The following is a 72,089-nucleotide window of genomic DNA, read 5'->3' on the forward strand; positions in this document are numbered from 1 at the left end:
ATTAAATTAAACATAAGCAGCCAGTCCTTTTTCAAATACTGAAAGAGAGTTTATTGAAGACACACTGCTATATTCTGGAAGCTACTGAATGTCATTCTTGTAGATTGAAGTAGAAAGCTGGAGAACATGGGTCCCTGGCCTGCCGCACACAGAGGTCCTATGTTGGGTAGCAATTTACCACCTATTTCAACTTCACATTTCTGAGCTCTACCCTTGTCCCACTAAGTCAGTCTCGTGTGTCAGGACACCGTTTTGTAGAAGTGTCAACATGATCTTTCTATGGGGGCAAATCCAGTTTCTGTATGGAATGCGATGTTCCTATGTTCACTGTGCTTAACAATCTTGACTTCTTTGCACAAGGAGATAGTTCTTTTGTGAGGGACCTCATTCATGGACTACTGGCCCACTCATCCAAGGATATCCCTTCGGTACAGCTAACCTACCTGCATCCCACTCTTCATGCACAGCCATGTACGCCTGTGCACTCAGGAATTCCTCATGGAGCCTGTATCGGCCTTGGGAAAACCTATAGGCTTTAATTGAGGCAAGAAGAAGGGATGGACTTATTGTTTTTAAACTACACGCCACAAAATCCTCCTCTTTCTGTGTCTGCATCAAAGTAGCTGTCCACACGTGTGTATCTCTGACTGCCCACAGATGGATGTTCAGTGCCATGAGCCCCCGCCTTTATGACCCCTGAGGCTCAGTGCTAAGGCTACTGTGTGGAGTGATAATACATGGCTGATCCCTTCAATTGTGGCCCATTGGGTTTGAAAATGAAACAAATATTTAGTGGACAAACATATGGTGTGCTAAGGAAGTAAGAGACGGGACATTGCTGTTGACATCTTTCTTACACGTAGACTTTTCATCTTGCCGTGGCTATTTGTGTTATTGTCTGCTGCCCCTGCTCTCCTTTGCTTCTGTGCAGAGTATTGTTTTTTTTTCTCTTTAATTTTGACCATATTTTGACAATTTCAGTCTTACCCCAGATTTGTGAATGAGATAGAAATACATAATGCAATGTGCAGAGTAACCAAGAGAGCCATACTATTATCTGTTACGTCTCTATCTCCCCCAAATTGGAAACAAGCAAACAAAATCAAGCCAAACAAAACAAACAAACAAAAAATCTCCCTTCCGGTGACACTGAAGTATTTTCCCCACTGTGTCTTGTCACAGTTCTTGGCTTTCCATCCTTCAGGGACATCTTTTGGAAAATACTGATGCTTCCACATTCTTTAAACTTTTTTTTTCATTTATTTCTGAGAGAGAGAAAGAGAGAGGTAGCGTGAGCAGGGGAGGGTCAGAGAGAGAGGGAGGAATAGTATTTGAAACAGGCTCCAGGCTCTGAGCTGGCTGTCAGCATAGAGCCCGACGCGGGGCTCAAACCCACGAACCGCGAGATCATGACCTGGGCCGAAGTCGGACGCTTAATCGACTGAGCCACCCAGGCGCCCCTGCTTCCACATTTTTAAAGTGTCTTTCCTCTTTATAACACATTACCTTAGGTAAGGATTTAGTTTTTCGGCAGTAAACGAAAAAGCAACTGCAATGACAGAATAAGGCTCCTCAGTTAATGACTCTCCGACGTTCCTGTGTTGCTGTAATGGACAGTCTTTCAGGTTTCTGAAAGTCCTTTCAAATCTGGTTTCACCACCTCCTTCTCAAGACTGGCTCCCAAGTCCTGTTCTAGAGATGAGATTTATTTTTCTCATATTCATATTATTCATAATAAAGCAGCATTCTAACCCTGAAGACTGTTCAAAGGAGCAAACTGACATCGATGTACTACCTAACTAGAAACAAATTGATAAAGTTCTGAAACCCTCTTTGAAAGTGAATGCCAGCGCGGTGCATTTCCAGGGCGGCTTTCATGCCTCATTGGGGTCCCCTGGAAACTGCTGTCAAGCTCTATTTTATTCCATGTGTGGCCTGACAGTTCTAAGGGGAAAGTGTATCCTAATTCTTCCAAATAAATTAGATTTCAGCCATTTTAAAATGAAAACACAGCCTCCGCTGAAGTTATAAACAGACCCTATTGAATAAAGTACCAACAGAGGCTCCACTGTTATCTCTGGCTGAGGCTCAGCGCTGAGCGACAGCAACAGCTAATCACGTCTTTGTACTCCCGGTAATGCAAATCAGTCAACACCTCACACTACGGGAAAGTGGGTGCTCCCTTCATAGCGCATCACACTTATCCTCCAAGAAGAGAGAAAGGAGAGCGAGGGAGGGAGAGAAGGAAGGATAGAATGATGGAGAAAGAGAACAGTTGCAATCAACAATAAAGCATATTCTTAATTCAGATTCATCCACAAAGGAAATAATCAACAGACCCACCTGAGGGTGTATCCATCCAATCACATCGTGTCCTGATAAATGCACATCAATTCTAACTCTTAATGAATGTCTCTATTCTAATGCATATGATCATATGTTATATTACTGCAATTTGGAAATCTGTTGGAAAAATAGGAGAGATGGGGAGCCTGGGTGGCTCAGTTGGTTGAGGATCCAACTCTTGATTTCAGCGCAGGTCATGATCTCATGGCTCATGGGTGTGAGCCCCATGTTGGGCTCTATATGACAGTGCAGAGCCTGCTTAGGATTCTCTCTCCCTCTCTCTCTGCCTCTTTCCTGCTCGCTCTCTCAGTCTCTCTCAAAATATATAAATACATGTAAAACAAAGAAAAATCAGAGAGAAAGACATTTCCCCTAATACATTTGTAGAAAATAGTTAGATTTAGTGAAAAGCATAACTAATAATGCAAAATAATATGCAATAATAATAATTTTAAAAGGATATCATAATTAGAAAAGGAGAAATAAAACTTTTTTTATTTGTAGACAAGCTAATCCCAAATGTAAACAATCTTAAGAACTCATCAAAAAAAAAAAAAACTATTAGAACTAAGAATCAAGTATAGTAAGATTGCAAGATACAAGACCCATATTAAAACCTGTATTTTTATATACAAGCAATGAAAAATCCAAAAATAAATTTGGGAATACATTTCCATTTATAATATTATTAAAATAATATAATGCTTTGGGTAGTAATGACATTTTAACTATATTTATTCTTCCAATCAATGAACATGGAATGTTTTTCCATTTCTTTGCGTCTTCTTCAATTTCCTTCATAAGTTTTCTATAGTTTTCATCATACAGATCTCTTATATCTTTGGTTAGGTTTATTCCTAGGTATTTTATGGTTTTTTGTGCAATTGTGAATGGAATCAGTTTCTTGATTTCTCTTTTTGTTGCTTCATTGTTGGTGTATAAAAATGCAACCGATTTCTGTACATTGATTTTGTATCCTGCAACTTTGCTGAATTCTTGGATCAATTCTAGTAGGCTTTTGGTGGAGTCTGTTGGGTTTTCTATGTAGAGTATCACGTCATCTGCAAAAAGTGAAAGTTTGACTTCTTCTTTGCCAATTCTGATGCCTTTTATTTCCTCTTGTTTTCTGGTTGCTGATGCTAAGACTTCCAGCACTATGTTAAACAGCAGTGGTGAAAGCACATATAGGAGGATTAGGAGGAACTTAATGGAGGACAGTGGGGGAGAAGAAGAGGGAAAATAGTGGGGGAGAGGGAGGGAGGCAAACCATGAGAGACTCTTGAATGCTGAGAACAAACTGGGGGCTGATGGGGGTGGGGGAGAGGGGAAGGGGGGTGATGCGCATGGAGGAGGGCACTTGTGGGGATGAGCACTGGGTGTTATATGGAAACCAACTTGACAATAAACTATTTTAAAAAATTAAAAGCAACAAGAAGAAAAAAATAAAATAAAATAAAATAAAATAAAATAGTATAATGCTTAGGAAACTCTTTGAAGATGCAGAGAAATCTTGTACATTGAAAATCACAATACTTTGAGGAGGAAAATTAAAGCAGTTTTAAATAAAATGGAAAGGGATTCTATATCTCTGGATGGGAAGAGTCAATCTCATTAAGATGACAAGCCTCCTCATATTGTTCTTTAGAATCAATAGAACCAATATAATTTCTATATAATTCCTGGCAGGATTCTTTGTAGAAATTGACAAGCATATATTAAAATATATATGGAAATTCATCTAGAAGAGCCAAAATATCTGAAAAATTATCTTTTAAAAAATTAATGTTTATTTTTTGAGAGAGAGAGAGACAGAGTGCAAGCAGGGGAGAGGCAGAGAGAGAGGGGGAGACAGAATCCAAAGCAGGCTCCAGGCTCTGAGCTCTCAGCACAGAGCCTGACATGGGGCTTGAACTCACGAGCTGTGAGATCGTGACATGAGCCAAAGTCAGATGCTTAACTGAGCCACCCAGGTGTCCCTGACAAAATGATCTTAATTGCAAAACTTGTGTTAATTGATTTCAAAATTTATTATAATGCTACCGTCATCAAGACATCGTGGTACAGGTATAACAATAGGCACATAGATCAAGGACATAGACTTGAGAATCCAGAAATAAATCCTTATATTTACAGTCACTTACAGTCAATACAGTCAGTTTATAGTCAATTACAGACACAAAAGTGCCAAGGCAATTAGTTGAGGACAAATAGTCTTGTTAACAGTGGTGGCTGGGCAATTGGATATCTAGATGCAAAAAAATGAACTTGGGTCTTTACTTCAAGTGACACAAACAGATTAAATCAAAAAAGATTATAGACTTAAATACAAGGGCTAAAACAAAACTTGAGAAGAAAACAAAAAGGAAAAGTATAGATTTGTGGTTAGAAAAATGTTCCATAGGTATGATAAGGAAAGCATGCTCCATGACAGAAAAATAAATTAGGGCTGCATCAAAATTCAAAATATTTCTTTTTGAAGGGACCTTATTAAGAAAACAAAAAAGCAAGCAACAGACTTAGAGTAAGTATCTTCATAACTACTATTCATTAAATAACTAGTATCCAGAGGGTTTTTTAAATTTTTTTTAATGTTTTATTTATTTCTGAGAGAGAGAGAGAGGCAGCATAAGCAGGGGAAGGTCAGAGAGAGAGGGAGACAAAGAATCCGAAGCAGGCTCCAGACTCTGAGCTGGCTGTCAGCACAGAGACCGACGAGGGGTTCAAACCCATGAACCATGAGATCATGACCTGAGCCAAAGTCGGATGCTTAATGACTGAGCCACCCAGGCGCCCCATCTAGTATCCAGAGTTTACATAAAACTCTTAATAGATGGGTGGCTCATTCGGTTGTCCAACTCGTGGTTTGGGCTCAAGTCATGATCTCATGGTTTATGAGTTCGAGCCTTGAATCAGGCATGGAGCCTGCTTGGGATCCTCTCTCTCCATCTCTCTCTCTGCTCCTCCCCTGAGCACTCTAAATCAATCAATCAATCAATCATTAAACTTTAAAAAAAGATTTTTAAAATTTAATAATAAGATAATTCGATCAGATAATAGGCAACAGATATGAGCAAATATATCAACAAAGAAGGTATTTGAATGTGACTTTAGACCACAATCGAGTAACATTTTACCTTTATGAAAATGGATATAATAAATAAGACAGATATTATCAAACATTGAGCGGGGAGCAGAGAAATGCAAACCTGTATATATCATTGGTGGGACTGTAAAATGGTGCAGCCACCTTGCAAACAGTTTGGCAGCTTCTCAAAAAAGGTATATATAATACTACCCTACTTCCCAGCAGCACCAGCTGCTGAAATCTACCCAAGAGAAATAAATGGGTATTTCCACACAAAGCCTTGTACGTGAATGTACCAGCATAGCAGCATTATCCATAATAGCCAAAAGTTGTAAATTGTCTAATGTACATTAATTAGTGAACGGGTAGACAAAAAATATTCAGGGTAAACCAATATAATAGAATATCACTCAGCATTAAAAAGGAATAAACTACTCACGCATGTTATGGCAGGACTGAACCTCAAAAACATTATTTTAAACGAAAAACATCAGAGGCATATTGGATAATTCATTCATATGACATTTTCAGAAAAGGTAAATTTATAGGGACAGAGAATAAATTAGCAGTTACCTGAGGTTCTGGTGGAAATAGCGATTCACTGTAAATAGGGATGTGGAGTCTTATGGGGGGATTGTATGTTCACAACTGATTTATGGTGATGATAGCACAACCTGGTAAGATTACCAAAAATCATTCATGTGGACAGTTTAAGTGGGTGAATTTTCTAATGTATAAATACACCTTAATAAAGCTATTTAAAAAAAAAAAAAGGGCAAGGTAATAAAAGAGATTTCTGCTTCTGACCAAGATGAATAGAGACTGTGTTTATCTATCTCCCTAAAGTAACAAAAGGACAAAATTTAAGAAATAATAGTCTCTAAGACACTAATCATCAGACAATGAAGAAAAATAATTTCTGAGAGATGGAAAACTAAAAGAAAAAAAGCTTTGAGAGAATTCTCAGAGCAAGTCACAGAGAGGAAGAACCTAGTCTCGCAGGCTCCCTATGAGTGGAGACAAAGCCAAGAGTATAAGACCAAACTGGTATCTTTGCTGATTGGAGTATATACAGGAGAGAGTTGCCCAAAAAGACAACACTGGAGATCTGAAGAGGGTTACTCTTGAGTACTCTGTTGAATATTTATCTGCTCATATCTATGAGGGAACTACCAGTGTCCAGAGAAAGGATTAGAGGATTACAGAAGACCTTGTTCATACAGGGCCAGGGAGAGTGCCTATTGCCATCAACCAAATGGAAACCATCATGTTTTCTGGGGTACTGAGCAGAGGACATGGTTGTGCCTCCGTAGAGGGGAATAATTAGCCTTAAGCTGAGCACTGCCCCAGTTCCACCTAGCAAGTCTTAAAAGAAAGATGCCAAAAGACCAAACTCTTACCAAGTAAAGTGCCTGAGAATAAATCTCAACACATTTATAAAAATACAAAATGAAGCGAGCATCCAACAATGCCTGGCATCCAATCAAAGATTACCAGGCATGCAGTCTACCAGGAAAATGTGAGCCATTATGAAGATAAAAACCAGTAAGTTAAAAAATCACATAAAATTGACGTAGCAGAGGATTTACGATTTTCAGACGAGGACATTAAAACATTAAACATTGTAACTGCATCCCGTGCATTTAAACGTTAAGTAGCGACAGGGTGGATCCAACAAAAGATCAACACTGATGTTTGGGGATGAAAACTAAAATGTGTGAGATAAAATATATACTGGATTAGATTAATGACAGATTTGATATTGCAGAATAAGAGTTGAATACTTGAAGATGTGACAAAAACTCTCAGAATTGAAGAGAGGAATGAACTGAAGAATTTAAAATGAGTAATATTAGTGGACCATGAGTCTTAGTAGCCTCTAATATATGTGATTTATATGAGTGAAGGAAAATTATGTGAAATAATAATGGCTGAAAGCTTTAACACTATGTGAAAACAATAAACCTAAGGGTCCAACAGGTCAACAAATCCCTTGTGCAAGAAACATGAAGAAACGTATACGAAGGTTCATTGTTTTCAAATTGCTCAAAACCATTGATCACATGACACCTTAAGGCCAGCCAGAGAAAAGTCACGTTATACAGAAAGAAATAAAAGTAAGGATGACAGTAGTTTTCTCATTAGAAACAGTGTAAATGAGAAGACAACAGAGCCACATTTTTATTTTACTGATAGAAAAAGAACAAAGACAAAAGGAAAGAAAAAAAATACATAAACTTGGAAGTTTTGACCAGAAGAAAATAGGCCTGAAAAATGTTTTCAAATATTCAAACACTTAACGAATTCATCAACAACACACCGGCATGGCAAAAAATATGGTGGACAATGCTCTCCAGGCAGAAGAAAAGAAAACCAGTTGCAATTATGAATCAAAACAATGAATGAAGATCCACAGAAATAGTTACAGGAGTAAACAAAAATTCTAATAATGCAAACTAGTGTCTGTAACAGGGAAAGGTAATCACGCTACCAGTAGCAGGAAGGTCGGGGAGGGGGGGAGAGAGTGAACATACTAGTGTAAGAGCCTTACTCTACTTGTGATGTGCTGTTATATCGCTAGATGCTAAATGGTCTTGAGTTAATGTAACCATAAAATAAAAAGCCAATGAGTTATAGTTAATAAACTACAAAAGAGAGAATATGGAATCATATAAAAATAAATCCAAAATAATGGCAAGTGTGTCATCATCACTTTCATTCAATACTATACTGGAGGCTGCAGCCAATGCAATGAAACAGGAGTAAAAAAGTACAAACACTAGGTTTGGAATAAAGTAAAATCCTGTTTACGTATAAACAATGTGCTTATGTAAACAGTAATGAAAATTTAAAAAGAGCTACTAAGAATAATCAGTGAGTTTAGAAGAGATACAGAATATAAGATCAATGTACAAAAAATCAGATTCATTTCTTTGTGCCAGCAGCAGTCACAAATTCAAATGAGCAATACCACGTACAAATCAGCAATATATATGGAATATTTAGAGATATATCTGCAAGGCCTGTGTGCTAAAAATTACAGAAAAGAAAAGAGCTGAGCATGATTAAAGAGGACCAAACACATGGGGGAGATGTGATATTTCTAGGACATAAATTTCCCACAAATTAACCTTACAGTTAGTAAAATCTGCATTTTTTGGGTAAAAATTGCCAAACTGATTCTGAAATTTACATGGAAATGCCAAATACTTAGTCACAGCAAGAGTGAAAAAAAAAAAACATTAAAGCATCATACTACCTAATTTCAGAATTCATTATAAAGGCATATTAATCAAAATATGATATTGGCATAAAGTAGACAAAGAGATCAAGGGGACATAATAGAAAATCCATAAATGGAACCAAAATATACACAGCTCATTGATAATCAGCATAAGGGCAAAGATAATTCACTGGAAAAGTAAAGCTTTAACAAACATGGAACAGTTGGCTCTATACACACACACACACACACACACACACACACGCAAATTAAGTGCAATTCGCATCAAGCACCACATAGAAAACCCAAGTGAAAATGGATCACAGACCTGTGTGCAAAATCTGAGACTCTAAGCCTTCCAGAAGTAAACACAGGACAGAAACCTCTGTGACCTGGGCTTGGCAAAGATTCCTATTTTCAACACCAAAAACATAATCCATGAAAGAACACATCAATGAACTGGATTTCATAAAAACTAAAACTGTTGGCTCGTAGGAAAATACAATTAAGAGAATGAAAGACACAGCGCATACCTGGAGACACTCTTTGCAAATCATTTATCTGATAAAGAATTTGTATCCACAATCTGTAAATAACTCAAAATCAACCTTGAAAAAAAATGGACTCAGTTTAAGATGGGTAAATGATTTGAGCATTTCATCAAAGAATATATATGGATAGAAAGTAAGGACATGAAAACACGCTCAGCCTGATTAATATATTAATGCAAATTAAAACCACAGTGAGACCATTACATACACATTAGAGTGGCTAAAAGTAAAAACTCTAATGATACCAAGTTTCAGTTGGGTAGATGGAAGAATTGGAACTTCCATGCGCTTCTGGTAAGAGTGTAAAATGTACACTGACTTTGGGAAAACAGTTCGGCAGTTTGCTAAAATGTTAACCGTACACCTAACAGAGAGAGGTTAACTGCTTCCTTGGGGTTTATCTACAACAACAACAACAAAATGCATATATCCTCACAGTGACTTCTACATGAATGTTCAAAGCAGCTTTCATTTAATAACCCCAAAGTGGAACCAGCTCAATGTATAGCAATAGATGAATGGATAAACACTCTCTGGCCTTCCGGAATAATGCAATGCTACTTAGTGCCAGCACAATGATCACTCATACATGTTACAGCATGAATGGATCTCAAAACAAACAAACAAAACGTTGAGTCATATAAGCTAGAGAAATAATTGTAAATGCAATATGTGTGCATCTACATTAAACTCTAAGAGGCACAAATGAATCTAAAGGGACAGAGGAGAACCCCCGTTTACTGGTTTTTGGGGGAGGGTGTAGGGCAAGGAGGGGTGGAGGAAGAAATGAGATAGAGGCATGAGGAATTTTTTGTTGGTGATGGAAACGTTCATGTTCCTGATTGTGATGACATTTCACAGCGGTACACATGCGTCCACACTCGTCACCTTGCACATGCATGTCAAGTACGTTTCAATAACACCCTGATTTTATAAAGAAACAAGGGAAGATGACACCACTCCAGAGTGGATGGAGTGTCTCTGGGCACTTTACTGTGACATCGCACCCACTCACCAATACAAGGTGATGTAACAAGTATCACCATCCCCGGTTTCCTAAATAAGTACTTTAGGACTGGGAAGGTTAAGTGTGAAATGTTACAGGAGATATGGAAAGAGGCTGCTTCTGTGTTTAGAGTCCAATTATGGCAAAAGGAGATCTTTAATTAATTATGTCAAACCCTCTCTGGTGAATATCTGGAAGTTCTTATGGCCTAATTTTTAAACTTATAATTCTGAAGAATTCTATGTGGAGGTTAATGAAGAAAACTGTAAAGGATTGAAAGTTTCTATTGTGTCCATCAAGACATACCTCTGTTTGTTGTTGTTGTTGTTGATTGTTTTTTGAGGGAAAAGAGCATCAGACAGGTGTAAGAGAGGAAAAGGAAAACCATAGAGCAGGAAAGCTGAGCAGTGGTGCCCGATTTCTTTTGTTGGGAATGAACTTCCCCAAAAATTTGTCCCCATGCAACAGAGTATACTGTTGATTGCTCGCTTCCGGTCACTTACATGTTTTTATGTAATTCTACCCCAAAGTTCTTTCTGGACAAAGTCCCCAAATCAGTTCCAGTTCTTCACTTCCTTATACCTGTGCCTCCTTCCCAACCTGGTGGTCATGCCTCAAACTACATGGTTTTTTCCGGAAGCCACACTTAAATGTCCTCTTCAGCTTATGTTGGGTCTACATGGGCTTTTTAACCATTTTCCAACTGTTTAAGAGATAGAAAGACTTGGCTCTTCTAACCCATTAAGGTCCCGTATTTGTTTACGCTTTCTTCCATTTACTCTTGAAAGCTGGTCAAGGTCACACTCACACTTTGATTTCAGGCACTCCCCAGAGCTGCTGACTCATTTACCTCATGACTTGCTTCTGCGTGACATGGACCAGCATCTTTCAACCTCACATAGGTGCTCGGTCAGTGTCTGGAGCCCGACTGCTAAGCCAAATCCATGAGTTTCATGTTCCATTAGCATTCTGTGTCAAGGTGCCAATTTCATTATTAGCCAGAGTCAGTGATGCTGGATTCTGTAAGAAGCAAACCTCCCTTATTACTAGCTTCCCATAAGGGAAGCTTATTTTTCATGTCACAGGTTCATGAGGGTCAATGAGGGTGGAGTTGGGAGGGCAGAATGTGTTCCTCCACAGTCATGTGATCCGACATAGCCTCCAATACTTGAGATGTGTGTCCCAATATTTTCCTAGGCATAAACATGGAAACAATAGGAAAGAGATAAGAAATAGAGGAAGCAAAAAAAGACTTCTCTCCTAACCTCCTTGGACCAGACTCCACATGACATTTATATTCACACTAGTGTGGGCACAAGCCACGTGCCCCTCCAACCCTTATGATACATAGTAGCTGGGAGATGAACTGAGGCTGTGTGCACAGAAAGAGGAAGAGGTTTCAGTAGCATCTATACAGCAATAGCACAATCACACTGGCAATAGGACCCAAGTGGCTTCTCTGTTTCCATCCTCCTCTTCATTCTTCTACAATCTGTTTTTCACATAGCAGCTGGAGTGACCTTTGCAAAAGGAAACTTACATGATTCCATTCCCCGTATAAGCCCACACTAGCTGCCTATGTTGCCCCAAGGGAAAGCCAAGCCATTGTGGTGTCCTCCCTTGACATGACCGGGCACTGGTCCACTGTCCCCACTGCTCTCTGTCTCCCCTCGCTGACTCTCATGTGTGTAGACATGAGTGAGTCAACCCCTACCTATGGTTCTCTGTCCTTGTATCCTCTCCATGGACACCCTTTCTTCAAGTTAAAGCAAGCATTATCCTCACTGTCTCAGTATCATCAGAGAGATATTCCCTGACCTCTCTAGCCAGAATGGTAACCAGCCCAAATTTTCACTCCCTTGTTTTCTTCACACTGTGGTATATTTGCCAAAGTACTTCTCACCACCTGACAGATACTTCTGTTTTAATCTGTTTTCACGTGTTTATTCCACAAGGACATGTGCCCCATGAAAGCAGAATTTGGGTCTGTTGGGTTCTTTTTGAGAACAGTGCCTGAAACTCAGTCAACACTGTTGACAGAACAAGTAAATGAATGAATAAGTGAGTGAACTTCAGATTAAATTGAAGTGATTATGTTATTTACTCAAAGTCAAGTTGAGATTAATATCTACCTGAGATAAAACACTAATATCAAAGATTCTGGGGATTAGTGTGACTAACCTCAAGGGCCATTGTATTACTCAGAGTCTCCCCACTCCCTGGAAACTGAAGGCACACTCAGAATGAGACAACTGGGAAAATTTTAATTAAGGGTATTTACAAGGGAGTGGGTAGATTTCAGGAAATTGCAGAGATGACACAGAGCCTAGAGCTGGGGACAGCTGGGCTAAATTCCCATCTGCAAGTACTGAAGAACCACCAGAAGAGCAGTTACAAGAAACCAGATATAGGATGATGTGTAATGGGCCAACTATCCACCCCGTAGCCTGCACTTGGGGACAGATCTACCCATGGAACCATCACAAAGAAGGGTACCCCAACCTTGCTATCCGATGTCACTCCAAATCACTGTTGGTTTTTTCTCTGGCCTGGACTCATGAGTAGCTGTAGAGGAAAGGAAGTACTCGGTGAAGTCCAAGATTCTCAGCATGCCGAAGCACAGAGCAAGCTAGCATGGCATGGAGAGCGGGTGGGAGCGATGCCAGAAAGGTATACGGAAGTCATATGACTATGTCTTACATGGTACTACACGTATGCATATGATTATCTAGACCTACAGAGGTAAACAATACAGATATCATTGAAATTGATGTAGTCAAGAGTTGGATGTACATTATACGTGTGTACATATGTGTGGCTACACAGATTGCATACACATAGAAGGAGACACAGATGTAGATGCTGATGCTAATGTAAGTGCCACAGAGATGTAGAAACAGATAAAAATACATAGATTGGAGATAGAGAGATATAGATTAGCTATAAATATCAAAATCAACATATGACAGAGATGTATATGTAGATGTAGGTGTGGATTTACATGTACTTGTAGAGGTAAATATATATGTGAAAATGGCAACATGATTATAAATATACACATAAGTTAGATACAAATGTCGATGCAGATGTCTGTGTCATTGCTGAGGCTGACACTGATGTTATATAGATACATAGATAGGGACAAAGACATAAACACTGATGTGATGCTGATGTAGACATACAACGTTGTTATAGAGATGTCGATATAGAAATAGCCATGGACATAGAAATAGATGAGATACAGAGATTGATGTGGACACGTGTCCGTGTTGACATTTTCACAAGCATACACATAGTCACGGACATAGATCAGATATTAGAAAATAAAGACGGGTAGAGATGTAGATAGTAATATAGTTGTCGATGCTGATGCCATATCTCTAGAGAGACACACATTCATAAAGATACAGAATTAAGGTGGATATAGATGTTGCTGCTGATGCCAAGAACTATAGTTACTTATACATATATGTAACTGCAGATATAGACAATGACACAGATTACACATATAGGCAGATGCACGTGATGATATTAATGTTGGTAGAGATGCTCATTGGATGTAGAAATGACTGTTGATGTTGCTGCTGGTATTAATGTAGAGATACCGACTGTAGACTTCTATTAGATGTGGGTGCATATGTATGCAGATATTAATACCCATATCTATACAGAAAGACACAGAGTCATTGATTAGATACAGACATGAGTACAGAAGCTACCATGTATGTTGACATTGACATTGATGCAAATATCCATCAACTTAGATTACATACAAGAGTAGTTGTAGATGCATTCAATGCAATTCCAATCAAAATTGCACCAGCATACTTCTCAAAACTAGAACAAACTATCCAAAAATTTGTATGGAACCACAAAAGACCCCGAATAGCCAAAGTAATACTGAAGAATAAAACCAAAATGGGAGGGATCACCATCCCAGACTTTAGCCTCTACTACAAAGCTGTCATCATCAAGACAGTATGGTATTGGCACAAAAACAGACACATAGACCAATGGAACAGAATTGAGAACTCAGAAGTGGACCCAAGAGTATACAGCCAACTGATTTTTGACAAAGCAGGAAAGAATATCCAATGGAAATAAGGCAGCCTCTTTAACAGATGGTGTTGGGAGAATTGGACAGCAACATGCAGAAGAATGAAACTAGATCATTTTCTCACACCATGCACAAAAATCAACTCAAAATGGATAAAGGACCTGAACGTGAGACAGGAAACTATCAACACCCTAGAGGAGAAAGCAGGAAACAACCTCCTTGACCTCCACAGCAGCAACTTCTTACTTGACACATCCCCAAAAGCAAGGGAATCAAGAGCAAAAATAAATGATTGGGACCCCATCAAGATTAAAAGCTTCTGCACAGCCAAGGAAACAACCCAGAAAACTAATAGGCAACCAACGGAATGGGAAAAGATAGTTGCAAATGACATATCGATAAAGGGTTAATATCCAGAATCTATAAGAAACTCACCAAACTCCACGCCCAAAAAACAAACAACCCAGTGAAGAAATAGGCAGAAGATATGAACAGACACTTCTCCAAAGAGGACATCCAGATGGCCAACAGACACATGAAACGATGCTCAGCATCCCTCCTCATCAGGGAAATACAAATCAAAACCACACTGAGATACCACCTCACGCCAGTCAGAGTGGCTAAAATGAGCAAATCAGAGAACTCTAGATGCTGGCGAGGATGTGGAGAAACGGGCACCCTCCTACACTGTTGGTGGGAATGTAAACTGGTACAGCCCCTCTGGAAAACAGTGTGGAGGTTCCTCAGGAAACTAACAATAGAACTCCCTTATGACCCAGCAATAGCACTGCTAGGAATTTACCCAAGGGATACAGAAAGGCTGATGCATAGGGGCACATGTACCCCAATGTTCATAGCAGCACTCTCCACAATAGCTAAAACATGGAAGGAGCCTAAGTGTCCATCAACAGATGAATGGATCAAGAAGATGTGGTTTATCTATACCATGGAATACTACATGGCAATGAGAAACAATGAAATCTGGCCTGTGTAGCAACATGGATGGACCTTGAGGGTGTTATGCTGAGCAAAATAAGTCAGGCAGAGAAGGACAAATATCATATGTTTGCACGTATAGGAGGATTAGGAGGAACTTGACGGAGGAACAAGGGGGAGAAGAAGGGGGGAAATGGTGGGGGAAAGGGAGAGAGGCAAACCATGAGAGACTCTTGAATGCTGACAAAAACTGAAGACTGATGGATGTGGGGGGGAGGGGGGAAGGGGCATGGAGGAGGACACTTGTGGGGATGAGCACTGAGTGTTATGTGGAAACTAATTTGACAATAAACTATTTGTAAAAAAAAAAAAAAAGAAGTAGGTGTAGATGTCAGTGTCAGATGCTGATGCTGATGTCGACATAAATGACAGACAAATGGCAATATCTGTGTCAATATTGGTATTGACAGAGAGAGAGAGATGAGATGTAGATGCAGATGTAGATGCTGAAAGTTATGTCTACGCTGATACAGATGTAGACACCATGAGAAAGATGTTTTGAGGAAAGTGCTGATCTTCTCTAAGTCTGCACAGAGGCATACAGGACCCGTAGAAAGGGTCCAGCTGGAAAATCACAACATTATCCACCTACTTCTAGCCCCTCTATTTAACGGAAGTACCTCATCTTCCTAAATCACCCCTGTCCCCCAGGGTGGGTGTGGTGGATGCACAGATACCCATGAGTCACCCTGCCTTTTGCTTATTTTCTTCTTATAAATGAAGCTGTGATGGTGGAAGGGCATCCTGGTCCTTTCTCCAGACTGATTCCATGAAGCTACTTATTTCTCTACATTAAGTGATACGATGTATTTAATGTGTGAGCACCCAGCACCAAGCATGGGCTCAGGAAACACAATTTTGAACATGCTCTTAGCTCCCGCTGATTTCTGACCATTGCCTCAATTGCTCTAAGGCTACATCAGGAGCCTGAATGCTCTTAGTAAGGCTGAGAAGGACAGAAACTCTTCTCCAATATTTGACTTGACAGCTACAATGTCTTTGCTCCTGCAGGAGAACAGAACTTGCTGGGCATCTGATGGCCTCTGAGAGTCAAAATAAACAAGCTTGAAACCACTTGCCTATTCATATCCATTAATTTCCTTCCTTAAATTACACAGAGGAGTCACGCTTGGGCTGTGGACCCAAATTAAACATCCCTTCAGATGTTTTCAAGTAAAGGATGTGAGGAGGCCAGAGTTGACCAACATAAATGGTCATCCTGGCTAAAGTCCCACCTGGTAGAAGCAAGGAACACACAAGCCCGATTTCAGCCTTATGGCATTAGAAGGAGCAACACCAGACTTCTGGGGCCACACTGTCTCCAGCTGATCGATTATTAAAGGTACCTATTTAAAAAGGATCATGCAAGAACTCACAAATATATGCACGCACACTAATGGATGCTTGAAAATAAAGGGTTGGCATTATCTTATGTGTTTCCTTGAAGGGGGAAGGAACAGAGCCATGCGATGGCAATGCAAACACATGAGAAGAAGCATTTGAGAGGGAGGCTTGCCCAAATATTTACACATTTAATAAGCAGATAAGTTTGCCCTCACCCAAAAGTCACTATTTGCAAATTGCAAAAACTTTAAAACACAGAGATAGTGTTGTTGGTAATGATACTTCTCTCAAAATGTATCATCTTGAAAAAAGACAAAATTTTATGGAAGACGATAAAAAGTCACCAAAAGAAAGAAATGACGTCTCTGAAGGAAACTATGGAAATTCAATTCCATATTCAGAACAGACCCTTTCAAGTGTCTCCATGTTTGATGTTAGTAACAGCGCCGAGGTCTATGGCTTGCAAATTCTTGAACATTAAAATACTGCACACACCTAATTTCCTGTGACACGTACCCTTCTTTGTGAATACTTGGACATGTCGGCAGCAGCAACAGGCCAGCCCGTTACCAGCTGTTGGAGAAAGCTGCCTTTTTCACACACCTGCATTATTATTTCAATGACAAAGATAGGGCAAGAACCATACTACATCCTTGCTTATTTTTTGTATTCTTCACCTTGTTACCCTGGCATTCTTTATTTCCTATTTACTGTCACTATGTTTATTATATTCATTATGTTCACAACCAGATTACTAAATGCCCGTACCTAAAGAGTCTCCCAAACTCTTCCAAGCACTTGATTTAGGCTAATAGGTTGTGAGGGGAGCAAGGAGGTTATTATTTCCTCCATTTTTATTTTATTTTATTTTATTTTTTAATTTTTTTATTTATTTCTCGGAGAGAGAGAGAGAGACAGCGTGAGCAGGGGAGGGTCAGAGAGAGAAGGAGACACAGACTCTGAAACAGGCTCCAGGCTCTGAGCTGGCAGTCAGCACAGAGCCCGAAACAGGGCTCGAACCCACAAACCGCGAGATCATGACCTAAGAAAAAGTCAGACGCTTAACCGACTAAGCCACCCAGGCGTCCCTCCTCCATTTTTAAAGGTGATGAATCTGTAGCTGCAAAACATTGATTGTCTTGTCCAAGGTGGCAGAGCTGAGAACAGAAAATGTAATGATTCAGATTTCGAATCCCAAAGACCTTGCAATTTCTCAGAGATTCTGCTAGATATTTTTCTTCCTCCTCCCCCGGCTCCTCCTTATTATTTCATATTAACATTAGAACTGATAAAGCCATCATTATGTAGAATTTAAAGAACTTATTAAAATCCCATCCTGTAAATGATCTCAATTTTTAAAAAAAATAATGGTTTTATTTATTTTTGGAGGAGAGAGAGACAGAGCATGAGGGCTGAGGGGGAGTGAGAGAGGGAGACACAGAATCCCAAACAGGCTCCAGGCTCGGAGCTGTCAGCACAGAGCTTGACTTGGGGCTCGAACTCACAAATCGTGAGATCGTTACTCGAGCCAAAGTCAGAAGCTTAACCAACTGAGCCCCCCAGTGCCCTAAATAATCCCAATTTTAAACTCAATGAACATAGGAGAAAGGAAGGAAAAATAAGATAATAACAGAGAGGAACACAAATCATTAAAAGCTCTTAAATACAGAGAAGGAACTGAGGGTTGCTGGAGGGATGGGGGTGCGGGGATGGTCTAGAAGGGTGAGGCACATTACGGAGGGTATTATATGGAAGAGATGAATCACTGGGTTCTACTCCTGAAGCCAAGACTACACTAGATGTAAACTAACTTGAATTTTAAAAAAGTATTATGTTTAGATTCCATATCAGAATTTGACTGTTTGCCCTAAACAAATTAACGACCCACCTAAAATACATACACACATACATACAAAAGATTTTGATGAACTTATAATAATGTCCCAACACATTACAAGATGAGAAATGTTTATTAAAAAAAAAACCCATATATGACTGTAAACAAATCCTAAACATGCTCTTGATTAGAGTTTTGACCAAGTATCATGTTCCAGTAGCTTTAGACTCAGGCTGTTGGAGCTGGCACAGGTGAAATGCTTGTCCTGTCTTGCTGCCATGTGAAAGACGGTTGTCCAGTTAGTTAATGGCTAAAACTGAGTGAAGCAGCTTTTATTTATTTTGTGTGTGTGTGTCTGTGAAGTCTCTCTTTTTTTCTTTCATAGTTTTTTGTCAAGTTGGCTTCCATATAACACCCAGTGCTCACCCCACAAGTGCCCTCCTCCGTGCCCATCACCCCACTTCCCCGCCCCACCACCCCCATCAGCCCTCAGTTTGTTCTCAGCATTCAAGAGTCTCTCACGGTTTGTCTCCCTTCCTCTCCCCTTCTATTCCCCCCTTCTTCTCCCCCACGGTCCTCTGTTAAGTTCCTCCTAATCCTCCCATACGTGCAAACATATGGTAACTGTCCTTCTCTGTCTGACTTATTTCGCTCAGCATAACAGCCTCAAGGTCCACCCATGTTGCTACACAGGCCAGATTTCATTGTTTCTCATTGCCATGTAGTATTCCATGGTATAGATAAACCACATCTTCTTGATCCATTTGTCAGTTGATGGACACTTAGGCTCTTTCCATGATTTGGCTGTTGTTGAGAGTGCTGTTATGAACATTGGGGTACATGTGCCCCTAGGCATCAGCACTCCTGTGTCCCTTGGGTGAATTTCTAGCAGTGCTACTGCCAGTGAAGCAGCTTTTAAACGGAGTCATTGTCTGTGCGAACACTTCAGTAACTCCTGACCTTCCGCCCCAGGCTCTGTTCCCAGGGACCTTGAATTACTTGGGCCAAGGAGACTGGGCCACTGAATTACGCGATTTCCTACACCTCCAAAATTAATGCTCTTTTGCTTTGGACAATGTTTTTGCTACTTTCAAGAAAACAAGCATTGAAATATCTGTTGGATGTAGAAGCCCGGCTCCGTATGGACATGGCCTTTTCCAGGGAGTTTGAGTTTTAGTTATAGACAATGAAAGAAAGAAGATCTCTGCCTTCTGAATGCAATATTATGACACAGTCTGTCAGCAAATGCATGCAAGTGTTAGATGTAAGTGGGTCCCTCATTGTACTTTGAGAATCTTGATGTTGTCCATATCATTTTCCCCAGTCACCTGTCCTAAAAGATTCAGAGAAAGCATCCGGCACTTGCCGCCCTCTGCTTCTCCCCTACCCCCACACCGCCTCTCCCAGAAAGTAATGCAAACATTGTCATATTGTTTTCTTCTACTTCGTGCTTAATTTTGATGTACTTGAGATAGTTTAACCTCAGGCTACAACTAGATTAGAACATTGTTCAACAGATGGTGATTTATGTTAAAAAGAAAAAAAAAGATTAGCAGTCAAAGAGTTCAACAGAGAACAAAGTATCTGGGAGAGACTTTTATAAGATCAGATCATTTCAGTTCAGTGGATACAATTCAGTTTCTGTCTCTCTCTCATACTCACAAATGTAGGCATGCATGGTAACTCAGCTTCCTGATCTGTAATCACATTTAAAATTATGTATGACGTGTATATCTGATTTTCCATACTATTCCAAACTTTTCCCAACATACTATTCATAGTGATGAAACACCCTTTGATTGATTAGCCGGAACAGGTGTTTAGCCTAATGGAAAGCGATAATTTTATCATGTTAAATCCATGACCATGAGATCAATTGCCTAAATATAGAGCAAATGGCACTTTTAGTGTATTGTAGATAAAGAAACAAGGCTTTAGATTAATCTAAAATTCTATCAGAAAACTTAATAGAAAAATGTCCTTTGCTAAGTGCATATGATCAGGGTATTTTAGAATTGTCTTGTTACTATGAAATGTTTTCTTAAAGGCAAATATTATTTCATAAATTAAAAATGTCTTCCTGCAGATTTCATCTATAAGCAGTATTAGTGATTTTACTAATAAGTAGTATTTGAGGGTCCGGGCTTGGGATGTTGCTATTTCAGCATTTGAGCTCGCAGAACAGAAAGTAAAGCAAAGTCAGTCTCTGGGGGGAGGGGATTAGTTAAGAAGATCCTGTGCTTCCTGTTAGGTCACAAACCTCAAGAATGTAACCAGTCCACTTTACTTGAGTGTAAATACTATAGGTGGCTAGTTCCATTTCTTCTTCTTTTTTAATGTTTATTTTTGAAAGAGAGAGAGAGCATGAACAAGGGAGGGACAGAGAAAGAGGGAGACACAGAATGTGAGGCAGGCTCCATGCTCCGTTGGAGCTGACAGCACAGAGCCCGATGTGGGGCTTGAGCTCAAGAACTGTGAGATCATGACCTGAGCCAAAATCGGACGTTTAACCAACTGAGCCACCCAGGTGTCCCAAGTTCCATTTCTTGCTTATAATTGGGGAAAACATACTCCTTCTGATGTGATAATAAACTATTGAATTTGAGTATTGTACTTTAATGATCACTGTATACAGATGGACACTTACTCAATGCAAAAACAGTATCCCCAATGCCTCCTGTAGGTTCTTACTATTTTCTTAAGAACGTTAGCCAAAATTTCCTGGTATTAACACATTCTCGGAACAGATTATATTAATATGATTTAATATTTGACCAGGAGTTCTATATTCATCATTCCTTGTCATTAAAAACAGAGTCTTCTTTACATGGAAATAACTCATATGGAACCAAACTGTTAAAAAATTAAAATAAAGAAAAGGAAAAAAGATAACCGATGATGTTATTTTTCGGCTCTTTCTATGATAGAAAGGCATAGAGCAATATTAAATGTTAATTAATAGTTTTATATTTGAATTGGATGGAAAATTCAAGTGTACAACCTTTTTTACTCAGTTGGAAATAGTGGGAACAGGTGTGCATATCAATAAAATCATTGTAAGCGTGATCACAGAACAGGAAACAGTTACTGTATGCGTGCACGTATATGAGTGTGCAGGTGTGTGCGTAAGGCAGTAAGTTTGAAAAGACCCTGGATCTTCATCGCCTAGCTCCCTATTTACAGATAAATGCGTGATTCCCAAGGAGACCTCCCCCAGCCGATGTCCACAGCCTCCTGAGTAACTGTCACCCATCACCCCCTCCTCAGGGCTCACTTTTCACCTTCCCATGAGCTTGGGTCCTCACTTTTCTCTCTTAACACACTGCTGCTTTTTGGGGGTTTGCTCATTTGCCATTTTCCCCACTTGCTTTTTAATTTCGGAGTGCAAAGCTTACACCCTGTCCCCTCTCTCTCCCGGTGTCCAGAAAAGAGCCCAGAACATCAGAGCCACTCAGTAAATAATAGCTACTTTTGTGAATCATTCGTTCTCTAAAACCTTCAGTATTAGGGCAATAATAATAATGTCAAAAGCATTTGAAAATCACAAACTCCACTTAAAGCCCAGGTGTAAGAGGAATCCTGCCTTTTTCCTTTTTGTTGTTCTTATAAACAGCAAAAAATGGCAATGAATATTTTAGGTTACCTTCCTGGTTTGTTAATGCTACCTTATTTTTTTGTCTTTTGACTATTGACTATGTTTCTAAACATTATAAAGTCTTGTCACTCATCAAAAGAGAAAAAGAACAAAAACTAACCTAAAGAATATAGTGGGAATGGCTTTTTGTACAATAAACACACACACACACACACACACGGCCTTTGACGGTAATATTAAAATATGCCAATTCAGGTGATGGTTTTTTATATGCACTGACAGGCATAGTCTATATTTCAACACACATTTTCTCATATGGGTGAAGATATTCGACACAAAAGTAATTGTTTGAATTGTACGGTTCAGAAATGCTAGCCATTGCTAATGTGAGCCGGCTAGGTTCTAAAAAGCATTTCCAACTTTTATCCTTGACATTATGCATATTGAAATCTATTTGCACACCTTCCAAGACTTGCAAGAAGAAATGAAGGGTGTTCTGCCTTGTGTGGAACCCTTTTCTCTTCTTCCTCTCCTCTCAGGAGGGAGATGGGCATGTAGGTTCGTCTCGTGCACTGCATCACAGGGGGAGAATCTTGCAAGCATTCTGTGAGGATTATACTGACCAGATTACCTGGAAGTCAAAACGCCTTTGAGGCAGGATTGTAAGCAAGCACGTAGTTACCTGCGTTAAGTTCCCAGGAATATTTCTGTTGTTTTTTCTCCACACCAAAAGGGCTCAACCCAGGTCTCTATGCCTGTTTTTCTGAATAAGGTGTGCTTGTTCTGCCAAAGATACACTGATAATTCCAGGTAATCAACAGAGTACATTACAGGGGAAAATGTGAAGCAACAAGCTGTACAAACAGAATAGCAATCAGAAGATTTAATGCATTTCTGATGTACATTTAAGGCACTGACACTGGGCCACAGATGTACATGTGTTGTGTTTTATATTGCTGAGGTATGGCCTGTGAGAACCTATTATAGCATATCATCATCCACACTGGAGGGGCCGGCGAAGGAAAAATTCCATCAAACATTACTCCTGCGGATGTATTAGAGAAACAAATTGTACTCGGAATTGAAAAGTCACAGGCTTATTCTGTCTTAATAAATTCCTGCCAAAAGGCTAAGTGTAAGACTAGAAATACTTCCCAAATGTTGTTACTGTATTATCATCTTTGACATCTCAAGGGCTGTTCCAAGAATCATCAGATACTGTTCAGGGTTCTTACAATACATTCCTTTTTTTCCTCTCTTGGCTTTTCTCTTTTCAAACAGTTCTTGATCTCATGTAGCCATTTTGAGTTGTCTGTACCTTATATATAAACCTCCCTTTGGCTAAAAGAAGAGGACTCATTCAACGATGTTTGTGTCTGAGCTGTTGCCATTGGTTAGTCTAGATAGTTTCATAATTTAAGGCGCTAATCCTTCCCTTAAATTTCCCATTAGACTTATCGAAAGATTTTCCTGTTCTGTTGGAACAGCTTGAAAATGGAAAAGTATAGGGTGAACTCTGATCTCCTTGAGAGTAGATTCTGGGTCCTAATGATCTCTACTGCTATAGTGCCTAACAGCTAGTGGGATGTTCCGCAAATATCTGTTAAATAAATGAAAGAATGATGATATGATAGACCACCATCGGGATGCTTTAAAATATCCTCATGAGATTAACAGTAATGTTTTATAAGCCACAATAAGTGATATCAGTTTTATCAAGTCAAGGTCAATATTTAAACTTTATTTTATATCAGTCTTCTGAGACCTGATTCCTCAAGAATGGACATTTTCGATCTTGTCATTCAGCATGGTATGTATTGAAATCTAGACTTCATTCTAAAATGAGAACATAATGGAGAACAGCCTACAGAGGAAAAATGGTTGTTCAATACACAGGTCTGTAATTTTCTAGAGAAAACATGTTTATTAGTTAATTAGTGCTGTGTGACCAGTTACCCCGATGTGCGTTGTCCCCCAGACACCAAGGATTTACTATCTGACAATTTTTATGTGTCTGGACAGAGGGTATAGCTTATTGGGATCCTTGGTTCGGGGTCCCAGGTGAGGACCCAGTCCAGCTGTTATTTGGACAGCAGCCGGGGCTTCCTTGGTACTGGGTAATGTACCGTCCAGTCCCCCAACAGTAACGTTGAATGTTCTTAGGGTACAGTGGCAGGTGGTACAAGACAGAGTTCCAAAGAAGACCCAAGATAGAAGCCATTGGCTTTTTGTGTTCAATCTCAGAGGTGACATCCATCAATTCTGTTATATAAATTCATAAGAAGTGAATCACTAAGACCTTTGCACATTTAGGGGGAAGGGATTGCACAAGAGCATGACACAAGGAGCTGCCACCACAAAGAAGGTCAACAACAGATTTCACTTCCAAGACACAAATTGCATTATGAAAAGGTCATGTCAAAGTCTAGAGTGAAACTCGGAAGATTCTCAAAGCAGGAGACCCCCTGCCCACATACCCCCATCACCAATTACCATCTGTGATGAGCAGATGGATCAATTAGATCGGTGCATTAGGCAGCATTTACACATCTCAAGTGCTGTGCTGGATGCCGTGTAGATCCTGACTTCCTTAATCCCCACTGCAACCTTTCAAGGCTGATACTGTCACCAGAGAAGCCATTGGGATTCAGAGAGCAAACACTCTCTGATCTGATCTTCTTGGACCTGGGAGGTGAAGACTTGCTTCCCAGACCTGCCTCTTGGAGTTGATACCCCATAACCTTTCACACGGCAGTGGTCTTTCTAAGCCTCAGATTCCTGAACTGGAAAAAGGGGTAGATTTCCAGGCCAGAAATTATTTGTTTCAGGATCACCACATCTTTGAATGAAGTCAAGGGGTCCTGACCTATTTTATTGTCTCTCAGCTGTTGGATGGTCAAAGATGAGACTGAGGACACAGGTTTTTTGTTTTTTGTTTTTTTTTTTACTCTTTTTAAAAAGTATTTAAACACTTATTCATTTTTGAGAGAGTGTGAGTGGGGGATGGGCAGAAAGAGAGGGAGACACAGAATCTGAAACAGACTTCAGGCTCTGGGCCATCAGCACAGAGCCCAATGTGGGGCTCAACTCATGGACCACAAGATCATGACCTGAGCTGAAAGTCGGATGCTTAACCAACTGAGCCAACCAGGCGGCCCAGGTTTTTTGACTCTTAATCAGCATTTTCTAGTTCCTGCTGTCTTTGTACAAACTCACTTTTTTGTTTATGTATCCTCACAACACAGCCAACTCTCTACCTGTGTGTTCTGAGCATTCTGCTTGGCACAAAAGAAGACAGTGGTGTCAAGGTAGATGTGACTCTTACACTAATATATTCTGAGAAGACTGTACGCAATAGGGCAGAAAGGGGAATGTGAGCTTAGCAAAAAAAGGCTTAAGTAGAATTAAATATATGGCAATCCTGTTCCTTAAAAAAATGCCTTTGCTCTACATAAATCAAGCTTTATTATGAAAAGGTCTTATTCTACATTAATCAAGCTTCATCTTTGCTGATAACATTTTAGAGAAAATTATCACTTGATGATATTGACTCTATAAATGACTGACAAAAACGTGGTTTTGATTTCAAAATTAAAGCTGTTTATCATTACAGATATTACCAAACGTTTGAACCCAGCCGTGAAGATCTCTCAAGGTTTAAGGCACAATAAATTCTGTATTAGGTATTTCGAGAGACAGCACAGACCCAACATTCGTGAATATTTGCTCGTGACTAAAACACCGCATAGAAAGGAGGCATGGGCAATATGGAAACTACATTTTCAGATACCGGAAGGGCAGAGAAACAGCTTTGCCTTAGAGCAACATATGCAAGGGCAGGTGTAATATTCTCTGAAGGGCAAGAATGGGACTGATGCAGCTACAGGGCACAACCCCCCACCTGCAGGGTGAGTCAGGACACGTTAGGGCGGAGGCACCACTAAGCACCTGGTCATGAACTCCCGCTGGTGCTTGGCGGCCGGTCCCGTTAGCCCACGGTCCCACCAGAAGCCGGCTGCTTCGAGTGGTTTCTAACAGCAGTGCCTGGACTGACCCCTGTCTTCTCGCCTTCGTGCAAAGGTAGCATTTGAGTTGAGATTTCCCTACAGAAAGACTTGAAGAGAACTCAGGAAAGAAGAGTTACTTTATGCTCTCTATTTTTTTTAAGGACTGGTTCTGAACAGTGATTTTAGACGGCAGGGAAGCCTACCACTCTGGCTTTGGTAAAACCCTTTTGTTCTTCACGTGTTTCAGCTTTGCTGAGATATAATTGACAAATAAAATTGCGAGATGTTTAAAGTACACAAAGTGATGATTTGATGTCCATATACATTGGGAAATGGTTCCCCCATTGAATTAATTTAGGCATCCATCCCCATATGTAACTCTAGATTTATGCGTGTGAAAACACTAAAGTCTACTCTCTTAGAAAATTTTGATTATACAAAACTACAGCATTACCGACTGTAGTCACCATGTACATTTTTGATGAGATCCTCAGAACTTTTTCAAGTTAAAATTGAAAGTTTGAGGGCATCTGGCTGACTCAGTCAGTGGATGTGTGAATCTTGATCTCAGAATTGTAAGTTTGAGCCCCATGTTGAGCATAGAAATTACTGAAAATTAAAATCTCTCTTAAAAACAGAAAGTTGGAAGACCTTTTCTTTCTTTAGAGCTGGTGGCTGCTAATCTGAAAGTATTGCCAATCATTTATAGTATTACTCATATGTCCTGTAGCCAACTTGCAAAGTGAAAATGGTAAGTACTTAGCCAAGAGTATTTTCTCAGTTAGGTGAATCATAACGCCTTGCCAATTTATGTTAACCAGGTAATGTCCATGGGAAAAAATGAGATCTTCTCCTGGATTTTCTTGTTATTTATATCTGCAGAATTCATTAGCTCAAAGCTCCTCAGAGGTAAACACAGATGTAAAGAATTACTAATGATCACATACACTCCTTAGTGTTCATAACAAACATGGCCTTCTTTCAACTCAGTGAAAGAAACTGTACTACTAACTATTATTTTCCGCTTTGAATGTGTCTCCTTGTATATAAAGATGCCACAAAAGCAATTAGGAATCAATTAAAACTTGTGTAAGTGAAAGGTGACCTCCCGGGATACACGGACTTAACAAGAGACCTGAGGCTTTTTGTTTCCTCTCTCTCAAATAAATTTCAGACTTTCCATTCATGGCAGAGTGATTTTTTTAACGGCTTTGATGGGAAAAGAATGTTCCCCCAATTCAGAGAATATAAAATACTGCACAACTGAAATAGGCTTATGTTAGTTGATCACAAGAGAATAATAATCATGAGAGGAGAACAGAAAGACTGAAGGGGAATCGTCTTGATATTTCCCCCTTTAAAAAGAAATGATGTTGAAAAAGTCATGTTGGGAAGGACACTTATTTTGTTCACTGGAGAGATGAAAGCTGTGTTCTTATCTACTCTGTAATCCTATGGAGGAACAAAATTCTGTAGGTGGTACTTATAACAGCTAACATTTATTGGACACCACCATGTGCTTTTATAGTGCTTTCCATGGGTTTGTTCAATGAAATCCAGTGGTATCATTCTAAAAGTTTTTCAGAAGGAGACCTTGGCTAGTGTTACACTATTGGAAAGTGGTTCCATCAGTAGGGTAGGCTAAGTTGGACTAACAGAAAAAAATGCATCACTAACTGAAATGCTGGTCCAGTGTGAACTTGGCGGTCTACACAAACAACTCACTTCCAAGTGGGAACTCACAGGCTCAGGCTTTCAACAAATGGAAACTTCATGTGTTGGAGTTATGTGCTTCCAGCCTGGAGGATGGGATGGCAGACATAGTGGGCTGAAGTACAAGTAAATCACATATACTCTCAATTGCAATGGCCTCGAAGTGACCCATCATTTCCCCTCAAGGTCCATAGGCAAGAATTACTGATATGACCTTACGCCGAAGCTTAGAGTCTCAAAGAAAGAAAAAAACCACATGGATATTTGATGGGGCTATCGGTTCTACCATAGTAATGGAATCTGGAAAATTATGCTAATTATGGGGACGCAGGTGATAAGTTCAGGGAGATGAACATTTATTTGTCTGTTGCCTCCTCTGCCCGCCTCTGTCATGGAGCATTGGTATTTGCACCCCTCGGCTAAAGGAAATACACATGGAGCTCCGAGAAGGGCTGCTGGGAGCCAAAGGTTCAAGTTTACTCCATGAAGAATATAACAGAAAGCCAGTGATGCCAGATCTGTGGCTTTGCACATTGGTAAAGCACGGAAACCTCCTGAGTGTGGAGCTTAGGCTAACAAGTGCAATGTTTTTCCACAGGTAAATGGATGAAATCACTGAAGGGTTCCCAACAGGAAGCAAACCCCTGGGAAAGCTCTTAGCAGTTACCATTTGCAATTCATGTGCTTGCCTTGAGGAACAGCGTCCGCTGGGTCCTGTTTGGTTTAAAATGTAACTCTCAGGGCGGAGAAGGTTGAGCATTCAGATCTCAGCTGGGTTTCTCCTGAATTTATTAACTTACAAATGGAAACACACTTAAAATAGTTTACTATCTCTCAGTAACCTCCTCTGAACTTCTTTTCTAGAAGGGACACCACTATTTCAGGTTTGTAATCTTGAGGGACCTGAGCCTTCTCTGCCCTCGGGCACTTAGGGTACCATCTGCCCAACCATCTGCAAACAGATCTTTTACCACCTCACCCTGGACCCTTGCCGTCTCTATGTGTCCACATTTTAATTTCCACTCCTAACCACTCCGTAACGACACATGAGTGTTCTCACCCTGGCTAACTGGAGATAATGCAAGCAGCTTAGTTATTCTGTTACCATTTCTTCCAAGGTTTATGATGACCTGAGGTCAGTCAGGGGAAGACCTCGGAGCGAATCATCGTGCTGACCCTCCCAACATAACGGGAGTTTTACGTGGAGTAACAGAAGTCCAGGAGCTACGCAGCCAGCAGCATACATCGGGCCAGGAGATTGGGAAAGAAAAACTTTTAAATAACAGGGGGAAACGTTCATTGTCCTGATGAATTGCTAGTTTCTTCAGAGTGCTTATCTTTACCTGTGAAATTGTACATACCTAAGTCATCCAGATCAATTATCTTGTCCTTATAATTAACTCCAACCCCTGCACTAAAGTACAGAGACTATTTGCCCCAGGGTCCTGACTGTTTGGTTTTTATTAATCCTCTTGTCTTTCTTCGAAGATCAAAGGAAGAGGCAATACCTAGTCAATAATGTATAACACGTTTTTAACAGACTGGCTGCAATACATTTCTCCTAGGCCTGCTGCTATTGGCCTCTGCTGCCTTTCATTTCAAACATAGAACAGTCTGACCTAATCACTATAAACGGAAGACAAGTCCGGGGATCTTTCCAGACAGAACCAAAGCACACTAGCTCGTGATAAAGGCCCCCTGTGTAAAAAAAAAAATACAAAAAAATAGTATAATACAGAAGGTTTGAATCTTACTGAAAATGGTAACATCAACACGTATGCATCTCCCCTCGGGCTCTGCCACAGACACGAAGGGAGAAAATCTTTTATGACCGGTGACTGGTGACCGGGCCGCTGAGTCTACAAGTTGTCAACATAATAACAGGAGTAAGGGAATGAAAACTAAATTGATTGTTAAGTGCTCTGATAAGCCTTCCGAACACGATTCTCAAAACTCGGAGACCTTCTGCCCACAGAGGTACAGGTTTCGAGTCATCTGATCCCAGCGTACACCTGCAAGCCTCTTGTGCTGCCAGTCGGTGCATTTCACGTAGGTCAAGGCAGTTAATCACCAGGAGGCCTCGGGGCGGCCACATAGAAGCTTATTTATGGGCAAATCAAGAAACTGAAAATACTGAACCGTGCCTGATTAGCTGCGCTAATATGCTACTTGTGGCTAATTTCTGAGCTGGTTAGCCCACAGGTGTTTGCCCTCACCCATAAATCGTGTGTCGACCTCCTCTCTGGGCTCCTGGTCCTATCATGCATATAGATGGCCTGTTTAAATGACAGCCAGGGAATAATGGATGACGCACTAAATCATTCAGTGCTTAGTCAACTGTCTCTCCTCCCTAACAGGTCCCACCGCGTTCCCACTGCCCAGCTCATTTCAGATGTTTTTGTAACCCAAGGCCCAGGGGCCGCTGCATGCAACCTTTCAAAGGTACAAAGTGTACATTTCCCCATTTTTATTTGTTTTACTTACAGAGCACACCCTTTGCATAAGATAGCGCCATTAAAATTTCCCCAGCAGCCGGCAGTGCAACGAAGCGGAACAGAATTCCAATGACTTAGGTGGTGAAAGGAAACCCTCGCTGGGAATTTAGCAACTATGGCCCTCCATTTGCCTTTAATTTATTTTTTTTAATTAAAGATGTTAATTAAATGGATCACAAACCAAACGACCTAAACACTAAATATTATGGGCAGGAAGTGCTTGGTTTGCATATAATTTGATTCTCTAGAGTGGTCTCTTATTTTAAATCAACTTCCCGGTCAATATAAAAACCAGTAGCTGGGAAAAATACATAGCTCACATATATTTACAATGTATGTCTGTGTCTGGAACAGAGGAAAGTGTAGGACTTGGCAGGAGGTGCTTTCTGCTGGTGTGTGTGTGTGTGTGTGTGTGTGTGTGTGTGTGTTTGGTATTTTGGTTTTGTTTTGTTTTGTTTTCAAGCTCTGGCTGGGAAAACTGTTGGGAGGAAATACCAATGACTGTGGAGCAATTGAAATTTTATCCATGAACACGATAGATGACAAAATAGTAATGGAAAACAAGGGCGCGACATCACTATATTAGAACAGGTGTAGGGGCTCTTGGCTGGTTCAGTCAGTAAAGCATGTGACTCTTGATCTCAGCCTTGTGACTTCAAGCCCCACGTGAGATGTAGAGATTACTTTAAAAATAAAGTTTAAAAAATAGGGGTCCCTGCTGGCTCAGTTGGTTAGGCATTCACTCTTGATTTGCGCTCAGGTTATGATTTCATGATTTGTGAGATCGATCCCTGCATCAGGCTCTGCCACTGACAGCACAGAGCCTGCTTGGGATTCTGTGTCTCCCTCTCTCTCTGCCCCTCCCCCTCTCTCAATAAATAAATAAACATTAAAAAAAAACCAAGTATACTAATAATTTCTGTGTAATGGACATGTAATGCAAGAACCCCTAATTCTATTATTGGTCCTGGAGGGTGAATACGGCTGTTTGAAATTTTCAGTCACTTTTAGGAATTTTACGTGCCTTGTACTTAGAATAGATTATATCACAGGGAACACACCAAATTATTTGTTATTTTTAACACTTTCTAAGTGAACTCAAATAGCCAAACAGAATGCCAAGATTCGGTCGTTAACAGAGATGTGCTGTAGAGAATTCCACTTCAAACCAACATGGACTAACAGGAACCAGATGAACCCATTTGCCTGAAGCAGCTGAAAACAGACAAACTGGATAATATATGTTTTTCAAGACACTGGATGCCAGGCAGTGAAGATACTTAGGATATGGAAGGTAACCCTGGCCAGCCCTGTGATGGCTTACAGCTCTGAGAAGGTCAAGACCAGAATGCTGGGGGACACTCCCTGCTGGCTCCCAGTGGACCCTCTTGCGAAGCAGATGCAAGTGAGCATCCAAGGAGATGATGGTGGCCAGAGTATTTCAGAAGAGGGCATCAGAGGGCAGAACCCCGAAGAGCTGATCCTCTGGGTGTTTTATAAGATTCTGCAGAGAATTTAGCTCTAGGCTTATCCAAACTCCCAAGTGAAGAAACTCGCAAGGCTGGGAACGAACCACCAGAAAGGATGACAGGTGACAGTGCTGGGCACTCATTGAGGTCTTAGTACCTGTTTAACCAAACAGACCAGAACTCATGATCCTGACCACTGAGTTGTACTCTCAGGAAGATCTCATCTGAGCAGGGAGGAGGAGCTGGCCACCGACTGAGCATTGCTTCCGTCCCTCCCAACAAACTTTAAAAGCAGGACATGAGAGGATCAAACTGCTTTCAAGTAACATAACTGTGCCCAAGAACAAAAAGATCAATATATTCATATATCCAACAACCAGAAAAGTAAAACTAACGATGCCCTGATCCAATTCACATTGCCAGACAAAGAAGCAGAAAAACATGACCTGTGATGAAGAGACAAGTCGCTCAACCAAAACTGACACATATTTCAGAATTAGAAGACAAGGACATTTAAAAAGTTCTTAAATTGTACTCTGTATGTTCAAAAGTTAAGTAGAGACTTAGAAAATATGAAGAACATACAAATTGAACTCTGGGGGCTGAAAATTTCACTTACGAAAGAAAAATTCATTGAATGGGATTAATTTCAGTTTAGACATTAGAGAAGAAAGCATTTGTAATCTTTTTTTTTTTTTTTTTTTTTTTTTTTTTTGGAAAAGGTAGACTTTTAATAACTGCTTTTATCACCAGGTTAAGTCATGCAGTTACAAAGTAGTTAGAAATTTCTGAAAGGATATTGTTGTTGTTTTTAAAAAAAGCTCATTCTTACATAAATAATGTCTAGAACTTCATTGGGACACTACTGTTCAAAAGGCCCTGGTGAAATAACTCCCAAACAAAACACTCAACCCAAGGTCGTTTTCAGCCCACTGGTAATGAAGATGTGTGCAGAATACAGGCCTCTAAGAGAGGACACAAAGTCAGGGCGAGTCAGGGCCATTGGCACGGCTCAGAGCCGCCAGCTAGACTCCAAAGTGGGAGCCCAAGTGGTTTTTTTCTGGGACGCTCTACTTGAATTATTGTTCAATTAGACAACACAGTAGATCTTCAACAGAGAACAATTAATTAACATGGTAAGGAGGTTACTGCACTCTTTGGACTCTATGTCATACTGTGGTTAGTGAATTCTGACAGTCTTAACAAAAATAGCCTCCATCATTTGCAGTTATGAAGATAACTTAATTCTCCATCAGGCTTTTTATTTTTGCTGGACAATACATGATTGATAAGCTATAAATGATACTGTTTTATATTATAAAAATACTTAGCTTTTTCATTTATTATGTTTATAGGCATTCACTGCTTGAGTCAAGGTTAGGCTTGTTAAGTGATTAAAGGCAATTTTATTACAGCAGCACGTACTTATTTTATTCTAAGAGAATAAAATGCATAAAGAGAAATAGCTTTCATTTTTGTCGCAATTTGTAAAATTGAGTTAGTTTGCTGATGTAAAAATACCAGTAACACACTTGAGGACCATGCCACCTTCTGAAAATGCCACACAGCTGCTGCTTAGACGTGTCCAAGTTACAGCACGTCTCAGACTTGTCCAGAGCTGAAGTGGGAAGTGACTGACTGCTCTTGGACGACACAGCTGTACTGGGAAGTGGCCGTGGAGCAAGGTGGTGCAACTGGATGCAAAGGACTTTTCATTTAAAGGCAAAATACCCAAATGGCTCTCTGGCTTAGGTAATTTCTACGTTCGTAATCATATTCATATTCTTCAGCTTGTACATGATCCCCTAACCTTAATTTCTTTTTCCTCAAAGGGGCTGATTTGGACTGACTTGTTGAGAATGATGTCCGTTATCTATTAAGGAGAGAGAGAGAGAGAGACAGAGAGAGAGAGACAGAGAGAGAGATATTCCTGTGGTTACAAAAAGCATTTGTAATCTTGAAGACATAGCAAGAGACACTACCTAACATGAAAGACAAATAGAAAAAGAATTTAATAAAAATGAATAAAGCACAAGTAGTCTGTAAGGCAACTTGAAATGGATCAGAATATGTGCACTTAGACCTCCTGAGAATGGGGGAAGAAAAACAAAACTAATTGAAGAAATAATGGCAGAATGTTTTCAAATTTCATTAATGTCACCAAGTAGCAGATTTAAGAAACTCAACAAATTCCAAGGATAAGAAACATGAAAAAGGAGAAATAACTCACACCATGTCACATTATAATCAAATTACTTAAATCAAGTGACTATAAAAAAATCTTACAAGAACAAAAAAAGATATGTTTTATACAGAGATTACAGAGGAACAAAGATAAGAATAGTCACACATTACTTATTGAAAACAATTCAGGGGCACCTGCTGACTTAGTTGATTGAGTGTCTGACTCTTAATTTCAGCTCAGGCCATGATCTCATGGTTTATGAATTCAAGCCCCATGTCGAGCTCTGTGCTGGCAGCTTAGAGCCTGAACCCACTTTGGATTCTGTGTTTCCTTTTCTCTCTGCTCCACCCCTGCTCATGCTCTGTCTCTCTCTCCTTCAAAAGTAAATAAATACTAAAAAAATATTTTTAAAGAAAATAATTAAAAAACAAGAAAACAGTTCAACACCTTTAAATTACTGAAAGAAAATTAACTCTCACCATAGACTACCCAAAGAAAATATCCTTCAAAATCACAGATGAAATATATTTTGATACACTTAAAAGATGGAATAATTTATCACCAGCAGATCTGCACTGAAAACAACATTAATAAACTCTTTGGGGCAGAAGGAAAATGCTACCAGGAAAAAATGTGTTTATACACAGTGGAACCAAAAACACTGGAAATAAAAAGTGCGTGAGTAGATTTATTATTATTAATTATTATTATTACTATTACCATTATTATCATTAAGCCTCCTTAAAATCCAATTGGTTTTTTTATATAAAAATAACAACACTGCACCACAGTGTCTATCATATAAGTTAACCTTAAATGTATGGCAAAATAGTACATTATTTCAAATGAAGTTGGCAAAAGATGATAAAAAGAACAAAGAATTGATGGGACAATTAGAAAGTAACTAGCAAGATGAGAGACCTACGCCCGACCAAATCAAAAATTACTTTAAGTGTAAATGATTCAAACACTCAAATTAAGAGGCAGAGATGATCAACTTGAGAAAAGTGAGAGAACTACCAAACTATACTCTGTCCACAGTAACACTCTTAAATGTAAAGACTCAAATAGGTTAAAAACAAAAGGATGGAAATGATAGATCAGGCTGACACTTTCAAAAGAAAACAAAGTATATGTCAGCGAAAATCATATTACTATGTATGAAGAAAGCCATTCCACAATCACAGAGGAGTCTATTTATCCAGAGGAACTAATAATCTTTAAGTTTTATCAACCTAGTAAGAGATTCTTAAAATATATGAAGCAAAGAATGATAAAACTATAAGGAGACATAGGCAAATCAATAATTATATTTAACGATTTTAATACCCCTCTCTTAATAACTGATAAGCCAAGTGGAGAGAAAATCAATATGGATACAGAATATTTAAACAATACTACCACCTAATTTCACCTGAGTGACATTTCTAGAACACTCTATCCAGCAAGTGGAGAATACAAATTGTTTTCCAATCCATAGAAAACGTTCAGTAAAACAGAACATATTTTGGATCATAAAACATGTCTCAATAAATGCAAAATAATTCAATTCATACACAATGGATTCAATTAGAAATCAATAATAGAAAGATCTCCAGAAAATCTCAAACATTTGGGACTTGAAATAACTTGCTTCTAAAAAAAAACCCCACCTATCAAAGAACATATCACAAATTAAGATATTAGAAAGAATATTGTCCTAAGTAAAAATAAAAATGAAACAGTAGCTTAAGCAGCACATGCTAGAAAGAGAAAGAGTATAACATTTACAGCAATTTATTTCCACACCAGAAAAGAAGAAAAATCTCAGACCAATGGCTTTAGCTTTCCCATTAAAAAGGCAGGAAAAGAAGGAAAAAAAACCAATCATGCAACAAAAAAGAAAAGAATAGACAACAGTAGATGAAGATGAAATGAACACCACAGAAATACAGGAGAAAATCATTGAAATCAAATACTGATCTCAAGAAGATGCGTAGGAATTGTCTAGACAAAATGTACTGATATCATGAATGAGAGAGGTGAGATTATTATTAGATTCTATGAGAACAATTCTCTTAGCTCAAAAAGTACCCCGAACAAATTTGAGATAGAAGAATAAACTTGAAGGACCAATGTTACTTGGTATTAATATTTATTATAAAGGTACAGTCATCAGGACAGTGGGCTATTGACCTAAGAAGCAGAATGATGAACAGAATATAGTACAGACGTAGGTTCCCACGTATATGGGACTGAGTTCTGGCAAAGATGCACAGGGAACGCAATGAAGAAAACGTCATTTCTTTTTTGTTTGTTTTGCCCCAACAAATGGTGCTGGAACAAGTTGTATCCATGTGCAAAAATACAAACCAAACATAGACACAAACCCCCCACGAAATCTGCATCAACAGTTCCCAACATATAAACGAAATAAATTTTAATGAATCATAGATCTAAATGTCGGATTAAAACTTTAAAATTCTAAAGTTACATGTTCCTCAATTTCGTAAGTATCGTGTGCAGCAATGTTTTTCCTTCTCGAGCGTCCTTGACCCTCTTCCAGATGCTCAGGTCTATCATCACATTTCACTCTCTGCGTGTAATAGATTCGAAAGGAGATCATACTGTCCCTGTGAAAATGACACGTCTTGAGGTCCAACTTGGGATATAGAACACCTAGACTCCCGTCCCTCTTTGACACTAAGTGTAATTACATCCAAGCTTCTTAAGCTCAGGAAGCTCTGACTCAGCTATAGCTGAAAACGTCTGTGACGCTTCCTGACGCTTATTACATCGCTCCTTTCACTGTTATAGACTCTGTTTATTACATCCCTCCATTCACTGTTATAGACTCTGTTTAAATCTGCTTGCATGATGTAGTCTTGGGGAGCCACGTAAGATTCTGGAAATATGCTAAATTCTCTAAATCTGCTAACCGTCATGTCAAGGACATTTCCTTTATTTGTCCCCCTTTACATCTTTCAAAACCCCAACAATTTCCCATGTTTCCTGTAAGTCAGGAATTTTTTAGCACAGGGTTGTATTCACAGTTCTTTTCATTCATGTTTGTGAAAACATTATTATTATTATTATTATTATTATTATTATTATATTATTTTCCCATAGTGAAAGCTGCCTTTCAGCTATGATCTCTCCTCATTCCAGAGAGACTTTAGATCTCAAATGGTAGCGTCTCCTCCGATATAATAACCCAGTGTCATTCCTTACAACTGGAGAATGCGTTTTGGCTGCTAAATGATACAGGCTAACCCTACTGTGCAGCGCACATAAAGCAAGGCACAATCCGACCAATAAGCCAGCCTGTGGACATGATTTTCAGGGAAGTGAGGACCTTCCCACTAAAGTGTGAGACGCAGGGAGAAGAGACAGCAAATCCTTGAGATGCTATCTGCCCAAGAAACCAAATTGAGATCCTGCTGGTAGAAATGGACTCATTGCATCATTCTGGTGCTAACATAAGAGACACACCAATTTATCTATCACAGGCAAGCTAGTCCGTATAACTCTCATTGCATAGCTTGCTTGTATTATGTGACTCATAACACTCGTACCTCTTGCCTTTGTCACTAGATTCTCCCCTCTCTGTTCTCTTTGTCATTCTGTACACCCCAATGCACTCCCTCGGTTGTTACGTTGATTCTAAACAATCATCTCAAAGATACAACTCTCGTTGTATTCCTATTGACTTAATGTTCACCAGAGGTAAAGTTACCTCAGAGATAAGGTTCCAAACTCTGAAATTAGCTGTACGTTGTGATTCAGGTCACCCTGGTGCATCTCATTTCATCGTTGTTCCCACGGAGTCCCATTCTGCCACTCTTTCTGGTTTGGGGTTTCATCATGATTTCCACCTGGGCTCAAGACCTTGTAGATGGGACCAGGCAGTGAGCATTCCGTCAGGAAATTCTCTCTCCTCCACCCCTTTGCATGTGATTCTTTTGGCAAACTCATCTTTTATATCTCTCTTAGACACTGGACTGCCAGACTCACTTTTTTGCAGAACTCTGGTAGAAGCAGAAAAATGGCCGCCAAGGATATCCACATCCCAGCCCCCGGGATCTGTGAATATCTGATGCTACCTTAAAAACAGGAATCCGTGTTGCCGGTCAGCTGAATTGGAAACAGGGAGGTCGTTGTGGGTTTTCCAGGTGGTCCTGAAGCAATCATGAAGGTTCTCAAAGGTGGAAGAAGGAGGGAGGAGAGGGGGTGGCATGTGTGCTGGCCAGCTGTTGCTGGTTTTAAAGATTCGGGAGAGGCCAAGGGCCAAGGAACATGATGGCAGCCTTTGGACACTGTGCAGGGCAAGGAAACAGACTCTCCGGGGCCTCAGGAAAGGAACCCGGCCATACTGACAGCCCGATTTGGGCCCAATGAAACCTGTGTCGGAATTCTGATGCACAGAGCCGCAAGATAATACATTCATAATGCATTAGGCTGCTAAATCCGTCATAGATTGTTGCTGTAGCAATAAAAGTAGTACATACAGCTCGGTACTCCTTGGGGGCGGCCCCGTGGCCGAGCCACTCCTCTGCGGGGAACCATGATTTCTATGAGGAAGAAACTGTCTGTCCTTGTTACCTCTGTCTATCTGGTGTGTGGAACACAGCACATGCTAAAAACTCTACCGAGAGACAAAAGGAATTGATGTAAATTTATATCTAAGTATTCCTTCTCTGAGTTTTTCGAGATCTATTGCCTATTCTTTGAGATTAGGGAAATTCACAGTTTTTGTTTCTTTATATTTTATGTCAGGAGACCTTTCAGGGGGCACGGAATCGGCTGTGGAAGACCCAGGAGGTGCTTTAGGAGTGTATCCATTGTGCGGACAGCCTTGTTCTTCGGTGCCCACCTAGCGAGGTCACATCCACGTCCTTTGTCCATGCCTGTTCCTTTGACTAGAATCTTCCATAAGATCAACTGCAGATTATCCACCTGCTTCCTTGTCACTCCCTTCTCAGCTTCTCTTAAACTTCCAGAAGGAGGTGGCCGGCTCCCCCTGTGTGGCTACACTCCTGCCTCTGGTCTGTGTTATGGCCACAAAGCTCTCTCCACAGTGGAATAGATTGGTGTAAATTATGGATGCTCTAACAGTAAATTCTTGGAAATGAGAGGTGCTCAATACGTTTACAGCAGACCAATCTCTCTCTCTCTCTCTCTCTCTTTCTGAGTGTGTGTTACTTAAAGGCAACTTCCTATTTTAGTTGGTATTCTATGTCCTAGATCTACTCTTATGAGCTGACATTTCAAGGAAGAATTAATTATATATGCCGCCATCCAGGACCCAGGGAGAAGAACAAAATAAAAGAAGACCAGTTCTTCAGGAAATTTAAAATCATCTTCAAGAAACAATGGATTTTTTTTCTTTCTGAAATTGCCATCCTGCCATTGACTTAGCATAAATTCAGAGTCTCCAGAGGTGTCTGCGGCACAGAAGGGACCACAGGCTCGCTCACTCTTCCACGGAATGTTTATCGACTGCTTATTCCACCTGGTGCTTTTCGAACTGTGAGGACTAAACAGGGAGACAAAAAAGCACACTCGTCCAGGGGCTTGTACCTGAGCGGAGGAGCCTGTGTGCTGCTCTAGCGGCTGAGAAGAAAGAGAAGGTTCAAAGACTAAGAACACCTGACCCATTCACGTGAGAAATGGAGTTTTAGAGAAGGTGCATTGACACAAATGAATGATATAATTCACACAAGGATAAAACTGTGCTCAGGATACAGAAAACCCCAGGATCGCTTTGAATAAGAACAAAAGAGACCTTTCAGAAAGAAAGATTTTAGGTTGATGCTTAACACATGAGGACACGTTTAGTAGGTGGACAAATACGGGAACCCCATTTCTCTCAGAGAGAAGAGGAGCTTATGCAGAGGACGAAGGCACAGAGACTCTTGGTGGGTTGCATCCGGGTCCAGCTTCATCCTCCATCTATGTTCAAGGTCAGTGCATTCCTTTTCATAGTGTGGTCATGCCTTCCTGGAGGTCTGCCCATCCCCGGAGCCACTGTCTTTTCTCTGTGAAATGCTTCTTTACTGATAAGGATGGCCCCGGAGCAGCTTACCCATACCATACTGTAGGACCCCATGCCCCTTCTACAGCCCTTTGGGCCAGAACTGGGTGCACATCCTGCCTCGTAGACGGAGAAGCAGAGTGAGAAGCGAATGGCACAGGGAAGCAAGGGAATCAGGAAGAATACACAGTGAGAGTCCGTATACCTGAGGAGCTCCTGGGTTTGGTCTAGCCTCCTCCACGGGACCCACGATATTCCTGGCCCTCCTTCCCTATGGGAAAGTCTCCATTCTTATTTAGTTAAAACAATTGTTTCTGCACTTGAAAGTCAAGTCTAAGGTAATGCATGCTTTAGCGACTCTCGAATCTATTTTTCCAGCGCCACCTTCTCTCTTAAGATCTCAGTAGATCTATGCCAACCTACCGCTTGGAGAGTCCAACCAGCACAACTCATGTTTTTCGCAGCTTTACTCTATGTCACATTAAACTCACCATCTTGCCATCCACGCTGTATCGTCGTGTTCTGTTTCTCCACCATGTGTTGAATCACCACCTGGGCCAGCAAACCAAATAAACAGCCTTCGGATTATCCACAACTGCCCCTCGGGGCTCCCACACCACATTCTTCCCACTCACTGTCCACTCCACCTAGTCTTCTTATCTGTGTTGCTGTGGGATGTTCTCTTTGGCTGTTGTCCTGTCAGTCGGATCTTCTCTTCTCTGTGACCCCCTCTTATGCTGGATAGTTCCCATTCATCTTTATTTTTTTAAACGTGTATTTATTTATTTACTTTTAAATGTTTTATTTATTTCTAGGAGATAGAGAGAGAGACAGTGTGAGCAGGGGAGGGTCAGAGAGAGAGGGAGTCACAGACTGAAACAGGCTCCAGGCTCCGAGCCGGCAGTCAGCACAGAGCCCGACGCGGGGCTCGAACCCACGAACCGCGAGATCACGACCTAAGCGAAAGTCGGACGCCTAACCGACTAAGCCACCCAGGCGCCCCTAAACGTGTATTTATTTTTGAGTGAGAAACAGCAAGGGAAAGAGGGGCAGAGGGAAAGAGAGACAGAGGATCCAAAGTGGGCTCTGCGCTGACAGCAGCAAGCCCAATGTGGGGCTTGAACCCATGAACTATGAGATCATGACCTGAGCTGCAGTCAGACGCTCAACTGACAGAGCCCCCCAGGCACCCCCCACTCATCTTTAATAATAAAGCTCAGAAAACACCTCCTCCACAAAAAACTCAGTTTATATGAGCCATATTTCTAAATATCTAGTGCATCTAATTTAAAACACTCTGCTCAATGTCCACAAGAGCAGATATGAGAGCAGAAGCCAGCGAGGACAGTGAGAACCAGGAAGGCAATGCTTCCAGAAGGTCAAGGAGAGAACCCCAGGCTAGGGCTGGAAGCACTGCTCTACTGGCTGACCCTGCATCCGTGAGAAGTTGAAATGTCACTGAAGATATTTCAACGACCAGATATCCCCACCACTAGAAGGACACGGTCAAAGATGGGGACAGTAAGGTGGTGAAGAGAGAAAGACAAGGATGTCAGTTCGAGTGGAGGGTAAGGGAGACAGCAGCTGTGGTCAGAGAGCAACGTCGGAGCATGTGGGAAGCTTCGAGCAATTTCCAGTGGCCACGGCGATGATGGTGCAGGTGCAGAGGACATGGAGCTGGACACGGTGGGAGAAGCCGAGTGATTCTACCACCAGGGTTCCAGGCGCGGCCATGGCGGCGAGGGGGGCGAGCTTGGAGGCTGAGAGAACCAGAGAAGTCTGATTCCAGGCTGCAAGGAGAGCTGCCCGCGCCCTCCCCAAGGTCATCACAGAACAGTCACTTTGTTTATACCCATTTTCAGAGCTGGGAGAAATTTATTCATTTATTCCACTTGAATAACAAACTCTTCATATCACCTCAATGGGATTAACATAATCAAACACCTAATTCTTTCACCCCCCCAGGCTAGCATTAGGATCCTGCTCAGGAGTTCTTTCTGGTTGCGGAGGAAGATCCGCTCTGTAAGCTCTCCACAACCATCCCAACCTGCACCCACTTTCTTCCTTCTTCTCACCCACAGCTGCCAATCACTCCAGTGTTACACAGCTATTTGCAAGCAAAACCAAGTATCTTGCGGAATGAAGTTCGTAACAGAATTCCTTTTGTTAAAACTGAGGAGCTCGTGTGAATGCGACTTTCCTAACAATAATTCTAGGGACTTTATAATCTCTTATTTACTAAACAATTTATTCTAATTGACCGCAAACACGAACACCACAGCTTAGCCTAGAGCGTGAAGCTATTACAATGAGACAATATCAGTTCACCGTGGTGGGGGGCGGGGGAGGGTTGGCTCCAGTGGGATTCTGGCGTCCTCTCTCAGATTGGGTTCTGTATACAGAGGTTCCTTCTAGTCCACTGGCATGGAGGGAGGAGGTCCCCCTGTTAGATCACATCAGGGCAACAGGACAGGGTCGTGATCACCTTGAACAATGGATTACAACTGGAGACAGACTTAGCAGAATAACGGTGTGGTCCACAATCAGCTGAAGACCATGCCCACCAGGGTCTTTGGGAGTGAGAGAGAGTGACCAGGTATACACGGGGGAGGATGGGCATTTCATCTGGGGTCATGCCCCCTGAACCTGCCTCCAAGGGGTGGTTGGCAAGGCGTACATCAATCCACCCACCCCTGGAAGGGGCTCCAAGAGGGTGTTTATATGTTCCCACTACACTGACTTTAGATTTCTTTAGGCAAATAGCTATGAAAAAGTCAACTGACAATTCAAAAAAGAAAAATGTGCAAGGTAGCTAGGGAGTGGCACACACAAGAGTTATTACTGAACCATCTCGGACTGAAGGCGCGAAGACCATAGGGGACTGGCGGAATGTATATTCTAGGCAGGCAAGGCGGTTCCACTCTGGGAATTAAAAGGGTACCTGCTAAATCTGTCAGGAGGCGCTTTCAAGATGTAGCACCAAAGAATTATATCACAAAGGTCACTCAGAGAAATACGAGTGTCACAAAGTTAAGTACATCTAGGGAAGATCAGATAATAGGAAATATCTTTTTTCAAAGCCGAAATGATAGATTGCGAAAGTGGTAAACTGAAGCGCACGGCAGATATAAAGGGAAATCAAGACGATGGGAACGAAATAAAATGGAAGGGTAATACGATAGAAGGGACGCTGTAGAAATCATAAAAGAAATGCTTGAAAACAACACTGAAACTTATTGAATAAAGCAAAATTTATTCAGAACATTTAGATGGCAGGATTCAGAAAAATAACCCATGGAGTGGCATTCTGGCTGATTGCAAGATGCTGAGAAGAATACATTTCAAAAAATTGTCATATGTTTTCATAGAACACCGTATGAATAATTTAACAGGAATGCCAAGATTTATGAAAAGAGTATTAGCAGTGAAATGTTAATGCCAGCCCCAAGAATATGTGTTTTAGGTGATGGTTTGGCTCTTATCTACATAATTATTTCTCTCTGCCACCCCCATGCCAAAAACAGAACAGCAAGAACTAAGGAGAACCTTAGAACATGCGATGCAGTCTAAGATGTATTACCTTGATTACTCAGAACCTGTCTTACCTGCTAATTGAACTATCCCTGCTTCGTTAGCTGATGGACCCGCCCCCTCTTTCTCCATCTGGCCTTCTCCACGGCCATCACTAATAGGATTTCCGTGTGTCAGCCAGGGGCTTTTTCTGACACATTCGTATCAGTGGGAACACCTTTGCCACAAGGCAAGGCATTACCAGGAGTAGACTTTCTTGGAGGAGGAAAATGTAGACAACTGTGGTCCGTGGTGACTATTTGCTGTCAGGCCCTGGAGCCACACATCAATAGGGTGGTCCTGTGATGCCTGCTGGCTAGACAGGGTCCTGGGAAAAGTCGCCAAGACACTGACCACTGGGTGGGGGAGCATAATGAGCCACCTCTGATTTTCTGCATCAGCGATGGGAGCGTAAGCATAGATGGTTATTTAGCACATAGTCTGGACAGCTTCTCCAAATCACCAGAGCACAAATGCAACCTCGGTATTGAACATCACGGAGAGAAGGTCGAAGCTTGATTTTTACATCAAGGAGTTTTTCTCTGCAACCCTTTGAAAATGGTGGTCCGTGCTCACATTCTGTTATATAGTGCACAGGTCTTACTTAGGCCTGAGCACGTGACATGAGACACTGGCCCCTGGATTCAGTCCTTTGTCACCTTGTGCCCCAAGCTAATCTGTGCTTTATTCACTGATACAAAGATGATCCAGGTTATGGAATGTGATGAACTTTATGGGACACTTAAAACTCTACCACTGGGATACGTGGGTGGCTCAGTCAGTTAAGCTGACTTCGGCACAGGTCATGATCTCATTCCTCGTGGGTCCAACCCCCATGTCGGGCTCTGTGCTGACAGCTCAGAGCCTAGAGCCTGCTTCAGATTGTGTGTCTTTCTCTCTCTGTCCCTCCCCCACTCGCACTGTGTGTCTCTCTCTCTGTCAAAAATAAATAAACATTAAAAAGTTTTTTTTTTTTTAAATCTACCACTGTACTTATTTACAAAGGAAGCCAAAGTAATGGAGCAATTGCTTATAGTATTGACTCGTTGACATTGTATTTTCAAAAATGAATATGTAGATAAGCTTTTTATGTCTATGACCACACAGTGGCTGTGTGTGTTGCCTCAGATAAAACTATTTCTTTTGGTCTTTTTTTAAAAAATTTTAAATATTTATTTATTTTTGAGACAGAGAGAGAGCACGAGCTGGGGGGGGAGGGGGCGGGCAGAGAGAGAGGGAGACACAGAATCTGAAACAGGGTCCTGGCTCTGAGATGTCAGGACAGAGCCCAATGCAGGGCTCGAACCCATGGACCGCAAGATCATGACCCGAGCCGAAGTGGGACACTTAACCGACTGAGCCACCCAAGTGCCCCTTTTTCTGTCTCTTAAAAAAAAACAAAAAACAAAAGAAAAAGAAAGAAAAAGATTGCTAAAGGAGTTCAGGTTCCACAGACACGTGCTTTAAAATTAATGGATAGCACCATCTTTCCCCCAAACTCCCCTCTCCTGTGTTCTACAGGGATTACTTGCAGATGGAATTTCTAGTGCTTTGGAAATAAATACTTTGTAAACAATACTGAATTTAATTAATAATGCTTGAACCATGTATTTCCTTGTCTACCATGAAACTACAATGGGTTAGATAGAATTCACTTGTGTATATACAAACACTAATGCATAATTAAATTAATAAGCCTCAGTAAAGTTCATAATTTAGTCTGGCTTAAAAATTGTGTGTGATTACGAGTGTCCCTTCATGCTTATAGCGTGTCTTTGGGAGTAACTTTGTGGTGATGTTTCAGGCATTGCATGCAGCTCGCTGGCAAAAGAATAGACTGTGTCTCCCTCCCGGAGGAAATAGAGCATGTCAGAAGATAAAGCGACACTGAAAAATAAACTATGTATCTTTCGGTGTCGGCTATAGTACAAAATAATTATACAGTGTTTATCACAGATGTAGCCGGCACTGGAAAAGCAGCAAAAATCCTTTCCTAATATATAAATTGCTTGTTTGTAACATCGGGGAGTGCCATCTTCCCCCCTTCTGCATGATAATAAACCATGTGGACGTCAGAACGTTCCATCACCTACGCTGTGAAAAATCCCTGCTGTTTCACCTGGAAAATCACACCTTCCGTCCCCACGGGGGAAATGAGAAAGGACTGAGCGAAATATGTCACTTCCACAGTGACAAGAAAACAAAGCCTCTTTCAGGGTGGCCTTCTTCCCCTACAGCACATGAGGTCCACCGTCTGTCGGCTCAGAGCCCCACGCACAGCACCCACAGCACCCCGATCCGACCCCCGGCGGCAGAAGTGACACACCCCCGCCCTGTGTTCTCCAGAAGACGGCCCCTCAGCCTCTCCAAGAGGGACTGCAGTCCGGGCAAGCGCTGCAGTGGCTGCTGTGACTTCTCATTCTTTCCCGAAGACCCTTAAGGTCAGTCCTGTCATCCAGCATCTGCCCCTCCATCCACCGTCTGCCCAGCGCCAGGCCCCCGCCCCTCCCCGGGCCCCCATCTCCTCATGGCCCCACCAACCACACTGCCCGTCCACACAGCTCTCACTAGGCTCGGGATCCCTTCCATGGTCGGCTCGTGTTCCTTGCCCCCCACACCGTGCTCGGACACGTGCCCAGCCCCGCTCTTAACATCTTACACGTGGTAACGCATTTTGTCCTCTCGATGGCCCCATTTTACAGATGAGGACACAGGCTGATGAAGGGAGAGAGCCTTCTTGTTCTTCATTGTAGCCTGGGGACCGTTTAGGGAGCATTTTCTTCAGTCCCTTTGAAAACACCCTGCTCCGTTGTGGTGAATGTCCCAGATTTACCACGCTGTGTCCTTACTGCCACACGGAGGGGCCTCCCGGACACCCCTCTTCACCAGGGGGTCCCGCCTCTGGTTTGCTGTCTTTACCTCCACCAGCCTCCTGAAGACGTGAGGTCGCCGTAGAAGACGGAGCCAACAGCCTAGGCTTTCAGCACAAGTACTCGTCACTTCCAGCGGTCATTGCCACAGCCCAACCAATCGCACCCTCCTCCGGTCATTTTTCCAGAATGATGCCCTAATTGACGACTAGACTCTGTCTAAAATTTCAAACACAAATATCCCCCTTTTCCTGAACACGTCTTCTTTTTCTAAGCCATAGTTTCATCTACCTAGGACTTCCAAGCTAAGGACTCCGTGACTTTAAAAAAAAATAAGAATTCTAATTTTTTAATTCAGTTTTCAAAGTGAATTACTTTCTTATGACTTACAAGTGAATGAAGATGCAGAGCAGACAGCGGGAGTGTCTCACTCCTACATCATCTTCTGTCTGCTCAGTTCTCAGTCATACCCCCCCATGGAAGCAACGTTACTCACCCGATTTGTTTCTTGAGTAAAGTCCACATACTTAGCCAAGGCGAACACGTGTTCTGAATATCCACATTGGAGCACAATGCCCACAATTGCCCATCTTCTTGTTTTAGCCTCATAAATGTTCAGTACTCTCTGTGTGAGCATATAAATGCTTTCTCTTTTTCTAAACTATTCTAACCATTTCTTCATGTCCTGTGTGGTAGACTTTGTACGGCAACACGCCTCTACTTCTTCATCATACAAAACCAGAGCTCTATACCCATTAAACAGCTCTCCATCTGCCCCCCACCCCCAACCCAGCTTCTGGTAACCAGCGGTCTATTTTGTGTTTCTAGGACTTTAACTATTTTAGATACATCCTTTAAGTCAAATCATTGAGTATTGTCCTTTGGGGTTGGGCTTAATTTACTCTGCATAATGTCCTCAAGGCTTATCATGCATGTTCTCTTTTAAGGCTGGATAGTGTTCACTTGTGTGTATATATTACTTTTCTTTTTTTAATTGTAAGTGTTTATTTATTTTTGAGAGAGAGAAAGAGAGAGAGAGAGAGAGAGAACAAACAGGAGAGGGTCAGAGAGAGAGGGAGACACAGAATCTGAAACAGGCTCCAGGCTCTGAGCTGTCAGCACAGAGCCCGACATGGGGCTCGAACCCACGAACCATGAGATCATGACCTGAGCTGAACTCAAATGCTTAACCAGCTGAGCCACCCAGGCACCTGCTACTTTTTTTTATCCATTCACACGTCTGTGCATACTTGGGTTCTTCCTACTCCTTGATTATTGTGAAGAATACTGCAGTGAACATGATACGCAGATGACTCGAGTCCCAGTTTCTAATTCTTTTGGAAGTACACCCAGCTGTGTGATCGCCGGTTCATATGGTAATTCTGCTTCTCTGTTTCTGTCTCTTTGTCAGTCTGTCTCTCTGTCTCTCTCTATCTATATATTTTTGAGGAGATTCCATTCTGTTTTCCATAGTAACTGTGCCATTTTACATTGTCACCAACAGTGCACAAGGGTTCCAGTCTCTCCATGTCTCTGCCGTTACTGACTATTTTCCAGGTTTATTTTGGGACAGTGAATAGCAGCCACCTCACAGTCTGTGAGTTTGAGCACCGCGTCGGGCTCTGTGCTGACAGCTCAGAGCCTGGAGCTGCTTCAGATTCTGTGTCTCCCCTTCTCTCTGCCCCTCCCCTGCTCATGCTCTCTCTCTCTGTATCTCTATAATAAACAGATGTTTAAAAATTTTTTAAATAAATAAATAAAAATAAAACTGCCTGGGTGGCTCAGTCGGATAAGCATCTGACTTCGGCTCAGGTCATGATCTCACAGTTCGTGGGTGGGTTGAGCTCCACTTTGGGCTCTGTGCTGACAGCTCAGAGCCTGGAGCTGCTTCGGATTCTGTGTCGCCCTCTCTCTCTGACCCTCCCCTGCTTACGCTGTCTCTCTCTCTCTCTCTCTCTCTCTCCCTCTCTCTCTCTCTCTCAGAAATAAATAAAACACTAAAAAAATTTAAGAAAAATAAAAATGCAGTGGAATTTTGACAGGGATTGTATTGAATCTCTAGATTGCTTTGGGGAATATGGACATTTAAACAAAAGTAAGTCCTTCAATCTGTAATGTGTTTAAATTTATTTTTGTTCTTTTTATTTTACCATGTAGTATTGCATACTACATGCATAGTAGTAATACTATCACGTAGCATTCTGTTTTATGTATGCATTGATAAAGGTAGTTAGTGATTAATTAATCTGTACCTTATTGATGAATATTTATATTGGTTCAGTTATGTTTTAAGAAGTCATGCTGTGAGGGGATGCCTGGGTGGCTCAATCAGTTAAGCGTCGGACCTCAGCTCAGGTCATGATCTCAGGGTTCATGAGTTCGAACCCCACATCGGGCTCTGAGCTGACAGCTTGAGCCTGGAGCCTGCTTCAGATTCTGTGTCTCCCTCTCTGCACCTCCCCTGCTCTCACTCTGCTTCTCTCTCCTTCTTGAAAATAAATAAACATTTATTTTAAAAAGGAAAATGCTGTGATAAATAAGTACATATGAACATGGTTTTTCTGTTATGCAAGGATAAATTCCCAAAGGTAGTACTCCTGGGTCAAACTAAAGACACTTTGGAATTTTGACAGAGAATGCCAAATTATCCTGTAGAAATGTTCTACTAATTTACAGTCCTAATAGCCATGGACAGGAAAGCTTTCTTCCTCACTACCTCAACAACAACAACAAAAATGTAGTATCAAACTTTCAGGTGTTTGCAGTATGGTTGACAGAGCTCAGAAGCATCTTAATGTGGATTTCCCTTAGTCTGAGTGAAGTTAGATATCTTTCCTCCTATCTTCATTTACTTTCCTGAAATCTCTAGTTATGTTTTGTCTATTTTTCTATCAGTTTGTTGGTGTTTTATTCCTCATCAACCAGAGGGCATGGATGTTAGGGAGAACACTATTTGGCTTGTAAATGTACTGCAAAAGTCTTTCTAGTTTAACATTTCTCTCAGACTTTGTTTTTCTTCTTTATTTTCCTTTTTTTTTTTTGGTTTACACATAAAATTTTGGCTTTTACAATCAAGTTAACAATCTTTTTTTTAATGGATTCTTGATATTTATTCGAGCCTCCCTCTCTCTAAGACTATTAAACAATTTGGCCATTTTGCTGGCCCTTTGCTCGTTTATCTTATAAATAAATCTCTGAACCACTGGAGTGCATTGTGGGGTGTGGTGTACAGAATAGATCCAACATTAATATTTTTGTAAGTCAACCTCGCTGTCCCAGCACCTCTTATGGAAAAGTCTGTCTTTCTCAATCTTTATCCCTCATATTTTAATTGCCACAAAAATAATATTCAGAAGTCCCAATGCGTTTCAGTTTATTTTCTTTGCTCTCACGTGTCATGTGCCAGCACCACACTATTTTCATAATGGGGATTTTATCGTGCATTTTAAGATCTGGTAGGACTAGTCGCCAACTGCTGTTTTCTTCTCTCACCGTATTTCTGAATCTTATCTTTCCACGTGAGCTCTGGGATCCTCTGGTCTTACTGCTCCCCAAATATCTGTTGGCATATTGGCATTGGCATTGTGTGAAATTTCTAAATTAAACTGTAAGCACTTGATATAGCTTTAATTTTGACTATTCTCCTTGAAGAATTTGGTAAGTCTTTTCCCTACCATCACCTCTTTTTCCATTCATTGATAACATTACAAAGGTTGCTCCAAGTAGATACTGTCTTTTTTCTTAACAGTGGGCTTCAGTATTTTATGTGTGGGGTTTGTTGTTTTAAATGAGGACTTTACCTTCATAGATAGGAATTTTGGATTTTACTTAAGTTTCTAAATCACACAATTTTTGAATTTTGAAACTGTTTCAGCTGGTTCTGCTAGGTTTTTTTCAGGTAAGATATCAACATAGAGTGAAAGAGTCAACTCATCTTTTCAAGTTATTCCATGTCTATTGTTTTGTTTTCGTTCAGTTACACTGGCTCTTGCATCCACTCCTTTGTAAGTGATACTGGTGACTGCAAATGTAAAGATAGTTAAATGATTACACACACAAATGCTCAACAATCTCACTAATAAATACTAGAGCAGAATCCTAACTGAACAGTGAGCTAATACCATCAAAAGGCACTTTATAAACATAATCATTTAATAATTAGGTGAACCTGATTCCAGACATAGGGATGGTTGAATTTTTGGAAATCTATTGATTCAATCCATAGTATTAAAAGATCTAAGGGGAAAAAGTACACTCATCTCCATAGATGCTGACAGGCATTTGGAACCATTCAACAACCATTCATAATTTTAGAAAAAAATTAATAAATCAGGAACAGATGTCTATTTCCTAATTGATAAAATGTTTCTACCTTTGTCTAAAAGGGAGGATTATAGTCACTAGTGAAACACAAGAGGAAGTCTACGTTCCGCTGGTCACTCTGTCTGTGCAATTTCAGGTCACATATAAGGAAGATATTTTCCCTATGTTGAGAAGGACGGTTTTTGTTCTTATTATAAAGGGCAGATCTCCTTTGTTAATTACGTTACTAGATATTTATATACTCACGCTTTAAACTTGGCCTGATGTGCACAGAAAAAATAAACTGAAATGTCCACACTACTGTTTCCTCTATTCCTTCTTGTGGCGATAGTTTCTGTCCCATTAAATGAACGACTGCACTGTGTCATGCGTGTGCGCAAGCACACATCTTCATACCTGCTGCACTTCATTTGTCAACAGGCAACCTTAGTACGAAAGTTTCTTTCTTTGTTTTTGTTTGTTTGTTTCTTCTGTTTTTTGTTTTTTGTGTTTTTTTTTTTTTTTTTTTTTTTTTGTCTTGTTCCAAGATCTCACCTGAACTGCTTGGTTTGATATTAAGATCAAGGCCCCAGCTTCCCCTACTCCTCGCCTCATTCTTGCAGGACTTTGCCTATCCTTTGGTTTTAAAATTTGGGTATTTCTTTTCTTTTTTTTTGTTTTTTGTTTTTTGTTCTAGAATCACATTGTGGGGCTTTTTTAATGTTTATTTTATTTATTTATTTATTTATTTTATTTATTTATTTTTTTTTTTGAGCGAGAGAAAGAGAGAGACAGAGCATGAGAGAGGGCGGGGCAGAAAGGGAGACACAGAATCTGAAGCAGCTCCAGGCTCTGAACTGTCAGCACAGAGCCCGACGCGGGGCTCAAACCCGTGAACTGTGAGATCATGACCTAAGCCAAAGGTGGACACCTAACAGACTGAGCCCCCCAGGCACCCCTAGGATCACATTGTTTTAAGTATGTTCCATTAAACAGCATAAATTTGGGTTTCGCTTTGTACATTAAACTGAATTTCAAATTGTTTTTCTGACATTTGTTGAGATAAGAAATATGTTTGATTTTATCTTTGCCTTATTATTTTGTGTATTTTCTATTTACTATGTGGACAGAATTTTTAAAGTCTTTAATTTGTGTTTAAATTTTTGGGGGGTTTTGTAAACAGATTTTTGTTTTTTTAATTTTTTTAATGTTTTATTTATTTCTGAGAGACAGAGTGAGAGAGCGTGAGCAGGGGAGGGTCAGAGAGAGAGGGAGACACAGAACCTGAAACAGACTCCAGACTCTGAGCTGTCAGCACAGAGCCCGATGCGGGGCTCAAACCCATGAACGGTGAGATCACGACCTGAGCCGAAGTCAGACGCTTAACTGACAGAGCCACCCAGGCCCCCTTGTAAATAGACGTTTTAAATATTTAGAAAAGCTGGTGGTTCCCTTTTTAAATTATAACCTGGTAGAGTGCCTCCTTTTTTTCGTTTTGTTAATGATAATTTATTTAATTGTTTATGAGAGAGAGAGAACACAAACTGGGGAGGAGCACAGAGAGGGAGACACAGAATCCAAAGCACATCCCAGGCTCTGAACTGTGAGTACAGAGCCAGACGTGCGGCTCGAACCCATGAACTGTGAGATCATGACCTGAGCTGAAGTCGGACGCTTAACCAACTGAACCTCCCAGGCACCCCTAGGGCCTCCATCCTTTAATTACTGAGACAGTACCCAGGGGTCCCCTCCTGCAAGCAGTGTTAAAGACAGAACCCTTCCATTGTCTTCCCTACCTGCTATTAGCATCAGTGTTGGTCAGTTATGTTATCTTTCTTGGCAGCGTTATTATTCTGTTAAGTATCTTTGTATTTCTCTTAATGTTTTGCCAAAAAAGGTGTCCAGTTCAACATTATCTTTTTTCTCCTGTTCTGTGCAGTCTCTGCTAGTTGCTCATGCAACCTGGTGGAAACTTACCACACATTTCATTTTGTTAGCTATTAGCCGTATTCCATACATCCCAAGCATACTCCTACCTAAGCTTCTGGGTTCAGTTCCCATGGTCCTTTGCTGGACTGGCCGAAGTTCTTCTAGTAGTTTCCTTCTGTAGAGCTTATGAGGGAAAAGTCCCTTAGTTTTTGTGTCTCTAAATTATTTAGACAATAATTTTGACAGGATTGATCTCAATCTTTTTTTAAAAATTAATTTATTTATTTTGAAAGAGAAAGAGAGAGGGAGAAAGTGGGGGAGGGGCAGGGAGAGATAGGGAGAGAAAACCCCAAGGAGGCCCAGCACTATCAGCACAGAGCCGGACCTGGGGCTGGAACTCATGAACTACAACATCATGACCTGAGCCAAAATCAAGAGTCAGAAGCTCAATTGAATGAGCCAGCCAGACACCTCATTCTTGCGGTGAATCTTTCCTGGACCAAACATATGGCCCTTAGAATCAGATTGCCTTTTGTTTCAGAAAAACAACAACAACAAACTTAAAATAGACATCCATGCAGGAAACTGCTTCTTTCGGTGATGGAAGAGGAGAAAGCCTTTGGCTTTTGCAGCATCTGAAAAGCCTCGTTTGGCTTTTAAACAAACTTTTCTTCTGATTCATTGTTGTATTTTATACTTTTGGAGACTCCAGTGGTAGATGTATTGTGTTCCCCTATAAATTTTAAATCAGCTGTTGATTCAACAAATTACCTACGCAGGGTTTGGTTAGGATGCTTTGCATGAATAAATCCATTAGAGTAAACTGAATTCAGACTTCCAATTTATGAACACTATTTTTTAAAAAAATTTTAGTCCTTCTTTGATTTCTTTCTACAAAGTTGATAATTTTTATTGTAGAAATCTTAAACAAATTTTAGGTAGATTTATCTCCAAGTATTTCAAGAGGTATTTAAAATTTTTGGATATATAATTGTTCATTTCTATCATATAAAAATACTATTGATTTTGTATATTGACTTTCTGTATAGCAACATCAATGAACTAACCCATTACACCCAGTAGTGGTTTTTAAATGCTTTGGGATTTTTGACATAGGCAATCCCATAGTCTATGAATAAAGATCATAGTTCTTTCCTTTTTTAGTTCTTTCCTTCAATCTCCTGTAATATCCCTCCTTCCTTTTCTTGTCCTATTGTACTGGACAGTTCTTCTACTCTTAATGCTGTGTAGGCAGAATAATGCTCAGCTCCCACCAAAAAGAAAGAAAAAGATGTCCACACCCTAAGCTCCAGAATTTGTGAATGTATTACATTAAGTAGAAAAAAGACTCTGGAAATGGGAGTAAGAGTGTTGACATTGGGACACCTGGGTAGCTCAGTCAGTTCAACGATCGATTTCAGCTCAGGTCATGATCTCGAGGTTCTCGGGTTTGAGCCCTGCTTCTGACAGCTCAGAGCCCGGAGAATGTTTCAGATTCTGTGTCTTCCTCTCTCTCTCTGCCCCTCCCATGCTCATATGCTCATTCTCTCTCTCTCTCTCTCTCTCTCTCTCTCTTTCTCTCTCTTTCTCTCTCTCTCAAAAATAAATAAAGCACTTAAAAATTTTAAAAACTTAAAAGAAAGAGTGTTGGTCTTGCCCTCAGCCCTAGAATCCCAAGAAACTGAATTCTGCCAACACCTTAAATAAGCAGGAAATAGATTCTCTCCTATGGTTTCTGGGAAGGAACAAAGCCCCACAGACACCTGGAATTTAGCTTAGTGGATCTGTGTCAGATTTCTGACTCACAGATATGTAAAATAATAAATATGGTATGTGTTAAGCTACTAATTTTTTGGTAATTTGTTGTGACAGCAGCAGAGAATGAATATAGATATTAAATAGGAATGGTGACTGAGAACATCCTTGCTTCTTCTCCGTCTTATGGGAAAGCCTTTCAACATTAAGCAGATATTCCCTGAGGTTCTTTATAGATGGCACTTCTCAGATTAAGAGGTTTTAGCAGGAACGGCAGTTGGAATTCATTAATGCTTTTTCTGCATCTGCGGCGATGACCACATGGCTTTCCTCCCTTACACACAGATAAAGTAAATGACATTGATCAATCTAAAAAGCTTGAACCGGCCTTGCATCACTGGGATAAACTCCACTTGATCATGGTTTATTTTTCAAGAGTTGATCGGCTTATAGTTTGTTAAATGATTTTGTGGCCGTGTTTATTAATTTGTATTTTTCTTTTCTTGAAATATCTTTGTCTAGTTTTGATATCAATCAGTGTAACATTGGACTAATAAATAAATTGGGAAATTTCTTTCATCTTCTATTTTCTGGAAAAGATTACATAAAACTGGTATTATAGTTGACCCTTGAACAGCAGAAAGGTTTGGTGAACCCACCCTCTGAACCCTTGAAAATCCATGTAGAATTTTCAACTTCCCCAAAACTTCCCTATTAATAGCCTACTGTTGACTGGAAGCCTTACCGATAATACAAAGGGCTGAATAACACATATTTTGCATGTTACATGTATTCTTACAATAAAGTAAGCTAGAGAAAAGAACATGTTATTAAGAAAACCATAAAGAAGAAACAATATATTTACAACACTGTCTTGGTAATTATTGAAAAAAAAAATCTGCATGTAGGTGGACGACACACCCACACTGTTCAAACCCATGCTGTCCAAGGGTCAACTCTATTTCTTTCTCAAACGTTTGGTACAATGGTCAGTAAAGACACCTGGGTCCAGAGTCCTTATTTTGTTTTGTGGTTTTGTGGGAATATTTTTAACTAAAAATTTAATTTCCTTAAATAAATATTACAGTATTCAGGTAATTTATTTCTTCCTGAATGTGCTTTGACACTTTGTATCATTCCACAAACCTATTTATTTAACTCATGACATGTTTTTGTGTATCTTTGGTAATATCACTTTATTACCCCTTTAACCTCTGCAGAATCCCTAGAATTGCTTTCATCTAATGTTAGTAGCTTGTGCAGTCTTTTATTTCTGGTCAGCCTGGCTGAAATGTTATCAATTTCATCCATCTTTTCAAATTAATCTGCTTTGATTCCATTGATCATGCTGGGGTGTTTTTCCCTTCTGTTTTTAACTCCATTGATTTCTGCTGTTATATTTCTTATTTTCTTTTTATGATTAATTTATGTTTAATTTTTCCTCCTCTCTAATTTGTTAATGTAAAAGTTTTAGGAATTGATTTGTAACATTTCTTGTTCTTAATTTAAGCTTTAGTGCTATACATTTCCCTCAAAGAACTTCTTTATCTACATCCTATAAATTTTTATATAATGTGTTTTAAATGTAACTCATTTTAAAATACATTCCAAATCTCCATGTGATTGCCTCCCGGGTTGATAAGTTATTTAAAAGTGTGATGCTTATTTTCCAATTTTGGAGGGATTGTCCAGATGCCTGATACTGATTCATAGTTTTAGTCAAAGAATACCAGTGCTCAACTTCAAATACTTTAAATTAATAGTTGCATTAATTTAAAGATAGCAACTCAGTTTCCTCAATGCTATTTGGTGAACATTCTGTCTTTTCCACTAATTTAAAATGTGAACATGACTATATACACTCATTTCATACATTTTGCCACATTAAAAATACTGCAATGCTTAATACTGCTCTGCAGAAAATGTATGCAGTTTGTATGTTAGCTTTTCCTGGGAATTACATTGCAAAGAAAAGCCATTATGGCACAAAACTACAAGAAATTCTGTGGATAATTTCCCCCCAATATTCTTTTAAATAAACCTGTAGACTTTTTCAGGAATTTAGTTACATCCACCTAAATAACTATTTTATCTTTGCTAAGTTCACTTTTCGAACACACTTTTAGTTATTCTGGGCTCTTTCGGGCGATACGAATTCAAAACCTTTTATGTAATTAAAGAAGGGTATTGTTTTCAATCTTGGCTTGACTTATGGAATTATGGATGTCAAGATCACGAAGATACCGTTGATTTAAGACGGCACATGTTACTATAATTTGTGCTATACTCAGAAAGAATGTTCAAGTAATAGTTTAAGTTCCAAGGACAAAGGTGAAGCATTTTTTTCAAAAGTTTCCAATAATTTATTTTTTAAAGCTCTTGACAAGGGTAGTCAGTGATTCACAGAAAGCATGAGAATACTTCTCCCTGCCCTAGAGGAATCGCAAGGCAAGAGGCAGGCATGCAAATCAGAAGGTGACACGGAGTGCACTGAGCCCTGCATTTCTCGGCCTGCACCCGCGCCTACCCCGTCTGTATCTATATCCACTTCTGTCTGTGTTTATGTACAAAGGGTGTAAAGCCACCTTCGGAAATAAATTCACACTGCAAAAGACTGAGAAAAAAGAATGAGAAGAAGCTTTCTGGAGAAAGTGCTTTCAAATTCACAGTAGCTCAGGGGCCCTTAGAGAATCTAGCTTAAGAGAGAAATTCAAGCTCCTGACAGAAAGAAGAAATGAGACTGTGAGCTAAAAATCACATTATTGTAAATTGAAATACTCCTTCTAGAACGCAGGTGTAAAAAGGAAGTAGCTTTTCACAGACAGAAGGGTCCTCCTAGCCTTTTTTTTTTTTTTTTTAATAGAGGATACATTTAAGGAAGTGAACAAATTGGAAGGGAACAAGAAGAGAGCACACATTCTTGGAAGACAATTCTTAGTAAAAAAGCTCCAAGTGATGACTGGGTCCTTTAGGTTTTTCTCTGGAAAATTGCCTTTATTTTTTGAAGAGTATTTCCCACTGCTTTTCCATCATTCACACACAGGTTTGAATATGTAAGCACATGTACATCGACACATATACACGATTCTCCTTTTTTTTTTTTTTTTTTAGATCAGAAATACATCTTTGCTCCTAGATGATATTTCATGTTGACAGTACCTTCCAGGATATCTGCTCACTGATGATCGGGACCCCATATTTATGGAAGAAATATTTTCTTTATGTACCTCAAGGCATGACTATCTTGCATCTTTGCAAACAGCCCAGGGCAGAGTACTCCGGCGCTATCTGTTAATACCAGAAGGTTCTGCATTACATATTTTATGTTAAGATGCAAAACAGTGTCACCTAGGGGCCTCAGATCTTTGAGAAAAAAATGATATTTTTGTAATGAGTGTGTGCCTCTCCTTCATCAAGTCACTTTTCCAAGCATGAAGAGATGTTAATTTTTGGACGCTTCCTCCATTGCCGTGTTACCAGGAATGTTTCATAAAGGATGTGTTGGCCGCGGTTACAGTAAAGTACCGGCATGAGATAGATGGTAAGAAAATGGAAAGCCCAAGCTGTGAGTTTCTGGAGTTTTTGGTTAGTATTTAAATGTATTCCAAGTAGCACAGGCCCATTTCATCTACTATTTTGACATAAACTGGAAATGTTGGTGACTGGCCTCCTGACTGGGTTTATCTTCCTTCTTCTGGAGAGGTGACAAAGGAAGAAAAAACACTGCTGGTTTTATACAAAGCAGACATCTACCAGCCCAAATAGTCACAATTTCACTATTTTATTCTAAATATAATATCATCTGTGCAAAAAAAAATATATGTATATGTATATATATTACTGGGTAGGGGGACTCTAAGAAAGCCACAAATGACAGTTAGTTCAGACTGTCAATCTACACATTTAATGAGAAACTCTGCCTGATTTAATGAATCCTGGAGCTTCACTCTGGCATCATTTTAAACAGAACTTGCTTCTACAACTCGGTGGTGTCAGTTTCCGGCCGCCGCACGGAGCTCGATGCACTTCTAATGGAAGGTGTTTCCCTGTGAACTATTAAGCATATATAAGCAATCAGTACTAATTTACTCGGATGCAGAGAGCGAGTCGAAGCATGTGTGCGTGCGCCTGTGTGTGCGGGGCGTAGGGGGAGAGCGTGCGTGCCTGGCTGGGACGTCGAGACACAGTAAAATGTCTAATCGGGACTGGAGGTGTCCTGCGTGAGCTTCAGCAGGGTGAATGAAAACAAGAGAGGAAAAATATTGGATTTTATGTCACAAGCACAATGGGAAAGCAAAGGCTAACTGGGCCGCGTGGAAGGGAAGCCACGTGGTGCCTGCAGCCAGGAGGGCCCCAGTGTTCTTGTTACCGAGAGGTGAGTGTGAACTTCGTGTGAACACCTGCCCTCATTCTGGGTGGAAGTGTTCGCTCCTTCTAGCCCAGGTTCATGGCTGGGGAGAAGGAAAGGACTTTCCCTCTTCCTTGGGTGAATGGCTTGGCTGGAGGAGGCCAGGCCTGCTTCCCCTTAACTGTGTGCCGGGCGGCTCGGCTGCCCACTGCGAAGTCACCCGGACTCAGGTGAGAACGAGAGGCCGCCTGTCTTTCGTCTCAGTCACTACTTAAACAAAATAAGGGGAAAACCATTCCGACATAACACAGGGTTACCGCGTCCTCAACATTCGGGTGAAGAAGAGAAGACATTACGGGCACCGGGGTGGCTCAGTTGCTTAAGCCTTGACTACAGTTGAGGTCATGATCTCGTGGTTCATGAGTTCGAGCCCCGCGTCGGCTCTGTGCTGACAGCTCCGAGCCTGGAGCTGCTTGAGATTCTGTGTCTCCGTCTCTCTCTCTCTGCTCCTCTCTTGCTCTCTCTCTCTGAAAAATAAATACATGTTAAAAAATAAAATAAAATACAAGTTAAAAAAAAAAGGAAACATTACATTGCATTCTTTCTCCCCATGCCTCCCTCCATTTCAGCCCCCACCCCACCCCCGCCATTCATTTCTGGTTTGGTTTTGTTTACTGCGAGCTGGAGAGAGGTTGGCGCTGTCTCTCAGATGGCACGCCCACCGTCTGGCACATTCCAGGTGCAGGAATTCAGGTTGATGTCATGCGGGGGGGAAAACAGTGAGTGGAAGGAACCGTGCACATAAGTCACCTCCAAGTGCCTGGTGACTAATTACTAGACGCAGTCGCAGGCGAACAATGGAGCAGTCAGGAGGTGACAATAAATTCCTGAAAGGTCGAAGTCCTCTCCACAAGCGAAACTTCCTGCAGGCAGCAAGGGTCCCTGTCCGCCCAGCCGGGCCCGCCAGGCCTTTGACAATGCTGCCACCTGCTGCCGCCTGGCTCCGCGGTGCGGGCCGTGCGCCCTGCTCCGCAGCCCGCGCAGGGGCAGAGCGGGCCTTTGTTCAGGCCGCTTCCCGCGCTCCCTGCCGCCGCCCTGCCCGGGGACCGACTCCAGCTCAAGGGGCCGAGACGCTGCGCTGATGGAGAGCAGCGCTCCTCGCCGCCGCTGCACCTGCCGCCGTGAGGCCCGCGCGTCCGGTGGGCCCCGGGCGGCCTTCCCACACGGGCGCTGAACGGGGGCGCCTCTGCCCAACGGGCGCGTCCCGGCTGTGCGCGCCTCGCCCCTGCGTCTGCCCGGGTTCGGCCTGCGCTCTGCCGCGGAGCAAGTCACCGAAGTGCAGGGCGCACCGCCCCGGGGCGCGGGCTCGCCCCTCTCCGCCAGGCGGACAGACCCCCCCGCAGATTCCCTGGCCCGGTGGCGATGAGCCGACGTGGCCACAAGGAATGAGGCGTCGTGCGATTGCGGGGCGTGTCGCAGTGAGCCCCGCGGGCGCCTCCACCGGCAGTGGGCTCCTGCGCCCTTCCCCACCCCCTTCCTGCACCTGCGCACCCGCCGGGCCACCCCAGCCCGCGCCCCTGTCTCCTTGTCCGCTTCCTCCTCAGCAGACAGATTTGCTACCAGCAAAGTCAGATCCCTCTGATGAATCATGGTCTTTGATGATTTTGTGAGTTTTCAAGAACCTTGTTTAGAAGAGATTATCAAATATTTTTCTTTTCACTGCTCTTAGCTAAAGAAAAGCTAAAGTGGGTATTCTTTGCGGTTTAATGCGAGAATATTGAGTAATATTCCAAATTGACTATTTTGGAAATGGCCTCATGCTCACGAAAGAGTGACATAGGGACATAATGTCAGGGTTGTGGACCGGAGTCAGGGATAAGGCTGGTGGCCAGGGGTAAGCAGGGTCTCTCGGTTCAAACAAGACGAAGAGAAGGTTCTGGAAATACCAGCATGGGTAAAGAGAAGGGAGGCTTCCCACTTGACCTCTGAAGGAATGGTAAGGAAATCCCAGGGGAGTAAACGGAAAAGCAGGGCAGAAATTTGTAATCACTTTTGTAATATTAACTAGGGAAAAAAAGAAATAGAAAAACACCATGACCCAAGTAAAGCAATTGCTAAGAAGTCTTATAATCCACTTCTGAGGAAAGTGGAGTGAGTATTTCACCGGCTCAAAGCCTACCCCAGGCCAGCTCAGCCCTTCTTCCAGGAAAGAAAAAACTCCTATGAAACTGGCTTCTGGAAAACACTTCAGAGTATGAAATTTTATTTTGGCTTCTGGTAAAAACGAGTGCTCTGAAGTGTGTTACTCAAAGAAATATGTGTGTCGTACTGAGAGGCCATTTGATACTAATTGGAGGGTCTCAGCATCATTATATTCCTTGTAAATCAAAAATGTAATTATTACCCGAAAATAAAAAGTTGGTGAAAGAGAAGTTTACTGATAGTTTCAGTTAACCGTGAGAACAAAATACACTTCCCTCAGTCTCCTTTATCACTCTCTGATATTGTGCATTAGGTAGTAGGTTTTGATTTTAATAGATGGGTGAAAATATTACGAATTTCAGAAAATTATGCCCGTCTTCAGTCTCTGAGTTATAACACAGCCTCTTAAATGCTCCATGTTCTCCTATCTTAAAAAAAATGTGTCGACCCCCCACATGCTTTTGCATGCTGCTAATCATACATTTTAACCCTAAAACACAAGGAATCTAATGTCATGATAATCACATTTGAGGCATTTAGTTGGAAATCGATTCCTCTGTGTTGCAGCAGGAAAGGAAAAACCACTTTCTCCTTTGCTGCGAGGAAATTCACTTGGCCACGTCACCATTAAAAGCAGTGGATACTTGTGGGGAAAGGAAAAGCGTGTACCCACCTCAGCTCCGAGGAAGGGGTCTGGGAAGACAAGGAAGGCATGGCTGTTGGGAGGAAAATCATGATAAATTATTGCAAAGCATCATAAACTTTCCGTTTAATATAAACACTTAGGCTCACGCTTCCATAGGTAAATAGGGCTCTTCTTTGTTCCCTGATGTCAGCAGATATCAAGCCCTGATTGATATTGACTTTATTCCCAGGGGTCAGACTGTCAAATAGTTATCCTCCGTAATACAGTATAGAGCCAAGTGCATGGAAAAGGAAAAAGATACTGATTGTCCCTTCCAGGCCACAGCCTTTCGCTCCCACCCTGGCCCGGCTGCTGAGTGTGCCTCCATCAGGTGGACTGTGTTAAGATGTTCACTCAGCAGCAAGTTCATGTGTCAGCCTTTACAGACACTGTGCGTTTACATTTGAGTTGGCTTTTGCAGTGTAAATGGGTGGTCCTCGCTCACTTTAACTTAAGGTAATTTTCTGCAGTAGACCTTTCAGCAGCGTGTTCTTTTCTGCTTCCTGGGACCACACAAGGCACCCATTTTCTCTAACCCAACGATGTTGTTCTCTGAGTGCATCTCTTTTCAGTTTCTCCTAAGCGTTCGCGCGTTTATTGTTCTCCAGATATTTGGCCTCTGAGTTCTTCCTCCCACGTTCCTGTTTAGAATTCCCCCAAAGTGCGGTGTAACGAAGACAAAACACAATTCACTATTATCTATGGTTCTTTCTCTTCTTCCTCGTAAATCAATCGCCACAGCTGCTTTATCATTTTGGCTTCTCTTCTTTGTATTTTTGAGTTTGTCAACATCATTTTGATAATGAGACACGCTGACTCAGTGTGGGGCCCTCCGGGAGATAGACACCCAGATCTCACAACCTCAGGGCACAGGACCACGACCACCGTGGGGAGATCCATGGCTTCTCACCCCCCCCCACACACACACACACGTGTGTGCACCCAGGCATCCATTCCAGCAAATCAATCGAAAGGCCAGGCCTGTTTTAACTCTCCGTAGAGATACAGGCCTCTGCACTCCAGCCTGATGCCACAAGGTTTACACACAAACCTGCTTGGCTGGGAAACCAAAGAGTGAGGAGACGAGGTCAGATGCTCTGGTGCTGAGGTGGGAGGCTCGCCAAGAGACAGGCTGGACTAATAAAGGTCTGGAACCGGTTTTATCTAGTTAATAGCAGCCTTTGACATCACAGGACAACTTGCTTTTTCCCTGTGTTTATGTCCTTAAGCACTGACACGCTGAAAGCGAACATGCGAGATTTTAATCTGTGCACTAATGCAGCGGAGCGAGGTGCAGAGTGAAAGGAAGACATTTTACACCTGTTCCCGCACTCCGATGGCGGGAGGAGGTTAGTCGATGAGGCTGAAACTGTAAATGGATGATTTTCCCAGCTTTCTCATCCACATTCGTTTCTGATTGCTCTTCTGTCCCTGAAGTCATAAATCGTCCTTCAGAGTTTATCCCTTCTTTCTAAAACGTGACCCAAGGGCGTCTGCGTGGCTCAGTCGGGTAAATGTCTGACTTCGGCTTAGGTCCTGATCTCAGAGTTTGTGGGTTTGAGCCCGGCGTCGGGCTTTGTGCTGACAGCTGAGCCTGGAGCTGCTTCGGATTCTGCGTCTCCCTCTCTTCCTGCCCCTCCCACACTTGTGCTTTGTCTGTCTGTCTCTCTTTATAAAAGTAAATAAACTTTAAAAAAAGATAAAGTAAAATGTGACCCAATCCAGGAGGATGCAGCCACACCCTCTGCAGCGCCCACCACCCCCGCCCCCTCCTGCGGGACCCAGGCCAGCGCCCACCAGGGACTTCCCGCCAGGTTTGGCTGTTCCTCTCCCATATATACAAGCACTTGGGAAAAGTGTAGTCTGAACATGAATTTAACTGATCAGAACACACAGGCCAGAATTCGTGCTAATATTAAGCCTGCAAAGCAAGTATCCCCTTCATTGAACACTTTCAAACTGACAGGGACTTGCAGTGCCCTGAAGTACAAGTGTACTTAATTGCATTCCGCCAGTATTGCATTCGTGCCCACTCTGTGCGAGTATGAAAACTGGTAAGTTACAGCCCCTTCCACCCCGATAGGGGAGGAGGAGATGAACATTCACAGGTCTTAGTGACAAAAGTGAGAACGTACAGGATAAAGTAATAAACGATTAAAATTAACATCCAAGAACGCCTTTAAAAACATGTTTAACATTCGCTCATGTACAGTTATATCCATCCATTTATTTACTGTCCCAGGGCTTACCGAACCTCTCTCCTGTGTGGCCGACGGTTTGCGGACTAGGGCCCGTGAGCAACATAGGCACATGCACACACGCGTGCAACTCCCGCCCCCTTCCTGGTAACCTGCCAAGGAATTTGACAATAAACAATTGCCTCATTGAATTCCTGCAGCAACCTGGCCTTGTCATCCGCCATTTGCATTTAGGAGCACAGAGGATAACCCTGGGGAGGTGACGGACTCAGCAGCCTCAGTGAGGACACAGCCCAGCCCAGGCGTCCGTGGTTAAGATTTGGCTCCAGGAACTCCACAACTTGATAGCTGTGTGACCTGGGGCAAGTTGCTCAACCTCTCTGTTTTCATTTCCTCAGGCTGTAGAGGTTTGCTGGAAGAATTAAACAAGTTAATCTTTTTAGCAGATACTTCATGCTGCTGCTGCTGCTGCTGCTGCTGCTGTCCTTTTGAATTGCCAATAAGCATAGCTATTCACCTCTTATGGCCCAGAATTTAATGACAAATATGCTTTTTATATTCACTGTCTCTCACTGAATTCATTAATATGCCTTCTTGGGGGAGGGGGAACCCACAAAATGTTAAGATAGAAATGATCCAAAAATGTATCATTTTACTATAATTTACACCTTTGGGAATGTGTTTCCATGCAGGGATTTAGGCAATAGAAATCATCAAAGGGCAGCCAGTCTAGATTTTAACAACAGTAAGAAGACACTGTCTGCTATACTCATGTTACTTTTAAAAAATGACCGGGGTGCCTGGGTGGCTCAGTGGGTTGAGCATCCGGCTTCGGCCCAGGTCATGATCTCATGGTTCGTGGGTTCGAGCCCCGTGTCGGGCTCTGTGCTGACAGCCAGTTCGGAACCTGGAGCTTGTTTCGGATTCTGTCTCCCTCTCTCTCTGACCTTCCCCTGCTCATGCTGCCTCTCTTTCTCTCAGAAATAAATAAAAATACATTGGAAAACAATTTTTTAATAAATTTTAAAAATGGCTAAAATGTTTCCAACTGTTTTTAAAATGGAAGAAAATGTGAGTTACCTAATGATGAACGGAAGTAAACAGGACAATAAAGCATTTGTTTTGAAAAATGCTCCGAGTCAGTGTGATGTATGAGTTTCCGGAGTCACCCTGTGTCCCCAGGGCCAGTCCCCTGTGTCCCCAGGGCTGCCAGGGAGGCATGGGTGCCTGTGCATGGCCAGGCTTGAGAAACCGGCACCTGGATTGACCTCACGCGTCTCCAACAGACCCTGGGTCTGCAAGGCATCCTTTGTAGCACCCATGAATTGGTCAACGATTCCCTCAAAATCTGAAATTTACAAACAGGAAAATGGTGAGCGCTTTCCTAACTTTCATAAACAATATACAGTTGGATGTCATTGTATGAAACAGACAAATGTTCAAGATCATACCATGAGAACCATGATTGTTCTGCATCTTTTTATCTAAAAATCTCTGGTTCAGGCGAATCACTTTATGAAAATACATAATGTTATCAATTAAATGTAACAACTACAAAGGTAACCTGATACTGTCAATGGGAAACAGCCTCTAACAGGTACTTGGAGAATGTGGGGGGTCTGACTGTGTTCCCTGGACACTTCACATGTGACATACGAAGTGGCCTCGGTATCACACACCAGAGCTAGCAAATTAATTAGGGTAGTTCACGCAGGAGATAGAGTTGCCCGTTAATGTAAATGCTTTATTTTGATGACGGTAATTTACTTAATGACATATGAAATGATCTATAATAGTAATATAAAGATTATTTGATTTTATCATTTAGGAATATTTTAGGGATGTGATTCCTAATGAAAAGGAATAATTTAATTGTTAAAACACAAGTCAAGAAAATAAAGTCTGTAAAGTCAGAGCAGTCTAATTAACATCAGTGTTTTCAATACAATGCATTATAAAAAGAAGTGAGTTATTAAATAACACATATTATATGTGTGATGACATAGTTTGATAATTTGACAGTTTATAGCACAATGTTCTTTACTCAAAACTTAATTGACTGTCTATATGTATGTTTAAAATATATGCAGGTATTTGATTTTGATAAATAATTTAAATATATAAAATATGTAGTAAAGTATCTATTATCTAAATGAATGCTGAGAACAGGAAACATTTTTCCTGTACCAGAAAATATCAAACTATTGCAGAGTTAATAATTCCTATGAATTTTATATAATTTAAAAATTTTATCTCTAAAAAACTGAAGATCGTTTCTTATTAAGAATGTCTTATTTACCAGATAAAGATACTATTGCATGAAGCAAAAATGGTTAAATTTATGTCAGTTCTTTTTGGGGCTGGATTTTAAAACAGCATAAGAAATTTAAAAAAAACAAAAAAAGAATTCCTCAATCATGCTGTTCCATCAGGTTTTGACTTGATTTTTCAACTTGGAAGAGCGATTCTTTGGAATAAAGTCACTGCCAAAACTAACACCAGAAGCTAGGAAATTGAGATGAGCTTGTAAAGATCATTATATTACACCAAAATATTATGGGGCTTTTTCAATACTTTTTCCTAACCAGCCCCGCAATTAAAATGATACTAAGACCTAGTCTGGTTATTGTAGAAGTTCGCATCTGAAGGTTATTTGAATAACCTCCTAATTAAAAGGCACAAATCAGACCCCTACACCAAGTGCTGGGGAAGCAGGACTCGGCTAATTTGAGCCTCTTTCCGATGCGTTTGGGAGCCCTGGCGCGCACAGATTGCATTTTAAGTGGCGTCATTATGCCGGCCCAGGGTGGCCATGGGGTTCCCAGCCGCCGCCCTCCCAGGACGTGAGCTTGGAAGGGCAGGCGGCTGCGGGGTCCCGGGCCGTCAGACGCCGTGGCTGCTGATTCCTGAATTCGAGCAGCGGCGCGCACGGCGAACGATCAAAACCAGCATTTTCCTCAGCCCTCGAGACGGGAATGAGGTTTGGAGCCAAACCGGTGAAAATAAGATGGGGATGAAGGAAGTGTGTTTTTCACTCAGAAGGAAGAGCCCCCACCCTTCCAGACAGTGATGCGCCTGGGAAGAGACAGGTCATAATGAGGAGCGAAGAGGCGCCTGGCATTTGCATGGCCCCCACTCGAGCCCTGTCTGGAGAGGGTGTAATTAGAGCTCTCTCTGTGCGGGAACAAAGGCCTGTCATGATGAAGAAAAGCCCCAAGCTAAGCAGAGCCCCGGCCACCTACATGTCTCAGTACTCTCTCCCTGCCTTGAAGAAGGGGAACGTAAGAAAACAGGTATGGGGGGGGGGGTCCTAATATTATGAAAGGAAGGCTCCCTTTGCCCTGATATAATTACAGGGATTAATTACACCGGGTTGAGGCCAGGGGACAAGTCAATGGTTCAAATGGCTTCACTGAGGGCCGGCGAGGCGAGCACGTGATGCGGCTGACTCTGTTTCCCTTCGTCCTGCTCATTTCTAAGGATGGATCCACAGCCTTGAGGCGCTGCACTGGGGTGGGCGAGTCCCCTGACCCTCTCAGAGGGTGAGAGGCCACACCGGTGGCCACGGTGGGAGCCACTGGACGTGCTCCTCCTTCAGTTCTTCAGCCTGCAGGGCAGGAAGCGTGTGTTTTCCAAATGAGGTTCTGTTTACATGCTCCATTAATCCTAAATCGTGGCAAAGCGTGCGTCTCCCAGGACGCGGCGTATCTGGCCTGGGCGCGTGTGCACTATCTCCCCAGCGCGTGTCCGTTCCGAAGTCCCTTGGGGGAGAAGTCCCCTCTCCGCAGAGTATACAGATATCGCTATAGGCTTGAATATTTAGATTCCTCACTTCAGTACATTTCATCAGGGAAAGCTTATTTTCAGGGGATTAGAAAAGGTTGTTAGGCATCGTCTAAAGCCAGCCACAGAAGTCAACAGTCTGGATGCTGGTTTTCCATTGCTTTTGATGGTATGAACGATCTGTTCATACCATCTCCGTGTTTATGATACACACCCACCACCCGCCTCCATGGCACTGGACAGGTGGCTGTGTCCTAAGTAGACATTTGTCTCCCAAGCACATAGCAATGTCATGAATGAGGAATAACAAAGAAAGGACTATGAGGGCTCAGACAAACATGTATGTAGCACATGGATGTCATACAAGACACGTACGACATATTAATGCACAGTCTTTATTGCGTTAACTTTGACATTTTCATGGTCCTGGAAGACCGGCAGAGATATGGAGATATTTACTAACTTCCGTTTCACCATTTTTATACGGTTTTAATAACAAATTATTTTGGAAGAGATAAAACATAAACACATAATGGTGGATGCTATTTGTATTAGTGGCAGACTTTAGTGACTCTATTATTCATACTACTAACATAACTTTTATATTTGGGACAACATACTCTACCTCTCTTTACTCCGCATGTATAAATTTCTTTGGCAATGCCCCTAGGTGGCAGGGTAATATTATGATACTTTAGTTCTGAAGATGCTCAATATTCTAACCTGAGAGAGAAAGAGAGAAAGAGAGAGAGACAGTTAGAAATAATTTTCTGAATCCTTAGTCTTGAATTTGGACATCTCCAAAAATAAAGTATAAAAAATCAGTTGGAGGCCGGCTCTAAGCAGGTTTTATTATCAATATGGAACCATGCGTTTGAGTATTCCAAAACTTATCTGGATTAAAATAGGTTTTTCTTTTCAATTAGGGAAGAGGAGGGAGAGGAGAGGTCTCAGAGCCTGATCGCCTAACTATCCAGTATTCAGAAACTCATGTATTGGGTTATAAATCCTTTCCAAAATATTCCATATCATTGCTTATGACTGATGAAACAAAACTCAATAAAACGAAACCAAAACAATAACCAGGGCATAGGGCATGGACAATAATTAACCTATGTTTTATTTCTCCAGAATAAGATTTTAGAACATCAAATATTTTCCACTCTAGGTGTGGTTTAAGGGTCCTCTGAAACTCTGCTTGTATAAATTGGTACAGTGATGTAGGGAAGTAGTTAGACATCTGGACCAAAAATCTCCAAATACCTAGGAACTTTGACCTCATGCTTCCACTTCATAAATTAATCTCAAGGGAGTTAAATTAAATATAATAGCAACAATAATCCTTAGGAGCTTTAATGCACATTTAAAATAATATAGAATTTGTTATTAAGAATAACCATGCATTCATGTGATAGAATAGTATATAACCATCAAAATTAGGTTTACAAATAATATTTAATATGCCTAGAAATGATTACTATAACATTAAGTGAAAATCAGGATTTGAATTGTAAAAATGTCAATTACAATAAGATATTCAAAACAAAAGGCTGGCATTAAAAAAAAAAAAATCCCAAAATACTTACAGGAGTTTCCTCTAGATAAAGAATTATGGGTAAGATTTTTCTTTTTTGAATAATTCTATATTTTAAAAATTTCTCCAATGAGCTATATTATATCTCTTGTTATATACAACAACAAAACCATTTTAGTTCGTGTATTTCTGTGACTATATCCAAACACAAAACACATTTAGATAAATAATTAAGAGGCATATATACAGCTGAGTGTGTGTGTGTGTATGTGTGTGTGTGTGTGAGTGTGTGTTTGCAGAGTGAGAAAAATGTTCTGTTTATTTCTCTGTCCATATTCAGACTGAAGTAGATCCCGGAACTTATCTGATCTTGTTATTTGGATTTTAAAAATCTAAATAGAGTGACAATCATGCAAGATAATCATTAAGTTTTAAATTTATAATATTTAAGGATTAACAATATATTATAAAATAAATCTGTAATAGAAGTGCCAACTCATAAAGCTTGGAATTCCTGTTCATGAAAACTAAACATTTATAAATGAGGTGTTTTACACTGTTCTTTTTCATTATCTTACCAAGCAATATACTTCTGTTTAAAAAATTACATGCATTTTATGGCTATTAATGAACAAAAAATACTCTAAGTGGTTGTTCATTTGCAAAATGTCATAAAATATATATTCCTTGCATTGACCTTATGTTTACATGATTTTATTTTATTAACTTTTTTTGGAAATAATTTTTGAAGTTTTTTTTTATTTTAATGTTCATTTATTTTTGAGAGAGAAAGAGAGGGAGGGATGGAGAGAATGAGCAGGGGACGGGCAGAGAGAGAAGGGAACAGAGGATCCAAAGCAGGCTCTGGTTTGTGCCACATTAAGGCACAAAGCTTAATGTGGGGCTTGAACTCACAAACCATCATAACCTAGGCTAAAGGTGGACACTCAATGGGCTGACCACCCAGGTGCCCCAAGATTTTATTTTTAAATAATCTCCACACCCAACATGGGGCTCAAACTTACAACCCTGAGATCAAAGTCACACGCTCTACTGACTGAGCCAGCCAGGTGCCCCTTTTTATGAAAAGGGTCAGAGCATGAGAAGCCTTAGGGGAAGACCTCAATGTGGGCAGAGGTGCCTACTCTGCAATCACTAAGGCTCTTAGCCCTGTTTTCCTTACCACCTACGTTTGTGGAACATGTTTGGTTTGCTAATTTCACTGATGTTCCCACCTACAACCTATGCAGTAATCATACAACTAGGTCTACATTTCTCTTTAACTCCCATTTTGAGTCGTGTTTCTACTTCATTGGATAATGCTCTGCAAGAATTATTATCATATGTATTTTAGTCCTAGATTTACAATTCAACCCATTCAGTTCTCATTATCTCTTCTTTTCCGATCGTCTCTTAGTTGGATGAAACTTGACCCCTGGTATCATGTTCAGAGAAAGGTTTTGAGTACAAAGTTTCTCAACTTCTAGGAAGTTTGAAACCGAAATCTTTGGCTCACACTTTTATTTTATTGAGATCTAATTGGCACATGACATTGTATTGATTTCAGCGTGCGACATAGTGACCGTGAAGAGATCACCAACAGTGTTTGTGGCGGAGATGAGCGGGAAGGGTACGGGGTGTGCAGGAGCGGAGAGAGGAAGCATGGACGGATCGTGCACCTCTGGCTTGGGCAGCTGCCCAGGGCACGCGGGACAGGGCAGGGAGGCACCAGCAGTAGGATTTGGAGACGGCGTAGCTTTGTTTCAGGTCACTGGACATGTCAGAGGACCGGCAGGCATCAGTGGGGATGGCGCAGGGTGTTGGCAGCATGGGGACGGCCTGAGGGAGAGAAGGAGGTTGGTGATGAAGCACCAAAGGAAATGAGTTGTAGAGGTGGGCGGGCACACTCAGACACAGGCGCGTGAGTGGAAATCAGGAGTGACCCTGACGCAGTGTGCACATCTGCGTCTACATCTCTATTTGAATTGCAGGCAGATTCCTAATTGGCTCCATGGCGCTGGATAAATGCCACAGTCTGAATGGCAGAAAGGGCACCAGCACCAGCGTTATGAACCCCCGAATCTCTCCCCAGTCATTCATTCTGTTCCTTTTCCTTTTTCCACCTTCTGCCATAGAACCGAACTTGTCCCCTGAGACAGAGGAAGGCCTTTCATGTTTTGCATTTTGAGAATCAGCTTCATTCATGGCTTTTTCCCATTTCCTAACGTTATCCTATTGACAGTTGCTCAATTATTTGAAATGCATTTAAACATTCAACAAAGACGTATTTTAGCCCTACTTAGCAGGACTTGCTAAGTGAATTCTTGATGCTTGGATGATGTAATGAGTCCAAAATGCATCATAGGTCAGCCTCAAAAAAGTAACGTGTTTCTCCTTCAACTCAAGTCCAAAAAGGTGATCCTGACTGGCAGCAACTCTGCTTAGGCAATGATCCAAGGATGGCCCACCTTCTGCGTGTGATGCCCAAGCTTGATGAGCTCTCCTGCCGGGAAGAAGGAGATGCTATAAGCCTCATGGTGAGAAGCTAAATGTGGGGCTTCTGGGTTCTGTGCCTGGGTTTGCCTCCAGGTTCCATTTCCCATAGCAGGGGACAGACGTCTGTCCCTTAGCTGCCTCAAGTATCCCTTTGTAAATGACAGACAATGACATTAACAGAAGACATAAAGCTGCAGGTCCACAGGAGAATCAAAACGGTAAGGTTGTACATGAGTCCAAGCTGAATGTATCTGCGATCTTTCACATTAAATGTAAAAACTGCAAAATGATATAATCAAAGCTACACAACGATGATGCCAAGAGACAAGATGCCTTGTCAGTGAGGAAGGGCAGCCCTTAAAGTGAGAATGACGACTTTCCGCCAAGTGAAAAGAAACGCCACTGTGACCAGCAGGCAATAGGCAGATTAAACTCCATCCTTCCCAAGAGGTTGTCAGGGTTCCAAACTCTCAAGATCAGAAAATGTGGTAATTC

This window comes from Hyaena hyaena, unplaced genomic scaffold, assembly GCF_003009895.1.
Source record: "Hyaena hyaena isolate Hyena2069 unplaced genomic scaffold, ASM300989v1 scaffold_134, whole genome shotgun sequence".
NCBI classification, from domain to species: domain Eukaryota; kingdom Metazoa; phylum Chordata; class Mammalia; order Carnivora; family Hyaenidae; genus Hyaena; species Hyaena hyaena.